This window comes from Eleutherodactylus coqui, chromosome 3 (genome assembly GCF_035609145.1).
Source record: "Eleutherodactylus coqui strain aEleCoq1 chromosome 3, aEleCoq1.hap1, whole genome shotgun sequence".
NCBI lineage: Eukaryota > Metazoa > Chordata > Amphibia > Anura > Eleutherodactylidae > Eleutherodactylus > Eleutherodactylus coqui.
Window position 1 is genome coordinate 50,458,824 of NC_089839.1, and position 72,089 is coordinate 50,530,912.

The following is a 72,089-nucleotide window of genomic DNA, read 5'->3' on the forward strand; positions in this document are numbered from 1 at the left end:
GTGATAAGGCATTGCAGGAGAGAAGTCCTGCAATGCCTTATCATAGTGATAAGAGCTGGTATGGTGTAAGTCTCTCAGAGGGACACAAATGGTGTAAAAAAAGATCAAAATAATGTACAAAAAATAAAAATGTGGAAAAGAAAGGTAAAAAAAACCTTTTTTAGGGGCTTTTTCTCATATTACCTTTAAAAAATAACACATATTTGGTATCGTCATGTCCATAACGACACATACAATAAGTTGAACATTAGAGATGAGCGAGCGTACTCGGATAAGCACTACTCGCTCGAGTAATTGGCTTTATCCGAGTATCGCTGTGCTCGGGGCTAAAGATTCGGGTGCCGCTGCGGCTGACAGGTGAGTCGCAGCGGGGAGCAGGGGAGAGCGGGCGGGAGAGAAGGAGAGAAAGATCTTACCTCCGTTCCTCCCCGCTCTCCCCTGCAGCTCCCCGCTCCGTGCCGGCACCCGAATCTTTAGCCCCGAGCACAGCGATACTCGGATAAAGCCAATCACTCGAGCGAGTAGTGCTTATCCGAGTACGCTCGCTCATCTCTATTGAACATGCTTTTTATCCTGCATGGCAAAAAGCGTTAAAGAAATACGCTAAAAAACTGAGGCAAAATGCTAACGTTTAGCATTTTGCCTCCCAAAAAATGCAATTAAAGTGATCAAAAAAGCCACATGTACTCCAAAATGGTAGCAGTAAAAACTACAGCTTGTCTCGCAAACAATAAGCCCTCACACAGCTCCGTCCATGGAAAAATAAAAAAGTTATAGGACTTTGAATGCAGCAATTTAGAAGAAAAAAAAGATTTCCAAAAAAAGGGCTTTTATTAAGTATGGCTCATAATTAATGCACGATGTATATTACAAAGTGCATTAATATGGCCATACAGAAGTGTATAACCCCACTTGCTGCCGCGAGACAACCCCTTTAAGCCCAAAATAGTCCATGTCCTTAAGGGGTTAATGTTGTTAAACCAAAGACTGTAGTCCAAAGAATAGGCTCACCTCAAAAGCAGGATCCCAGATCATGGAGCAATGCAAACTTACCATTTATCATTAAAAGATCTCCTGTGTCAGATGGAAATCTTCAGGATTAGCACCTTTAAGATCAGGATTCTCCTGTATCTGAGGGTGATCTTCAGGACCCTCCTGTGTCTGACAATGATCTTCAGGACCCTCCTGTGTAGTGGCCCAGTATAACAGAGCCCAGTATGCTCAGTATTGTCTTGTCAGTGTCTTTCATGTTGCAAGATTGGTGTGAATTGCACAGCTGCAGCACTAAAACAGTTAAGTGTCTGGTAGGTGGATGACTGTCTGGTTTTGTATCTTTTTGTCCATCACGTTATGATGCTTGATATATGTGGTCTGGGTCTGCGTGAGAAAAAAGGAGAGTCTGTTCTGAGTTCTAAATGAAAGAGGAGTGCAAGGCAGCTGTCTGTGGGTACCGTTGACCCACAGATACAGAATGGAGGAAGCCAAAAAGATGGCCTAGCGATTTTGGGGACTGCTACTCCCCAGAAGTTCTGCAGCATGTTTTAATCCGTGAATGTGAACCGGTAGAGCCAGAGAGAGAAAGAGAAGAAAGTATGGTACCGGGCCAGGACCTACAAATAACTGTGACTGTGGTTTCTCCTGTCACCCTGTGAGTTCTCCCTGTCACATCACTTGTCAAGAAGCTGCTAAACTGTTCTATTCTTGAAGTTGAGTAAAACGACCAGTCGCCCGTCAATTTTCTGGGTCTGTGTCTTAAACTGTACCTGTGTGTGTATGGATTTACTCCGTCACCCAGGAATCCCCCCACCAAAGCTACACGGGAGAGGATCTACTCCATCATCCAAGAACCCCCCATTGTAAAGGAAACGGTGGCGTCACGAGACAAAACAGGACTGACAGTAATCCATTATTTGGGTTTCCATTTATTAACTTGCCCCCGGGCCTTGGACGTGTCACCAGTTACACTCCTGGTGGGGGACGGTAGAGCCACTATGACAAGGTCCAAACTCTACCCCACTGTCTCCTAGGCCATGGCCCGCTCCTTGGTCACTATACCTGTATCTGACGATGATCTTCAGCACCCTTCTGTATCTGGCAGTGATTTGGAAAGACATTCAGCAAGGAGCCTGGGCAATAGTCTGGCAGGTCTGGCAAGTGGTCTTGGCGGTGATCACCAGGATCTTCCTGTGTCTGGCGATAATTTCACAAGGGCTGTAGCAAATTTTCTTGATAGTAGTCTAAAGTGTTTGGCAAGTAGCCATGGTAGTAATCTTCAAGGTCACACAGTAACTGGCCTATCCGTATCCATAGCTCTCTTCAGGCTTGTGAAAGCCCTTGGGCACTAACAGAACAGTTTTTTCACAGTTAAAAAAATCCATAGCTCGTGGTTTCCTCTTTTTTACAGATTCCAGCCATGCCCTTGCAGTCAAATAAAACATACCAGAGTGTTACTCTGCCATGGCTTTGTTCTCTTACACCTCTTTGTATCGTATATTTTATCCTTATGGTATTATGCAATGCTCATATAAAGCCAAACAGTAACCACACAGTATAGTTCTTGGTCCACATAAAGCATTATTGTGCCTAAAGAAGTCCATACTAGAGCCAAATGGTGCCCACATTGTCATACAATGCCCATGTAGTGCCAACAGAGACCATATAAAGTGCTATATTTACCAAGAGTACAAACATAGTGGCATAAGGTGCTAAACAGAACCCACATAGAATCATGTAATGCTCATTCACATAGTACTAGTGTCCAGACAAAGTCTAGATAATTCCTCCAGTTCGCCATAGGGCAGTGATGGGCAACCTTTTGAGCTCGGTGTGTCAAAATTCGCCAAAAAAATGAGCATAACTCGGGTGGTGTGTCACGTCGAGAAAAAATCCATAAATTTGCGATATTTATAGTTTAAATAACAAATACCGTATATACCGGCGTATAAGGCGACGGGGCGTATAAGACAACCCCCCAACTTTCACCTTATACGCCGGTAATACAGTGTAAAAAAAAATAATCATTACTCACCTCCCCCGGTGTTCTGTCGCGCTTCGGCAGGATGTCGCTCGCTCCTCGTCCCCGTCGCAGCATTGCTTTCTGAATGCGGGGCTTGAAATCCCCACCTCCAGAAAGCTAATACACACGCCGTCAGCCAGTTACAGCCATTCAATGACATCATTGAATGGCTGTGATTGGCTAAAACACACGTGGCTTCAGCCAATCACACTATTCAATGACATCATTTTTTTTGTATTACCAGCGTATAAGACGACCCCCGACTTCAGAGCAGATTTTTCGGGGTTCAAAAGTCGTCTTATACGCCGGTATATACGGTATGTATAATTGTAATGTATAACTGTATTTAATAAATGCAAAACACCGACAGCACAGGCCCTCGCCTTTCCCAGTCTCTCCCTCACTTATCTCAGTAATGATGAGCCCCCAGTGGCGACAGCGGACCCAACAGCGACAGCGGCCCCCACAGCGGCCCCCACCAGCAACAGTGGCCCCCCAACAGCACCACCCACAGCGCCCCCCCCAACAGCGACAGCGCCACCCACAGCGGCCCCTAGCAGTATCTGCCCCCCACAGAAGCCCCCAGCAGTATCTGCCCCCCACAGAGGCCCCCCAGCAGTATCTGCACCCCACAGAGGCCCCCCTGCAGTATCTGCCCCCCACAGAGGGCCCCCAGCATTATCTGCCTCCCACAGAGGCCCCCCAGCAGTATCTACCCCCACAGAGGCCCGCCAGCAGTATCCTTTCCCCACAGAGGCCCCCAGCATTATCTGCCCCTCACAGAGGCCCCCCAGCAGTATCTGCCCCCCACAGAGGCCCCCAGCATTATCTGCCCCCCACAGAGGGCCCCATCATTATCTGCTCCGCTCTCCCTGTGCCCGGCGCGCCACCAGCAGCGATGATCTCCGGCGCACACTGACGTCAGTGTGTTGCAGGATGCCTCCTTCCCCGGACGCTCTCGCGGAACCAACAGGTAGGAGACGGCGGGGGTGGGGGGAGGAGGATCCTGGCTTCACACTGACATCACAGTGTGCGCCGGGATCAGCGCTGCTAATAGTGCTGGTTAGTGAATACCAGCAGGGGAGCCACGGCCCCTGTCGGTATTCATTAACGGGGTGAGCGGCCGCGTGTCAGCGACTATGGCTACGCGTGTTAGTGCTGACACGCGTGTCATAGGTTCGCCATCACGGCCATAGGGACTCCATGTACATGGCTGTGTTGTGTGAATGAGGCTTTATGCTAATTTTCACTTTATGTGTAATTTTGTAGCTACCTTGAGTTTCTACATATGACATATATGTAAATTCTACCGTATCTACAGCATTTTAATTAGGCCAGTATTAAGAATCAATGGCCTACTGATAACACTGACCTATATATGCAATCAAATAGAAAATAAAATCCTTGTGCAAACCACACAACTAAGAAATAGGCTATATATAAGATGGCAAGTAAGAACATTCCCTGTAAATACTACAAATGACGAGAAAAGTCCTGACAGATCAGGTGAAGGAAGTTATCATAAGTCAAGTCCAATATTTGTCTGAAGGCTTCGTCTGACAGACCAAGCTGCCCACCAAGTAACGTCATGATGCCACTTGCGGTATAAATGACACTGCCTCGAGGTTATCTCTACATGAGGAACTCAATAATGGCCTTAAAATACAAAGTATGTACGATTTATATCACTGAATGTTAAATATGACCATGAAGACTGCAGCAAGGGGTGACTAATCTGAATATATGCTACATGAGCAAATGTGAACCTTCAAACATCTCATCCACATGCTGAATTTAGATTCGATGCATTTATCCACAACACCAAAGAAAGGACAATACATGACTCGAAAAAGAGTCTGATTTTTTTCTCCAGTAGTACCGTCACTCTCGTCTATGGGCCGAGCAAAGTATGACAACTCAAGTCCATTAACGTGAAAATGACTAAGTACAGGACCTATTGGGATTTGTGTGCTGTGAGTGCTGCTGGATTCTAGATTTACACATTCCAGCCGACGGACAGGAGACACCAGGGAAAAAGCAGACCTTTTTATTCTAATCCTACACGACCGTTTTAAGATTGAAATAGGTTTTCCAGACAGCACCAACCAGTATACACCAGAGATGGAGTAGAAGCCGTTGCTGTGACCCCTGTGTAGTGGCCAGCTCTCTTTGAAATTAATGGGACCCTATTAGAGATGAGCGAGTATACTCGCTAAGGCACATTACTCGAGCGAGTAGTGCCTTAGCCGAGTATCTCCACGCTCGTCTCTAAAGATTCGGGGGCCGGCGCGGGTGACACAGGTGAGTTGCGGCGGGGAGCGGGGGGGAGAGAGGGAGAGAGAGATCTCCCCTTCGTTCCTCCCCGCCGGCCCCGAATCTTTAGAGAAGAGCGGGGAGATACTCGGCTAAGGCACTACTCGCTCGAGTAATGTGCCTTAGCGAGTATACTCGCTCATCTCTAGACCTTATCCTTCAATTATAAGTACAGCTCCCATTGATTTCAATGACAGCTGCACCTGCAATTACGAGTGCCGACCCCTACACAGGAGTTGTAGCAGCCTTACACTCTGACTCTGGTGTATGCTGGCAGGCCCTGTTTGAAAAACCCCTTTAACTGTAGACAACTTTTCTAGTTTTCCATCAGACTTTGATTGTCCCAGATCTGCATACTTTACATCAGTCAACACTTGGTATTAAATGCAGCGAGTTCAGGACTTGCAGTGGCTACTATTTGTCATTTGGCACCATTCATTCATCTACAGTGTTATATTTGCAGTTTATCATATTACTATATTTTATTATAAGTAAACTTACTTAGATTTCTGATATCCTTATAACTTTTGGAAAACCCCTTTATTGTTGTTGAAAAAGAAAATTAAGGTAAGGATAGAAAATTAATGTAAGCCGGTGTGGTTTGCTTTCTGTTTTACCACTGTTTTATTGTTCATAATATGTTTGGCTGAGCTGGAGTGTTGTGGTTTTAAGAAGGGACAGAAGTGAGGGGCGGCTCTACTGAGCGGGAAAACCTGATACTGGAACCGGAAGAGTAGAGTGTGGGTGCTCTGCTGGAAGAGGACGGTCATGTTTTCAAGAGTCTTTCCCTTTATGCTGCTGTTTGTGCAGTAATCCTTGCCCTACTCCGACCGAGACAGCTGATGCGGAAACGTTGTAAGACAGCCAATCCCAGTTACCAGGTAAGCTAAAGCAAGGACCTTGAGAGAAAAACCCATTGCATGGGAAAGACTTATTTTTACTGACCTGTTTACGATTAGGATGAACCCGGGGGTGTGGGTGGACTATGTTGTTCTTTTTTTTTTACTTGTTCATTTAAGGTTACTATTTATGACAAAGACATCCGCTCCAGCACAATTTGTATGCTACCCACAAAGCCACCAGACCATTGCGGCAAACCATGCCTATTTCAAAACCCGGCCCTTCCCTGATCTGGTCTGACCAGAAGCGGGTCATGAATGCCTGTTGGCACCTGTGCCTGAGTATGTAGACAGGGGTACCGTGATAACCCTAAAAGAGTTGGGCCTAGCCCTTCCAGTCTCATAACCTATGTGGTCCCTTGTCCCTTACACCAACATACCAGACTACCCGCCAGAAGAAGAAGACCCTGAGTCTATGCCCTTTCATAGTAACAAAGGTTTGAACATACAAAGTATTAAAAGGATCATAAAGACAAAAAAAAATTTGGAAGGCTGCTCACTGGTGGAAAACATAGATGGACAACACCTCATTGTGGGCTGCTGGTCCCAGTTCAAGTATAGAATGTAATCACAGCACACTCAAAGACGAGCGTATAGCACTCAGGTAGGGGATGAGCTGTAGTGTAAAAACATACCCCCTTGATCCCTCTCCAGTCCTGCTCCACTGGTGCTTGGTTCCCTACTTCCCTTTATGTCTTGCTGCAGTGATGACCCCATCACAGGACATTTGACCACTGCAGTTCATTATTTGCCGAAGTGAGCCAATGATTTGCTGAAGTAGTCACATGTCCCCGTTGACGAACCCCATTTTCAATAAAACTGAGTCCTAGATCAGTTAGAGTAGTCCCCAACCAATGACTCAGGAGCCACATGTGGCTCATGATCCTTGCTGTGTAGCTCACCAATGCCACAGGAGTCCTGAGTTGTAACCATATGCACTGGTAATTTACATTATTGCAAACATATCCTAACCACCAAATAGTACCAATTTGGAAGGCATAATCACACTAGGTCTACATGATGGCTCTCGGTGTGACATGTGTAGTGTGGCCAAATATAGCCTTGCCACATTGCATCTATATACAAGTCAATGCGGAATCAAATTGCTAGTTATGACATGATCACATTTGCTTACATGAGGTTGTGATGTAACAGGTCCATTGTGCAATCTTTGGCTACATGACCAATGATGCAACCAAATGATATTGCATAACCCTAGCCAAAATAAGTTGAATTCAATGTGGCTTCTGACCATCACTCAAAGTTGAATTTGGCTCACAAGGACCTCTGAAAAAGATACATAGGAGATAGATAGATAGTTAGTATAGATGAAGGATAAAAGATAGTAGGTAGATCAATAGTGAGTTCAATCAAGAAAGAAAGATTCCTTATAGGAGTGGGAGGAAGCATGAATTACAGCATGTGTCTCTCTGCATTGCTGATAGTGGTGTTATAAGTATCAGGGACATTTCCATAGTTCTCAGCTCCTCTAATCCTCAATGCAGGCTGATCACAGTATATATACATTACATTCATGTGACAAAGACAGAAAAATGCCACTGAGGTTTCTGTAGACACAAGCTGGCTCCCACCTCCCATTCCGCCTCCTCCTCCTCTTCGTCCTCCTCCCTCTGAGTGCTTCTCACATTGAGTAAAGTTCAGCAGACACTGGAGCTCGGGAGGCAGCAGAGCTGGTGGCTGTCAGTACTTCTCCCTCCCTCCCTTCCTCTTCTCTTTCCAATTCTTCCTTTCGGTCACTGGAGAGTTATTTTTTGATATACTGTACGTGGGAGATCTAAGGTTCTGTATGTGTGTGAAGAACAAGAAGACTTTGAGAAGGTGACTGTATCACAGGACCTTCTCGGTCAAGAATTTCTTCTGAACTGAACTTTTCTTTGGTGCCTTGAGATATTCTACGCCTCTTGTTAAAAAATGTTGTGCAATGTATCAACAATCTGTTTGGATCCTCCAGGGGAGACAGGTTGGAGGCAATCAGGAGGCGCAAGCAGAGCTAAAACTTTAAGGTGAGAAGTACAACTCTAAGGCTTGTCCTTCACCTGCAATTTGGTGGTACTGAAGGACAGCGCCCAACCGTGTGGCCTCAGCAATGAACTTTTCAAGGGACCCCTTTATCCTTAATGTTGGGGGTGCCAGGTATTTTTTTCCTCAGGATGTGATTAAGGATTTTCCACTGAGGAGGGTGAGCAGGCTACATAACTGTTCCTCGGAGAAGGATGTCCTAGAGGTTTGTGATGATTATGACCAGGAAAGGAATGAGTATTTCTTTGACAGGCATTCGGAGGCATTTGGGTTTATCATGATGTATGTCAAGTATGGCAAACTAAGATTCGTCCCCCAAATGTGTGAGCTTTCCTTCTACAATGAGATGATCTACTGGGGGTTGGAGTGTTCCCAACTGGAATATTGTTGTCAAAGAAGACTGGATGACCGCATGTCAGACACCTACACCTACATGTCTGATGAGACCAAGCCGGATGAAAACAAAGTCGAGGAAAACCCAGAGGCACCTGGGGAGAAGAAGTGGTTGGAACGTATGAGGATGACTTTTGAGGAGCCCACCTCATCCTTGGCAGCCCAGATCTTGGCTGTGGTATCGACTATTTTTGTCATTGTCTCCATGGTGGTCTTATGTGCTAGCACCTTACCAGACTGGAAAACAGCAGAGAATAGGAGCGTGGAGGAGCACAGGTATACAGCAAGTCTATGGGAACCTATGGGGTACGCTCAGTCATTATCACTACTATCAGTGTCCGTTTGTCTTTGGGGGGACTTATTGCTCTATCACGTTACTCTTTGTACCCTCCAACCAGTCACTGTCCAGCTGTTGTGAAAATACACCTCCCAACATGCTTTACAGCTTTTCCCGTAAGAGACCAGTTCTATAGAAAGAGCCCAATACTACAAAGCACTGGCCAGATAGGAATCACCTGCTGCAGAACTTGCTTGAGTTTCGCAGTGATGAGGGATTAGTATATATATAAACACTTGTAAAGTAATCCTAATAGACCTCATTATCTGTTCACTTTCTCCAAACCTGCGAGCAGAGCAAGCGTGTTTACTAGGAAGGGAAACACCGCAGATTAACCCCTCATCTACCAGTCATTGCCATGTACTGCATGCATTGCTATAACTAGACTGCTGCAAATAGAATAGGAAGTGCCTGATGCTTAGATACATTATGTTTACCTATTAGGTGCTGTTTACAAACAACTAACGCAACTTTTTTACCATATGCTTTATACGTATCACATCAGTCTGGCTTATTAGTTCAGGGTAATAAAGTGGCTTATGACATAATTGTGTCACATCAGCTGAGACCATGGCGACTCCTTAATGCAACATCTTGCAATGTGATCTCATACAAGATCACACAGCAAACATGCATGCCCTTTTTAGGCAACATTGTATCTAATGATTGCCAATGGGGTCACATTGTAACCCATGACCTACATGACTTCTTGTGACCACGACCCCCTAGATGCAATGAATCCAAACCTGTTGGAGATTTGGTTGCTGGTCACATGCAACTTTGGCAGCAAAGACCTCAATGCAGGTTAATTGCGACTACGATTCTCTTGGGACACATCAGCCGTTTTGCAACTTTTTAACAGCAACATCGCAACTCTTCAATAGTTGTACGATAGCAGGTTGCAGAAAATCGCACGCACTTTTCTAAACTTTTTGATATTGTGTAACCAAAGCTTTAGGCCAGTGTCACATGGGCGAAAGCACATTTACGTGCGCATTTGCACATGCACTATGGGTGTTTTTCTACGTGCGAGAAAGATAGGGCAAGACCTAGCTTCCCACTTTTTTGAAAAACTCGCGCATAATAGTGCAGAGTTTGAATAGTCAAAAAAAACGCTGGTTCATCCGCTAATGCGCTGTGTAGCGGTGAGTGTATTAGCACGTGCCCATCTGTTTAAGCCCTGACATTAATGGGTGATTTAGGTCCATAGATACTGACGAAAATAGGACATACTGCGCTTCTGGATATCACGTCCATAAAAAATATGGACGTAATACGGACGGAATATATGTCCGTGTGAATGGGCCTCTATGCTTACATTTAGAGATTTCCGTGGAGTCACACGTGGCATAATATAACACCACGGACAAGTCAACCACAATAGTGGCATGACTTATGCCTACCTCACATGGGCGTATTTAGGCGCACAATACATAGAGAATAGAATTGATTTCAAGGAGTTCATTCACATTTCCATATTTTGCGTGCGCATTTTGGTCACGCAAAAAAAAATAGAACATGCTCTATTTTCCTGCGTATTTGCATGCCATAGGTCCCCGTAGAAGCCAATTAGGGTGCACAAAGGTGCGCAGAATACGCAAGGAGGTCCGTGAAACTCTACGTAATTGCACCGGAAAAAGAACACATCTGGAACTAATTAGCCATTTCAATCGGTGCGCCATTGTTTGCCGCACATAAATGAACATGAGCGCAAAAAATGAAATATAAATACGCCATAATGCGCGAAAAAAGCATGGTTCATTGTTTAGAAAATCGCAGCGCTCAGGCGCCCGTGTAAAGCCGGCCATACATGCAGTTTTGATGCAGATTTCACCCTTTGCAATTCTGCGGCAAAGTCTCATTAAAATGCGCATGGAAGACGACGGATTTATCGGTGGTATAAAGTTGCCCCCTCTCTTAGGGGACATTCGCAAGTGGCGTACCGGTTATAGTAGTGTTTTACTGCGACTCTCCACGTCTTCTGCTCTTGCTGCAAAGGCTTGTTTCACCCGAACAGATAAAAGAAGGTAATTTCCAGTAAAACGCGCATTGCGTTACGTTATTATGTGCTGTAATCATCCGTGTGATACTTACCTGTGCGATCCGGAATTAGAGAATGCAGCCTTAGTGTAGAAGACAGATGTAGCAGAGCTGTGTTTGTAGATTGGTTCACTAGGTCTATGTATACCCACAGATAATCCATCCTGGTGCCTCATAGCACATGAGAAGCTCGGCTCTGCTACATCTGTACAGTGTGCAGCCACATTCAGTAGGCTAAGGAGTTAACTGTAGCTGGCTGAGGAATCCCTTCTTGCTGCAGGGGCTCTCCAACCCTTGAGCAGGCGGAGGAGATACTCAAGATACCGCAGGGATGGAATGGAGGAGTACAGGCATGTCTTGTACTTAACCAGATTATTGCTAGTGATGGATGGACGCAATCTCCAAGTCCCAGGGCGATGTGTATGCGACAGGCAGCTGCGGGGGATCCGGGGCTATAGTCCCTTCTGAGCGTGCTCAGTGACCATCGCTAATTCTATCCCAATTACTGACCGGTGGAATATCAGGACAAACAATGGCGCTTTACTCAAGCCAGGGACTGAAGTACAGCATTGCATTGCAGGATGCTGGTTGTTATAGGTGCTGTTTGTGGAAGCCTGTATATAAGGACAGAGCTGCGCACACAAAGCCTGTATGGTAGAGCATGGAGTCGCTATGGCTCTGTATTAGACCTCATTCACACAGGCGATGCGTTTTTACGTTGACCAAAAAGTCGCGTCAATGAAAAATGACCACAATTGAGTCCTGAGATTAATTAATGTTTTATCGATCATTCACACGGGCGTATTGCGTGAAATACATCGGTCGGCACAAATCCTCGGAATGACTTCAATTGCTTGAATAGAGCCAGCTGTCTTCTTTTCTGAGCGCCGGATGCAAGTAAACTCCCTTGCCCTCCCTTTTTTTCAGCTCCCATAGGAGTCTATGGGAGCTTCCAGAGTTTTTCATCAAAAGATTGGTGAAGACCTATCTTTTGATGCAACACGAAAAATCAGCGAACAAAAACGGTCACCGATTTCATGTTTTGAAGGTGCGATTTTTGCACGCACGCGAAAATCGCCCATGTGAATGAATGTATTGGAATCCAACGCTTCACATGGTCGCGATTTTTGGATGACGCTTAATCAAGGCTAAAAGGCCACAGGAAAAGTGCTTGTGTGAATGAGGCTTTGGGCTAGTTTCACAAAGGCGATCATGATATTGCCGCCAGAAAATCGCGTTTTTGTCCTGCGATTTTCGTGTGTCAGCGATGCTTTTTTTTTTAGAATAATATCGCATCGCTGCTGCCCGCGATAAGATTACGCTTTTCTTATCATGAGAGTCAATGGGACTTTCTAATCTTAAAATCGCATGTTTGTTGCGGTGCAATAAAAAAGCGACTACATAGGGAAGTATGGGCGATTTTAAAAAATCGCGCATCGCAGAAAGATAGAGTATGCCGCGATTTTCCGTTCTCTCAACATCGCATCAGTGAAAACATCAGAGATTGGAAGGAAACCATTGAAAACCATTTGCTTTTTTACTGACTCTTGCATCAGGCAAAAAATCTTGCCCGTGTGAAACCACCCTAATACAGACACTCTGTGTGCCGCCATATGGTGCCTCTATGCTGCACCAGATTAAAGAGAATCTATCAGCTCTCTCTTGATATGTCTGTTTTTAGTAAATACTGATCAAATATCCATATTGGAGCACCTATTATTCGAACCACATATTATACCGTTCCTCTGTTATTCCTCTTGGACATGTATGTATAAATTGAAAACTGCGTGGTACGATTCGCCTTGACAAAAAATAACATATTCCAGTACACTGACAACACTGACTTGGTAGTGTTAGGGCGCCCACCCACTGGCGTTTGCGATTTTCGTGCGTGAAAAATGCAGCGTTTTCCGCGGCGTTTTTCGCGGCTTTTTCGCGGCATTTTCGCGGCTTTTTCCGTTAATTTACATTGACATTCATGGGTGCATTAAGAGAAAAATAAGGACACATATGCAACTGACAGTTCCTATATTAAAAATTGCAACGGACTGAAAAAAAAAACGCCAGTGGACAGGAGTACATTCAAAACTAATTGCTCTTGAGAAAAAACGCAAAGGAAAAAAAATCGCCAGTGGGTGGGCGCCCTAAGGGCCGATTCACATCTGCACAAGGGCTCCGGGTGGTTACAATTGTCCAGCTTCGTCCATGGAGCCGAACGATGAAAATATCGAGACCGATGAATCCGGCGCATGCCGGCGCCAAATAAACTATAACAAGTCTGCCTTGCTTTCAGCACTGCATGCTGCATATTTTCATCAGGATTTATTGCCACATCTGGAACCAGAGTCTCCAAACTGAACCTCTGCTGCAGATGGAAAAGGGACCTTAGGGGGGATTCAGACACGCGTGTTTATGTGCGTACCATTGGTTTCCTGCAAACATACTTGCCTGCAAAACATAGGACATGCATGCACCATAGGTCCGTGGTGCGTGTCACTATTCTACAGCGGGGAGTCCCCTTGTCACTGAACACTGTGACAGCACTGTCACAGTGTTCAGTGACAATGGGACTCCCCGTGGGCATGAAAGAATCCACTGCCACAGCCGTGACAGCTGTGACAGAGGATCACGATGTTCTCCCAATGCTTTCAAGGGGAGCGGCACTTCTGCAGTCCTATTGAAAGCAATGGGCTGCTGGCAAGCCCTGCAGGGATTTTTAGGGAAGGGCTCGTCTGAATGCACCCCTAGCTAGAGTCACACAACTGTATTTACACATGCAATAAGCAGTGAATAGAACCCATTAACTTTCACTGACTCCATTCACCGCGTATGACGCATGAATACAGTCGTGGACATGCCCTTTTGAAAAGGGGACTGGTTTACTAGCTATAATACGGCAACTATAGAGTTCTTTGGTGACTTAATGTACCAGGTGCAAGGAAAAGTAAATGAACCCCTTGGAATAACCTGGATTTCTGCATTGATGAGTTATGAAATGTGGTCTGATTGTTATCAAAAGTTAAGACAAACTCCATATAACTAAGAACTCACAAGCAGTTGTACGTTCATGTATTCCAAAGTGCAGAGAGAAAAGTAAGAGAACCCTTGAATTTAAGATCCCCCTTCAGCAGAAATCACCTCCTCCAAAACTTTAATGTAGCTGCAAAATATAAATACTCCATGCAGTAAACTAGGACTGACTTTTTCTTGAAGCTGTTTGTCCTTTCAGATGAGCCGCCGCCGTACAGAATTCTGGTACATCTTTCTCAGAACTCTGCATGGTGCCGTTCTTCTTTTATTAATACCCATGGAAATGTATCAATTCAATTACAACTGGGTAAATACAACACAGAGCAGCGTTAACCCTGTAAGGACCAAGCACCGTAAATTTACAGAGCTTGGTCCTGGACTTTAATCTCGGATGACAGTAAAATTATGGTGTTGGATTAAAGCTTCTGTTCCTGCCGTGTAGCAGGAGCAGGTGGGGTCCTTGGCTGTTAGTCACGGCCGAAGACCTTTATGAGAAAGGAGTAGCGGTTTTTAACTGCTCCTGCCTTCTCCTTCAAAGACTACATAGCACTCAATAAATGTTATGTAGTGAAGAGACAAAGCGGAAGTGTTACTTCCACTATTGACCGGTGATCACGTGACTGCTGGGTGTCCCCTGCCAAGGCAGAGCTGCAGGGTCCTAACAGATCCAGATCAGCTCTGTTGGTAACTACTGTTACTACAGGGGATTTTTTTACCCTGTAATTGGGGCTCCTATGGATTTCCCAGCTACAGTGGAAAAGTGTGAAATGACCCCCAAAGGTCTTATATGATATCATGGGGGACATAGAGGGTAAAAAAAATTGTTACAAAAATGAGTTTAAAAAAATTACAGAATTATATAAAATTATATACATAAGAAAGACAATAACCCACCGGCGATGCCAACTAAAACGGTCGCCATATGCGTCCTATAATCAGAGACTATACAAATTATATATCAAAACATCCGAAACAAAAGGATGAACCCATTACTGTGCCTTATTTTAGTGTAAATATACTCATTTTAAAAATAACCCCTCATTAAACTAAAAAAATGGGAAAAAAATCAGTAAAAAAGGTATCTAAAAAATAGCCCTATATGTCACGAACAAAACGCTGCAAAAATAATTTTGGTTGCTGAAGAAAAAAAAAATAATAGGGCAGTAAAACCTAAAAAGGGTCTGGTCCTTTATCTACAAAACAGCCTGGTTCTAAGGTGTTAAAGGCTGCACTGCCAGAATACATAGTGCCTATATGGTGGCTCCTACAGGTGTTAGAGACCCTCGTGTGAACCTCCAGACTCATCTACGGTGATCTAGACATGAGATATCAGGGAATGGTTAGTCATACAATCATTGCGCACATTGAGTTGGCAGTCGCTGACAGAAGATCGCTTTCTGGTAACAGGGTTTGTAAACTCCGCCTCCCAGAAGTGACGTCTCTGATTGGCTCTCAAATGCCACGACTCAGCCAATCGATGCAGCGCTCAATGAACCAATCACAGCCATCGCATTGAATGGTTGCGATTGAGTCATCATGCGCTGCATTGATTGGCTCAGCTGCGGCGCACAAGAGCCAATCAGAGCCATCACATTCTGGAGACCGGGTTTACAAACTCCTTTACCAGGAAGCAATTTTCTGTTGGCTGATGAGGACTGCAAGCCAGCTGCCGGAACTCTGCAGAGCGGCGTGAGGGACCCAGACGGTTATGACGGCGTGAGGGACCCAGACGGTTACAGCTGTCATAGTTGTGGCAGAGGACCAAGATGCTATCCTGTTGCTTTCAATGGGGCCGGCGCTGCTGCCACCCAATGGGATGAAGGCAACCCCTGCAGAGATGATTTTTTGGGGGGTGGCATGAAATATAAGTCCTACCCCAAAATTCATCCCTAGCTGTTAAAAAAATAATAATTTAACTCACTTAGAAGCACTGTCTGGCTCTTCTCCCCATCCCCGTCAGTCTTCATCTGTATTCTAGTGGCAGGGCATTGAGAAATCCCCACCTACAGAATGCTGACAGCTGAGTGCTGTCTCTGATTGGTCACAGCGCTTAGCCAATCAGAGGCAGCACTTTCTTTTTTTAACAGTTAGGGATTAATTTCGGGATAGGGCTTTTATTTCAAGCCACCCCCCGAAAATCATCGCTGCAGGGGTTGCCTTCATCCTATTGCTTTCAACTGCCACAGCTGTTGCCAGGGCTGGCATGGAGGGGTAAACTGGCCAATCGCTAAGGGCCACCATCTCCAGTGAGGTCCCTTGCTTCAGCATTGCTGTTAAGCTGCTCATCCGTGGCAGTTGATTCTTTCGTTCCCACTGGGAGTCCCATCATCACTGAAGACTGTGACTGCTGTGGCAGGGGATTCCTTCATTACCGCAGGGAGTCCCTTCATCACTGAACACTGTGACAGTGCTGTCACAGTGTTCAGTGATGAGGGTCCCTTCGTGGAGCAGCTGTGCTTCCACAAGCACAGCTACTCCAGGAATCGGCTTAAGGCACACACTATTTTGGGCACATGTAAAAGAATGCACAAAGCTTTGGTCATGCGCATTTTGCACATGCGTGGAGCACGTTTTTTGGGGCAAAAAAAAAAGCGCTCGTCTGACAAAGCTCTAAATGTGACTTCAGCAACTGTAATACAGTAAATAATTCAAGATTAGTTCAAGCAGCTCATCTGTGAGTATCTACTTCTGTGCCTCGTATTCTCACTACAGTCTTCTATGGGCAGCATGATTCATCATCCTCTTCCACTTGCTGTTACCTCTATTACTTCTCTTGACGACTAGCTATGGACAAAAAGCTAGAAGAAAGGGAGACCCCTAGTGGTCAGCACTTTATAGGCATTTTTCATAACATAAATACAACTTAAAGGGGTTGTCTCGCGGCAGCAAGTGGGGTTATACACTTCTGTATGGCCATATTAATGCACTTTGTAATATACATCGTGCATTAAATATGAGCCATACAGAAGTTATTCACTTACCTGCTCCGTTGCTAGCGTCCCCGTTGCCATGGTTCCGTCTAACTTCGGTGTCTTCTTGCTTTTTTAGACGCGCTTGCGCAGATGCATCTTCTCCCTTCGGCTGGTCTTGGAAGCATCGGCGTTTTGGCTCCGCCCCCTTTTCGCGTCATCGCGTAGCTCCGCCCCCGTCATGTGCCGATTCCAGCCAATCAGGAGGCTGGAACCGGCACACGTCATGGGGCGGAGCTACGCGATGACGCGAAAAGGGGGCGGAGCCAAAACGCCGATGCTTCCAAGACCAGCCGAAGGGAGAAGATGCATCTGCGCAAGCGCGTCTAAAAAAGCAAGAAGACACCGAAGTTAGACGGAACCATGGCAACGGGGACGCTAGCAACGGAGCAGGTAAGTGAATAACTTCTGTATGGCTCATATTTAATGTACGATGTATATTACAAAGTGCATTAATATGGCCATACAGAAGTGTATAGACCCACTTGCTTTCGCGAGACAACCCCTTTAAGGTACATAAAGCAATTTTCACTATTACTAGTTATCATATTGGCTATCATGGTAACACAAGTTGTCTCAAAGGGCAGTGACCATTTAAAAGTAATTGTCCCCCTCCATTATTGGTTAGGGCAATTGTGGTTTGCCACAGGCTGGGATGGAGCACAAGAGGAGGCAGGATCAGGACAAGTTTACAGATGCAGCACTCCTGGAGTTCTGTTCTTACATGCTGTCACTGCTTTTCAGCTGGCCTCCTACTCGCTACCACAGATGAGCAGCTAAACAGCAGTGCTGAAGCAGGGGACCTCGCTGGAGATGGTGGCTGGTGTAGTGTGTGATGAGCATGTAATGTTGCAGGGCTGTGTGTGATGTGTGTTATGCACATGTAAAGTAGTAGAGCTCTGTGTGGTGTGTGGCACACATGTAACGTAGCAGGAGTGTGTGTGGTATGTGTGATGCGTATGTAAAGTAGAAGAACTGTGTGTTGTGTGTGACGCATATGTAATGTAGCAAAGCTGTGTGTGTGTGACGTGCATGTAGCAGAGCTGTGTGTGTGATGCACACATATAGTAGAGCTGTGTATGCGACACGTGCATGTAGCAGAGCTGTGTAGGTGTGACACAGGCAAGTAGCAGAGCTGTGTGTGTGTGTGACGTCCACATCTAGTAGAGATGTGTGTGATGCGCATGTAGCAGAGCTGTGTGGCAGTGACCCACGCATTTAGCAGAGCTGTGTGTGCCTGTGACATGCGCATCTAGCAGAGCTGTGTGTGGTGTGTGTGATGCGCATGGAGCAGTGCTGTATGTGTCTGTGACATGCGTATGTAGTAGAGCTGTGTGTGTGTGACGCATGCATGTAGTAGAGCTGTGTGTGATGCATGCATGTAGCAGAGCTGTGTGTGTGACACACACATGTAGCAGAGCTGTGTGTGTCAGTGAAATGCGCATGTAGCAGAGCTGTGTGTGGTGTGTGACATACATGTAGCAGAGCTGTGTGGCGCATTGCACCACCAGAAACACTGGTACTATAATTTCCTAATAATTACTAGTTATCCCCTTTTTTTGCGGATAGGGAATAACTTGCCAAGATGGAAATACCCTTTTAACGTTATCCAACAATGATGATAAAAGTAAAATGGAAAACTATGCAGAATACATAGTAACATACTCTATGTGATAAAGTAAAAAATACCAAAAAAAAAGTGCAGAGGATAAAGTGGACCTGTCCCTCCCCTACCTATGATTATATACAGTGGTCCTGGTAAATGTAATTACCGAGCCGCTCTCCAGACAGATTTAGGGCACCAGTCTAAACTTTGCGATGTGTTCCGCTCGCTCTCTGCCGTACACAGTGTACTATACTTTACAGTCAAGGATAATTATCGCTTCAGCAACAAGACAAACTGCGACTCGGGGACATTGTGACAGATTTTCTTTTCTTTTTTTAATAGAGTTAAATTAATTTTACAGTGACCACTAGATAAGTCCGTGAGCGCAGAATGACTGTATATGGAAGCACAATATCAGCGTCCTCTTGGTACATTATATGCCATGGGCAGATCAGCGGTATTGATTTTCCCATAAGACATCTGTTTTAACTATCAGTACACTGAGCTACATTGATCCAAGAGATACGGCGTAGAATAACTGAAATATGTCGGAGCATAAAATAGAAACCTGCAATTACATAAAGTGCAGAAGTGCAAAAAAGGACACAAGTTCCATATAGTTCAACCTGTTATCCCACAGAAGACGGCAAATACATAAGGTAGCAGCCCACAGGCAAAAATTCCTTCCCGACTATTAGAAAGGTAACCAGAGCCTTTATTAAATTTAGTTTAAGGGGTTAGTCAGCCCCCAAGTTTTTTACAATATCTACTCTGGGTGGTGGAGAAACATAAAAAAGTCATACTCACCTTACCTGTACTCCCGCTATTCCTGATCAGCCATTGCCCACTCCGCACTGCTCTCTACTTCCTGCAGCAGCAATGACATCACTGGCAACTGTGGCCACTACAGCTGAAGTGAGCCAGTTATTAACTACAGTGGCCACATGTTCCTGGTGTCAGTGATGTCATCACTGCAGTAGAAAGCAAAGAGCAGCAAAGGACTAGACACCAGTAGAATGGGAACAGCGGGAGATCCATTGGGGTAAGTATGACTTTTTTATGTTTCTTCCCTACCTTGAGCAAGCTTAAAAAATATTTGGGCTGAAACCCCTTTAATTAATCAACCATCACCACTTCCTGTGGCAGAATGTTGTATAGTCTCACTGCTCTCACAGTAAGGCCCACTGTCCATGGGCGTGATTTCGCCGTCAGTAAATCGCCGGCGAATCACGCCGTCTGAAGCTTTCCATAGCGTTGCTATGGAAAGTGCCGGCCCTGTGTCCATGAGCAGAGAATCATTGCGATTCTCTGCATTCAGCCTATCTGTCGGAGATTCGCTACGGGACTTTGCAACGCCCGTGGACAGGGGGCCTAAAGAATACTTTCTACACTGATGGAGAAAGCTTCCTACCTGTAGAGGATGATCCTAGATCTAGGCATGGCTGGCTTTAGCTATATGCGACTAGTGCAGTCTCACAGTGCTCCAACCACCAGCTTGTAGGGAGTGGCACAAAGTGGATGTAGGCTGGGATGTTATGCATGAATCATCATCTCCCCTCTGAAGTTCCAAGGTGCTGTGACCAATCACAGGCAGCACTCAGCTGTCATTCAATGAATGGCTGAGTGCTCAGCCAATCAGATATAGTCCTTTCAGCAGGCGGGGATTTTAAATCCCAGCCTGCTGAAACAGATTCGGAGCAGTACAGGGAAAAAACAGGCTAGATGCGCCTGAGCCCTGGCAGCTGAGGAGAGGTAAAATATATATTTTTTTATTGTTAACACAGACTAGGGATGATTTTCAGAGAAGGGCTTATATTTAAAGCCCTTCCCCGAAAAAACCCTCCAGAGCTTGCCAGCAGCCCATTGCTTTCAATGGGACTGCAGAAGCGCCATTCCTATTGAAAGCAATGGGAGAACATCGCGATCCTCTGCCACAGCTGTGACACAGTGCTGTCACAGTGTTCAGTGACAAGATGACTCCCTGCGGCCGCATTGAAAGCAATGCTGCACGGACCTGCATTTAAGCGTGTTTGTGCACATATGTGGGTGTGCGGCTTTGTGCGCACCAATGTACGCATACGCACACACCTGTGTGTAAAGGCCCCTGCACACTAGCATTTTTTACGTGCATTTTTTTCACGTGATTTTGTTGCGTTTTTTTAATGCAAAAGTCAGTGGGGATTTCTAATGTTTAAAATGCATGGCACAAAGATCGCAAGTTTGTGTTTTTAAAATTAAAAAGTCCTACTGACATTCGCGTGAAAAAAAATGCAGTGATATCGCTTGAGAAAAATGCTAGTGTGCAGGGGCCCTTGGGAAATGTTCACATACAGCAGATTTTGGTGCAGATTTGCAGCAGATTTCTTCTTTTGAATTGCAGGCTGATGTCTGCTGCAGAGCCAATACCAATACCTCTACATGTGAACGTACCCTTAAGGTTCTTTCACATGGGACAGAATACTCCACAATAGCGTTGCAGATTATGTTTTCCTGTGCAATATTCTGCACCAAAATATGCACTGCTCATGTATAGATTTTGATGCAGAATTCTGCCAGCAATTCCACATGAAAATCAGTTAAATGTTTAGAATTTTGCTTTGGAATCCCAGGACGGCATTATCTGCTACACTGTTGGGGAATATTCAGTCCCATGTGAAAGCACCCGCACACAGAGGTCCTAATCATCAATGTTAAGTGCCATAATAAACTACAAAAACAATACACTGTGCTAAATAGCAGTGCCACACAATACTACTAGAGATGAGCGAGCATACTTACTAAGGCAAACTACTCGAGCGAGTAGTGCCTTAGCCGAGTATCTCCCCGCTTGTCTCTAAAGATTCGGGTGCCGGCAGGGGGCGGGGAGGAACGGAGGGGAGATCTCCCTCTCACTCTCTTCCCCCTGCTCACTCCCGCATGTTCTTGTCTATTGAGGGCAGTACTATAGTAGTTATATTCTTGTACACAGGGGGCAGTATTATAGTAGTTATATTCTTGTATACGGGGGGCAGTATTATAGTAGATATATTCTTGTATATAGGTAGCAGTATTATAGTAGTTATATTCTTGTACATAGGGGGCAGTATTATAGTAGTTATATTCTTGTACATAGGGGGCAGTATTATAGTAGTTATATTCTTGTACATAGGGGGCAGTATTATAGTAGGTATATTCTTGTACATAGAGGGCAGTATTATAGTAGTTATATTCTTGTACATAGAGGGCAGTATTATAGTAGTTATATTCTTGTACATATGTACATAGGGAACAGTATTATAGTAGTTATATTCTTGTACACAGGGGCAGTATTATAGTAGTTATATTCTTGTACATAGGAGGCAGTATTATAGTAGTTATATTCTTGTACATAGGGGGCAGTATTATAGTAGTTATATTCTTGTACATAGGGGACAATATTATAGTAGTTATATTCTTGTACATAGAGGGCAGTATTATAGTAGTTATATTCTTGTACATAGAGGGCAGTATTATAGTAGTAATATTCTTGTATACGGGGGCAGTATTATAGTAGTTATATTCTTGTATACGGGGCAGTATTATAGTAGATATATTCTTGTACATAGGGAACAGTATTATAGTAGTTATATTCTTGTCTATTGAGGGCAGTATTATAGTAGTTATATTCTTGTACACAGGGGGCAGTATTATAGTAGTTATATTCTTGTACATAGGAGGCAGTATTATAGTAGTAATATTCTTGTATACGGGGGCAGTATAATAGTAGTTATATTCTTGTATACGGGGCAGTATTATAGTAGATATATTCTTGTACATAGGGAACAGTATTATAGTAGTTATATTCTTGTCTATTGAGGGCAGTATTATAGTAGTTATATTCTTGTACACAGGGGGCAGTATTATAGTAGTTATATTCTTGTACATAGGCGGTAGTATTATAGTAGTTATATTCTTGTACATAGGGGGCAATATTATAGTAGTTATATTCTTGTACATAGGGGACAGTATTATAGTAGTTATATTCTTGTACATAGGGGGCAATATTATAGTAGTTATATTCTTGTACATAGGGGACAGTATTATAGTAGTTATATTCTTGTACATAGGAGGCAGTATTATAGTAGTTATATTCTTGTACATAGAGGGCAGTTTTATAGTAGTTATATTCTTGTACATAGTGGGCAGTATTATAGTAGTTATATTCTTGTATACGGGGGGCAGTATTATAGTAGATATATTCTTGTATATAGGTAGCAGTATTATAGTAGTTATATTCTTGTACATAGTGGGCAGTATTATAGTAGTTATATTCTTGTACATAGGAAGCAGTATTATAGTAGTTATATTCTTGTACATAGAGGGCAGTATTATAGTAGTTATATTCTTGTATACGGGGGCAGTATTATAGTAGATATATTCTTGTACTGTATATTGGTAGCGGTATTATAATAGTTATATTCTTGTACATAGGGAAGAGTATTATAATAGTTATATTCTTGTCTATTGAGGGCAGTATTATAGTAGTTATATTCTTGTCTATTGAGGGCCGTACTATAGTAGTTACAATACTATGAGAGCGTTTTAAGCAGATGTGGAAGAAATGCTGCAAAGTAAGAATGTTTTCAAAAATAGAATTGTTAATAGTTTATTTTTGTCAATTATTAAAATGCACAGTAAATGATCAAAGGAGAAATCTAAATTAATATTTGGTGTGACCACCCTTTGCCTTCAAAATAGCATGAATTCTTCTAGATACGGTCAGTGCTTTTCTAGCATTATAGACATGTGTGTAATTAACCAATTATACCAAACAGGTGATAATAATCATCATTTTCATAAAGATTGAAACACAGTCATTAACAGAAACAACTGTGTAGGAGGCTTAAAACAGGGTGAAGAACAACAAACCTCTGCTACAAAGGTGATGTTGTGGAAGACAATTTCGTGTCACAGGTCACACATTATGGCAAGATTGAGCACAGCAACAAGACACAAGGTTGTTATATTGCATCCGTAAGGTCTCTCACAGGCAAAGATTTCAAAGTCGACCGGTGTTTCAAGTTGTGTTTTTCAAGCTCTTTTGAAGAAACGGGCAACGCTGAGGACTGTAGATGCAATACTATGCTAAGAAAACTTAGTGCAGCAGATAAAAGATACATCATGCTTACTTCCCTTCAAAATCAGAAAATATCCAGCAGTGCAATCAGCTCAAAAATGGCAGAAACTAGTGGGACCCAGGTACACGCATCTACTGTTTGGAGAAGACTTGCCAGAAGTGGTCTTCATGGAAGATCAAAAAGCAATACCTTCAACATAGAAATGATGCCAAGTTACTCAACTATGCACAAAAACATAAGAACTGGGGTGCAGAAAAATGGCAGCAGTTGCTCTAAAATGAGGATTCAAAATGTGAACTATTTGTCTGTAACAGAAGGCAGTTAGTTTGCTGAAGGGCTGGAGAGTGGTACAATAATGAGTGTCTGCAGGCGGCAGTAAAGCATGGTGGAGAACGGTACAATAATGAGTGTCTGCAGCCAGCAGTGAAGCCTGATGGAGAGCGGTACAATGAGTGTCTACAGGCAGCAGTGAAGCATGCTGGAGAGCAGTACAATAATGAGTGTCTGCAGGCAGCAGTGTAGCATGGTGAAAAGCGACACAATAATGAGTGCCTGCAGGCAGCAGTGAAGCATGGTGGAGAGCAGTACAATAATGAGTGTCTGCAGGCAGCAGTAAAGTATGGTAGAGAGAGGTACAATAATGAGTCTGCAGGTAGCAGTAAAGCATGGTGGAGAGCGGTACAATAATGAGTGTCTGCAGTCAGCAGTGAAACATGGTGGAGAACGGAACAATAATGAGTGTCTGCAGCCAGCAGGGAAGCATGGTGGAGAGCGGTACAATAATGAGTGTTTGCAGGCAGCAGTGAAGTATGGTGGCGGTTCCTTGTTCATCTGGGGCTGTACTTCAGCAAATGGAGTTGGGGATTCATTCCTCATTAACGGTGTTCTCAAAGCTGAGAAATACAGCTAGATAACTATTCGTTATGCAATACCATCAGAGAGGCGTCTGATTGGCTCCAAATTTATTCTGCAGCAGGGCAACGACCTAAACATCCAGCCAATGTCAATAAGAATTATCTTCAGCATAAAGAAGAAGGAGTCCTGGAGGTGATAATATGGTCCACACATAGCCCAATTTTTTACATCATTAAGTCTGTCTAGGCATAGTCGTATTTAGTAACATAAAGTATCTCCAAAAGGAAAATGGAGCCGGTAGTTCTCTAAAAAGGATATGCTTTTCTTTATTAAATAAACCCTGCCATTACATATCCCACTTAAAAAGAAAAAGCTGGAGGACGTGTTTCAACTCGTAACGCCGAGCCTTGGTCACCTAAATAAAATACATCCATTCCTTCCTTAAATAGGAAGTGCAATCAGAATCGTCGTATTTACCCCTAGGTACTGGCGTGTGGTGCCTAGGGCAGCTCCTTGCAGGGGGTGATGCTAGGCCAGCTAACAGTAAATAAAAAATCACATTTCTACAACCCCCCTACTTCCTATGAAAATCACTACTGAGGGCAAAGGGAATACTCAAGGCTACAGTCACTGTTGTAGGCAGGGGACCTCATCTGCTCTAATGTGTGTATACTGTATGCTGATCAGTTGAGCAGCAGCTTCTGTTTGCCGCTACACCGATCAGCCAAGCCGCCTCAGTCCCGCAACACAAGGAAGTATCATGGCTGCCACTAAAGACCATGTGGACAGACCCTCTCAAGGACACACCACGCCAAGGACTAGGTAGCGGATTGCAGGCGGGGCATATGCTCAGGGTGCAAGCACAGTGAATGGGCACAAGATGCAGCCTTCACTTGTTTCCTCTCTGCAGCTTTCATCTTGCTGCCCATAACTTGATGCAGACCGCGGCTCACAGGTCATTGGGACAGACAGGAGATGGGTGGAGCAGGGAGTTCACAGACAAGTAGGCAGTGAAAGGCCTCATGTCCACGGGGAAAATGAGGCCTGCCGCGGATTCTTCATGCAGAATCCCACAGCGGGTCCCTCCTTTCCGGGGGACATGAGGCCTAAAAAGAAGATTTACTTACCTGTCCGGACGCTGCGGATCTTCCCTCTGTCGCGGCCAGATCTTCTTTCTTCGGCCCGGCGAATGTACTCGGTACGCCGGCAGCGTGCCGCTCGTATGTGCCGTGCACTCTTTTTATTTTTTGAACTCCTGCTCTCCCACGCTCCCGCGCCGGAGAGCAGGAGTTCAGCTGCGGGTGTGCCACAGATCCGGACGGCTTCCATAGGCTTCAATAGAAGCCTGCGGGAGCCGTCCCCGCGGGAGACCCGCACTAAAATGGAGCATGCTGCGGGTGATTTCCCGCAGACGCAATCCGCGCCTCAGGGGAAAATGACATCCGCAGGTATTTAACTACCTGCAGGTGTCCAACGCATCCCTATGGGGTGCGGATCACGCGTGCGGGACACCCGCTGCGGATCTGTCCCCGTGGACATGAGGCCTAAGGCTGCTTTCACATCTGTGTTAGGGTCAGTTCAGGGTTTCCATCTCTCCGCTCCGTTTTTGAAGGAGAGAAACTGATATAAAAAGTGAAAAAAAATGATCCATTTCTTTCCCAATTGATTTCAATGGAGTTTCAAAAAAAAAAGTTAAGCAAACGGCAAGGCTTCTGCTTGCTCCCAATTATTTTTTTTGTATGGAATAATAACACTGCAGACTGCGCTATTTTTCCATCCACAGAACCGAAAACCTGTTTGTATTTCCTTTTTTTGAAACCCCATTGCAATCAATGGGAATAAAACTTTTTCCCTACTTCAAAAACGGAGCAGAGAGTCGCAAAACTATGAAATGGCCCTAACACAGCTGTGAAAGCAGCCTTGTGTAGCACCCGGGCTATCAGCATGAGGCATCAGCTACCTGAAGAGCAGGTATGTGTCATCTGTGTAAATGGATACTATATGTGTAATGTGTATGTATAGTTGTGCGTAATATGCATGCATGTGATAGGTACAGTATATATGTGTGTATATGTGAGTGCAGTATATTTGCTTGTAATGTAGAAGTTTAAATGTGTGTGTGTGTGTATATATATATATATATGTAGGTGCAGAATCTTTGGAGTGGGCCCACAGCTGAGGAGATAGGGGGTAGATTGAGGCCTTGTCACGGGGCTCTACCATCCCCTCCCCTGGGGGTAGCATGGGACCCATCCAAGTTCCTGCTGGGGGAGTTTCAAACGGTAACCCAAGTGGTGGTTTACCTTAAGGTCCTTTTGTCACTCGTGATGCCACCATTCCTTCCTCTGCGGTGAATCCAGACATTGTGAATAAAGAGTCCACACACAGGGATAACGTTTCAGAGCAGAATCGGGAATAGTCGGTTAAGCTCGTTTACTTGTGCCAACGATTAACAGTCCAAACGATTTACACACACCATCGGGACAGTGGTGCAAACAAGTCAGTGGTGTGACAGGGAGGAATCACAGGATGACAGACGAGTCCACAGTCCAAGTTATCTGAGGGGTTCTGCTCCCGGCCAATCTCCTTCTCTCTCCCCAGCTCTTTACTGGTCAACACTCACGTTCAGGAAAGAGCACTCAGTACTGCATGGCAGCCCTTCTCACTCTCTAAGTCCTCCAGGTCAATAGTAGGAAGGCCTGGGTGGATTGGGCCCAGGGCACACACAAGGCAATCGCTCAGCCTCTTCTATCCTGGGCTCCTAGTTAGACGAGGCACAGTTTCTCCTAATCATTTAAAGTCCCTCAGACTTCCCCAGACTTTAACCAATTTGCAGACTGACTTTTGCAAGAAGACCCTTGCACTACAATTTGCATACACATATATATCACATGGTCACATGACACACAACAAGATACATTTTTCAGACATAACCCAGACAGTAACCCATTCAGTGCTGCAGAGGTGCAATACACATCAAATTCATGCAACACAGAAGACACTGACAATACATAGGCACAAGACAAACACATTCATACCTAAGGAGGGGCCCCGTTAACTCTGGGCCAGTACATAGGCACTGACTTGAGTGAGGGTACATTCTCATGGGCAAGTGAGATATTGGACCAAGAAACTGGGACTGATATCACACTTGTAAACCTATGATATTTGCCTGTGAGAGTGATACGTTTTGCAAAAGAAACCATTATATCATTGCGCTTGCAAGTCTTCCACGCATGAAAATCATATGCTCTTTCAATAGTAAAAAACAAAATTGCAGGACAGTTGCATAAAACCACATCTACATGTGAGTGCAATGCGAGGTTTTTTTTTTTTTCAGGCTGCCATAGGAAATAATGGGCGATTCTTAACTCCTTAGTGACGACCAATACTCCTCTTTGCTGACCCCACTAATGGGCATTTAACCTGCACATACATGTTTTTAAGGTGGTGGCTTAGCTTACTACCGACAGCCAGGCTCCTGCTCTAACGGCCAGATGCAGAGAAATCTCAGTTCCTGTAGATCGGGGGGGGGGGTCAAACTCATTTTTACCGAGGGCCACATCGGGCTTATGGTGACCTTCACCTCACTAGTAATAACCCCTCAGCAACATCATCCCCAGCAGCAATATTAACCCCCCCCAGCAGCAGTAATATTAACCCCCCCAGCAGCAGTAATATTAATTAAACCCCCCAGCAGCAATATTAACCCCTTTCAGCACCAATATTAACGCCCCCCCCCCAGCAGCAGTAATATTAATTAAACCCCCCCCCCCCAGCAGCAGTAATATTAATTAACCCCCCCCCCCCACAGCAGCAGTAATATTAATTAACCCCCACCCTGCCAGCAGTAATATTAACCCCTTCCAGCACCAGTATTAACCCCCCCGCAGCAGTAATATTAACCCTCCCCCAACCCATATACTTACCTGCTCCCTGCAGTTAGCGCCGCTCTCCTGCGGCTAGCCCGGTACGCTTCCTCCCCTCCTCCCCGAGTCCTCTCCTGCGGAACTGAAGAGCAGGGGACTGGGGAGGATGATCCTGGCTGCACACTGACGTCAGTGTGTTCCGGGAACAGCAGTAATAGCACGATTACCAGCGGGGAGCTGCGGCACCCCAGCTGGTAATCGCTTCAGTGGTCAGCGGCGGCACGCCGCGGGCCACGTAACACGAGGCAGCGGGCCTTGTGTTTGACACATGTGCTGTAGATGAATGACTATCTGTTTAATCATGCCGATCGTCGTTTTTTCTTAATGACAAATGATAAGCAAAATTAATGATTATTGGTCGTTCAGTCGCTGGTAGTGTTTACACCAAACGATTATTGTTCCGATTTCCACTGGGCAACAATACCTTGGGTAAATGTTGTCATGATTGGCCTTTACATTCATTAATTGTGATACCGCTAATTTATTTTCTAGTTTTATTAAGCCTCACCACTGTTAACACTGACCAATCAATAGCTCAAATTGCTCAAAAACAAGTGGATTGTGACAATACTTGGCGAGTGTCAATGGATCTTTAATGGGGGCGCACTCAGGCTCAGTTCCTAGAGTAGCATGAGCTGTACATACGGCCCTGTCTGGTATTACATGAGGTGACAGAAGGACTTGAGCAAGCTACATCCACAGAAGATCTGTAAGTAGTTCTCCAAGATGTCTGGAACAATCTCCCTGCTAAGTTGTTTCAAAAACTGTGTGCAAGTGCACCTAGAAGAGTTGATGCTGCATTTAAGGCAAAGGGCGCCCACACCAAATATTGGTTTGTAGATTTCTCTTTTGTTCATTCACTTTGCATTTTGTTAATTGACAATAAAAAAAACTCATGTGTTTGCAGGAACGAGGTCTGAAATTTCTAGTCAGATCATGAAAGGAAAAGGAAAAAAAAACTTTTCATACAATCAACTATAGCAAAAGTCATAGTTCACTAGTGGTAAAACTGCCATTAGCGATAATAGCCAGTTACCGTATAACAAGCCAAAGTTTTAGCCCGGTGGATGAGAAGGCCAGAAAATATTGTCTAACAATCCCCATATTAGCCAAACAGTGTGTGTTCATATAAGTGACATTCCCTTGACCTATGATGAGAAACCTCTCAGTGGGAAAACTGGCAGAACGTCTTTGCCCTTTTCTAAAAGACTTCATAAAGACTTTAACTTGAAGGCCTTTAACCTTTTCATAGGTTTTTAGCACAAAAATATGAACAGGTCCATCAACCTTTCTCAGCTTTTTTAGGGAAATGTTACATTATGGATTGTATCTGTCGTATATGATAGGACAATGGAGGAATCTATTTTTAAGATCTTGTTATTGGCCTGAAACGTTTTTTCAGCATTGAAGCTTCTCAGTGATAGATTGTTTTAATGTTTAGTAAGTTTAGGTTGTCTAGAATTGAAAACCTCGTTCATGGCACCATTGGCCTTTAAATGGGAATATATGGCATGAACTATTTTTTTTTACTAATTAAAACCAGATAGTGAAACATTTTCCATTTTTCTAATCTGTTTCTATTTTCCAATTATAGATTTTTTAAATTCTATTGTCTGTAGATGACAGTAAGACCCCATTTACACTAAAAGATGATCGCTCAAAAATCGCTCAAACGACAGTTTGAGTGACAGTTTTGAGCGATCATCTTTGCATAGGCTATAGTAGCTAATCAGCTACTAAAGAGCTATGCAGGTGGAGCGGGACACCGCCGCTATCACTCGTCGAACAATACAGCTGTTTTTCGTAAGCAAACAGCTGCATTGTTCTCCGCACTTACAGCTCGTGTCCCGCTGAAAGACTCTTAACAGAGCTGTGATAACAGGCTGCACCGCTGATAAGAGTTCATTGCTCAATTCTATAAATTCTAGAATTGAGCGAGGAACGAATCGCGCATGAAAACCGCAGGATGCCCGTGCATGTAGACGCAATCGTTATCACTCAAAAGATGGCTCTGAGCGAATTTGAGTGAGAGTCGTTATGTCTAAATGGGCCTTAAGGGTGGACATCTTGTTTGATCTGCAGTTAACATTTAGAGATATCCTTTACAGCAGCCTCACATAATGGGTAGGAGGGAACCCATTGAATTCTATGGAAGAGTGTTGTGGGCATGCTCTGTGACCTGTGCAGAAGTCATTCTGCAGGATGGGGGAAGAAGTCAGCTGTGACCATTGCCTATTGAATGGTGAAAGGTTCCAACATGAATGGAGCATTAGTCACACATATACACCACAACGCCATTCATTTCAGTAGGACTGCTGGAGAAAGACAAGCCCTTGAACTTGGCTATCTTTGATAGTCCCAATATAATGGTGTGACAGCATGCATGCTTGACCATTGCTCCATTCATTCTGGGCCTTCTGAGACTACTGTTCTCGTGATTGTGGGGCTTCCAATGGTCAAACTGCCACAGATCAGCCATCTATACCCTGGAAAAGGAATACCTTCTATTGAGGGGACAACCCCGTTAACAAAATAAAAGGCATTGAAAAGTCAAGTTAAAGTTTGCTACATCTATAGGTTACCCAAAAGTAAAACAAATCGACAAGTAGACTTTAATTTCCATTTAAACATTTAGCAATTTCAAGGTACCTAAATGTTATTTCACTCTAACGATTCTTGCATGCAACGTTTTACATTGGGCTTCAGTCTAATAAAAATTATGCTTTTTATTTACATACTCATACGCTCCATTTACTTAAATTGCGTAGTTTAGAAGCAGAACCATTTTTGTGACGGTGAAGGACGCCCTTTCAAATATCATTATGGAAATAAATTATTCAACATGTTTTCTCTCCGCAGGATAATTGAAGCTATCTGCATTGGCTGGTTCACAGCGGAGTGCATCGTCAGGTTCATTGTCTCCAAGAATAAGTGTGAATTTGTGAAAAGGCCCTTAAATATCATTGACCTGCTGGCTATCAGTCCTTATTACATCTCAGTTCTCATGACTCTTTTCACGGGGGAGAATCCTCAGTTGCAAAGAGCTGGGGTGACACTTAGAGTCTTGAGGATGATGAGAATTTTTTGGGTAATCAAGCTCGCAAGACACTTCATCGGTCTCCAGACTCTTGGCCTCACTTTGAAACGCTGCTACCGAGAGATGGTCATGTTGCTGGTGTTTATTTGCGTGGCTATGGCAATTTTTGGTGCACTTTCTCAGCTTCTTGAACATGGCTTGGACCTTGAAACGAAAAATGAGGACTACTCTAGCATACCGGCAGCCTGTTGGTGGGTGATTATTTCCATGACCACCGTAGGCTATGGAGACATGTACCCTATATCTGTTCCTGGCAGAATACTTGGAGGAGTATGTGTGGTCAGCGGGATTGTCCTCCTTGCATTACCGATAACCTTCATATACCACAGTTTTGTGCAATGCTACCATGAACTGAAGTATAGGTCTGCCAGGTACAGCAGAACCTTATCTAATGAGTACTTAAATTAGTACACGCCAGCGCTTTGTTATATAGATATTTATTTTGGTATTTAATATTATCCAGGGCTACATGAAGTTCTTTGAAATAATGCGATAATCCCTGCCTTTGTGCTGCCTAAAGCATTGACAACATGGCACCTGTCCTGTCTCTTATATTCTTTTTTTTTGTATGGCACACAATAAGAAGATATGCTACTTTAGGGGCTGGCCCTTTTGTCAATATTTTCCTTAAGGTGTCTCCAGATTTGGTCCAAGAAGCACAAAGGTGGTGTTTTTTCATACAGTATACTCTCAGTAAAGGCTTCTCAGGATTTTGAACCAAGTTCCAGGGCTGCCATTTTAAATATTTGGACCCCATATCTTCAAATGGTCAGAACTAGAGATGAGTGAGCATACTCGCTAAGGGCAATTGCTGAATCGAGCATTGCCCTTAGCGAGTACCTACCCGCTTGGGAGCAAAGATTCGGCTGCCGGTGGCGGGCGGGGAGCTGCAGGGTAGAGCGGGGAGGAATGGAGGGGAGATCTCTCTCTCCCTCTCTCCCCCCTGCTCCCCCTTGCTCATGGCCGCAACTCACCTGTCACCCACTTCGGCAGCCGAACCTTTTCTTCTGAGCGGGGAGATACTCGCTAAGGACAATGCTCGATCAAGTAATTGTCCTTAGCGAGTATGCTCGCTCATCTCTAGTCAGAACCCCTTAAATGCCCTCATTTGTCTCCCACGCATTATCTTGTACTACAATGGGTAATGTCTGATGGGCACCTGGAATGAGAAACGGATTCTTGTAATATGTGAGCCTTTATGGAGGGGTATGGTTTTATATGCTATATATTTTGTAGTTTATATTCAAGGTTGTGAATGACAGTTGACAGAAGTGCATTGACTGCATTTTTACACTAATTTTCTTTGCCGTCTTACAGTAGTACCACCTGCAGGGCCATGATGGCAGCCAGACACCAAAAAAGTCCAGATTTACCCAAGATATCCCAAATTAAAGGTGTTTTCTGAAAAAATGTTTTTTTTTCATCAGCTGCCAATGGCTCCAAACAGTTAAACAACCTATACTCCCCCATCTCAGGTCTCTGCACCACCAGCACTGCCTCTCCATTCTCCTCTTTGGTGCTCTGGTTACAGGCTGTTGACGGGACATCAGTGGCTTTAGCAGCCAATCATAGACCCTAATGATCAACTACTGAGGTCTGTTATTAGTTGCAGTAGCTTGTGATGTTCTATTCACAGGCCGACTCTGCAGCTTGCAAATAGATTCAGTGGGGAGAATGAAGAAGCAGCGCTGGAGGTGCTGTGACATGGGACAAGGAAGGGGTATACGCTGCTTTATAGTTTTGCGGCATGGGCGGCTGTATTTAAACCCTATATATATATATATATTAGAAAATCCCTTTCAAGGCTGAGTAAAGATGACCCAGCACATTAGACTACAGTTGGCCAAACCTGCCAAATTTGGCAGAATCGGCTCGACTGACCATCTAATGTGTATTAGATGTTTGCCTGATGCTCATTAGGCAGATATTTGATGGAATGGGGGTGGGGGATTGGGCATGTTGAATTTTAACATGTCATATCTTTTGTTCTCCAGGAAAATAAGCTACCATCATGGCTGAACATGCATGTGTGTGTGTGTGTGTGGTCATTAGGAATAGCTGTTAGTCAAACAAGCATTCGGTCGACAGCAATTGAATGAGTATGACAACTTTATAGGGTTTGTACCAAGATTCTAAGTTATCCCCTATCTGCAGGATAGTAGATTACCTAATGATCGGTAGGGGTCCTGTTTCCCCCATCCTCCTCACTTGCAGGGTTACTGCACACACATACCCCACAGTGAGGAGGAGACAGAATGGAGTACTGTTGGTACAAGTGCGCTCTATTCAGCTTCAATGGGACTGCAGAGATACCCGAGCTCATCGCTTAAGTGTTTCCATCAGCCCTATTGAAATGAACGGAGCGCCAACCATGCATGCTTGGCCCTCAGTGTCAGGCAGAGGGGGACACGAAATCCCCGTTCTTTAGATCAGCGGGGGTCTTGTTCTTCAGATCAGCAGGATGACTTGTAATCTTGGTAACCCCTTTAGTGTCTCAGGCAACCCAGGGTAGACCAACAGTAGCAACATTAATTAATTGTCAAGGTCAGGTTGCCTATTTGAGATGGGCAATCAGCTGGCTGATTGCCCAAATAGACCAGTGGATAGAAATGCAACCCTCTCTATTAAAAACCTATGACAAAATTCCAACTCTAGACTACCTTGTCTATGTGGGGTTCCAGGGCCGCTGGTACTGCTCGACTGTTCAGTCCACTGCTGTGCTAACTTGAGAATATGTGATTCAAGCCTCTCTAAATATGGATCAGGAGAAACCCCATTAATTCATTCTTAAAATGATAAATATTAAAGTCACACTTTGACTTGAATTTGAATGTCGAATGTGCTCCCTGAGTCTTTGTGACAAACCCATGTACACAAGTCAGAGTCTGGGAATCTGTCATCTGTTTCAGAAATAATGTATATTTTTATGTAAATCCCTTCTATTTTATTATCCAAAATTCCTGCTTGCTAGGCAGCGGCCGCGGTGTGCCTCATTACAGGTTCGACACTGTCCACAGGGTCACTGCGGGAAAGCAATTAAATTCAGGAGCTCTTTATAGTGGATCTGCCACTGCATAAAACCACATCCTGACTTGTCTGGGTCACTGTTCTTTTCTCTGTTCGGGGGTCCTCTTACGATGTTAGAAACCTACTGATTATGTACATACTCTACTCTGCAGTGAATGTCTCCGCTATTAAAGGATGAGTCTACTTGATTGTTGACTACTGAGAAGTTCTCCGCTTTACTTATTGTAAAATGTATACTTTAATATGTTGATCGCAATGCAAGAGGATAAGATTTTGGTGGCTACAGTATATACAATTATATAGGGTGTAGTCCAAAAGGCTGATACAGCGCTATAACTCAATACTGGTGTCCTATATTAAAATAACAAGGCATTCTTGTATAGGAAGGCATGGATGTACTACACGATGGTATCTTTTCTACTTAGGGAAAGCACCTAGACAGTGAATGAGGCAACTCAAAAGGCCATTTATGCTCTTCTGGGTAATATGCTAATAAGGGAGGTGGAATAATACCTCCACAGTGCTAATTATTGGAAGACAGCATTCTTTTAAGCTAAAGTTAGACTCTTTATAGAAGCCTTGAAACAATGACTAGGAAATAAAAGCAAAGCTAGACTCCATGTACAGACAGCTGTTTCAGGGTATTTGCCCTTTATCAGTGTACAGTAGGAGTCTGGCTTTGCTAGTGAGAGGCCTGGGATGGGGGGTCAGAGATGCTATCGTTTCTCCTTATGGGGAGCACCTAGACGGTGAGTGAGGAGACTCAAAAGATCGTTCATGCTCCTCTGGGTAATATGTAAATAAGGGAGATGTATAAACTTTGGTTTGAAGGAATGTTGCCTTCCAATAGGTTGCACTGTGGAGGTATTATTCCATCTCCCTTATTTGCATATTACCAAGAGGAGCATAAATGGCTTTTCGAGTCTCCTCACTCACCCCTGTTCCAGGCCTCTCACTAGTAAAGCCAGACTCCTACTGTACACTGATGAAGGGCAAATACTCTGAGACAGCTATCTGTGCATGTAGTCTAACTTTGCATTTAATTCCCAGTTATTGTTACAAGGCTTGTATAAAGAGTCTAACTTTGGTTTAAAGGGATACTGCCTTCCAATAGGTGGCACTGTGGAGGCATTATTCCATCTCCCTTATTTACACGATGGTATGACGCACGAGATGCTGTGGGCACCGGAAGATGGATTTCAATTTTGTGTTGTGGCCTTCAGTAAGACATAGAGAGTAAAACCCAATTGCAAAGTTGAAAGGAAGTATGTGCGAAGCATGTTCTGGGACCCCCAGGGGCCCATGCACAATGCCATCATGTAGCGCATCCATGCCTTCCTATTCGAGTATGCTATTATTATTTCAATATAGAACACCAGCACTGAGATATAGCGTTGGATCAGTCTTTTTGACTACATTCTGTGTAGCATAATCACCATCGGTTTAATGGGAGCCTGACACCGGGATTTCTTTGGATTAGCATCTATAAAATCTGCTATCAAAACCAGATTAGTGCGTGCAGCAGTGTTCATTACTAAAATGCCCAAATGTCTTAGCAGCTGAAAGTGTCAGTATTTGTCATTGTAAGTACCTGTTACAGTAAAATCCCTTAAGTTTGACATTATGGGAACCTGACAAGAATTGGATTAACCTACATCCTGGATTCTCAGAAGGTCATGAATATATTTCAAATTTACTTTCAAGGGTGCAGAACCTCCAAAGATAAAAATGCTATATGAGTTTTAATCAAAGACATTTTACATTGACTATCTTGGGTCAGTCTACAGGGATTCCAGATTATTTATCCTGATGTTCTGAACTGGAAGCAAAATTAGACACTAGATTAGTCATTTAGGTTATTTTAGACAATGGTATGTTGCTTTGATGTTGACCAAAGGTCAAGATTGGGTGATTGAGGCTTGCCACTAAATGGGTTGTCAGGACCTGCAAAAAGGGGCGCTGCAATGATGGCAAACAAGGAGAAAATGTACAAGAGGTTTTGAGCACCATCACCTTCTGCCATAGTTGGCCTGGAGTTCGGTAGTGTCAGGTAGAACCTGAAATGGGACACTGAATAGGACCTTACTTGGAAGATTATGTTTTTAACCAGATCTAAATGAGTTTTTGAGTTACCTAAAGCAAGCCTCTGGTCCTGGACATGCAAAGATGGCCGCACTGTTTCTTTGACTACCTAATACACTCTCTGCATTAGTATGTATTATTAGTCTAAGACACTGCATGCTACTTTGATTGGTCAGTGCTGTCCACATGAGCAGTGCTGGCCAGTTACAGCAGCACTCAGTGTCTTAGACTACCAATGCAAAGTGATGCAGCTATCTTTGTTTGTCCAGGACTAGGGGGTTTCTTTAAAAGGCTAAGCTTTCCCTTACCTAATGTCAAACAGACCATGATATTTATGAGGAGATCTTATAGTGGATCCAGCCCTAACTAGGACATTCATGACATCCACACCAATGTCTATTTCATATCATGATAGTCACACCCATAAAAATTAACCCTTTCCAATCCAATTTTGGATTCAGGGGATCCTAAAAGGCTTTCTCTTTTTGCTGTTATACAACGGTGCCATCTGCTGGCTAAACCCATTGTGTGTGCGCCAGAGAGGCTCCGACAGCGGAGTGGCTGGCAAAAGACGGTAAGAATACCCTGTTGGACGTCTTCTGACATTGGAGCTGTACAAGCTGCAATCAGAATGAAGGAAGACATCAGACAGTGGATTGGAAAGAGTTAAAGCTATGTTGTCACTAACAAAACTTAGCACCATCTAATAATATAATCTAAAATGTCAAATTTTAGTCCTGTGGGTCCCTCAGAGAAGATGATTCTAAGAGTCTGACCCCATCTGATGTACAGAACACATAAAGTCTACTTTAAATGCATGGTAATCTTTGTTGTTATCAGTGTATACACATGATATTGGAATGCAGTGGGATGTGGACCCACTGTGCCACTAACTAGGCAGCTCAAAGAGGTCCCTGCTCTTTGCTCTTGAACCCCTTTTTTAGAGGAATCTGGCCTTTGCTGCCGGAGAACCACCAAGTCACTTCCCCAGTATTGTTCTCAGTGCAGTGGCAGCTGACATAAATAGGTCAGAAGGCACTGAAGCATAATACCAAAGTGATAGGCAAGGATGTAGTATAACAGGCACAGTTCTTGCAGTACAGAAAACAGGCAGAAGGTCAGGGTAGGTGGCAATCAGGCAAATTGTAGTCAAGAAGCAGGCCAAGGTCAGGACAGGCAGAGTTTGGGAAAGCTGGGTACAAGTGTCAAGCAAATATAATAATACCTTCATTTGGAACTTTATTTCTCAAGCATCTTTCAGAGATGAAAGGGTGCCTTATAGAACACAGGAAGCATCTGGATTGGATGGGGTCAGGAATATAGGCTTCACACCGGCTTCTACGGCCAGAACTGATGGTGGAAGGAGCAGAGCGGCATCTTTTACACATCGGGGACAGAAGATACTGACAGACTTGTCCAGCAATTTTTGCCATGGATTTGCTGTGAAATCCATTCCGACTCCATGGCAAATCCATTTCCTATTACTTTCAGTAGAAATCCATGTCATAGTCAATTCTTAAGAAAGATTCTGTACCATATTTGCATGGAAGCCATTGAAAAGGCATAAATCCAGAAGCAGATCCATGGGTATAGATGTACATAGCCGTAGCAGAGATCCACAGCTTAGCCGTAAACTTCTGCTACAGTTCTTAGTGGCAGAAACTGATTTTTATGCCTGCAGAAACTGAATGACAAAGGATTATTGTTTGTCATTTAGTCATTAGCAGTGTTTACACTGAATGATATCATTGAGTTTTGCACAATTCAAAGAGAATCTGAACGATAACAGAAGAAAAGATCCTAGTGGTGATTGAGGTTGTCTTCTGCTGGCACATTGGGTCCGCCTATTGTGTCAGAGTCTGGACCCTCTAAAATTTCCTCTGGTAGACTAGTGGACCACCCTGATAACATACATATAGCTGAGCATAAAACATATTTCTCATTCTGGAGGTATTGTGCCGTTTTATCATCATGGTGGTGGAAGAGTTGAACTGATGGTTTGGTGCTCACCTTTCTATTTGCATTGAGGGTAAAGTCGGTATTTAAGTGTTCAGTAGGCAATGCATCTGTACAAACAGGGAGTGAAAGAAAGTCAAAGCTTTGCCGATATGTGAATTATTATTTTTTGCATGTATTGCATTTGGTTCTAAAACACAATTCAATTACATAAATGAAGTGAACACAATTTTCAGAAAATACATTGATTGCACTATAGATGATATCCCGCAGGTACGGCTTATTTTTATAGGTTGTGATTCATTAACAGTACAAAAAAAAAACAAAAAAATACAGATAAAAACTATTACAGTTAAATTCCTTTAATCTAGCATTAACAACGTTAGATAGGTTCCAGATGATCAAATATACAGAATTATCAGATGGGAAGAAACCCTCCAAGGCAACAAAAAAAAGAAATAATTTGATAAAATAAGACAATCACTTTGACTCAGAGGCTTAAAATTGGATATTTCTGTCTTGTGTTATAAAATTATTCTACCTCTTAGACTATTAGATTCCAGATTAAATGAACTTTAATATATATTAATATATCAGCACTACAATGTACTACAAATGTATTGCTGTTTCTATATGTAGAACTGTACAAAGTTCCTGGCAAGTTAAATTATTGAAGAATTCTAGGTTTTGGTAGCATTTCTATAGAAGGGTAGTGTATACTAAAGGTTATGACATGTGATAGGGGTACTCTTTATAGTATTTGATTCCTAGACTAGTGCCTAGAAACATTAAAGACTTAGAAATAACATGAAATGTATTCAAATACTCGGCACAAGGCCTGCTGGAGATTGAAAAGTCAATTTTTTACAAAAACCGTAGACCGTGTTTGACTAATAAATAGAGATCCCTCACTGGGGATGTCGGATGTTCAACCAAAGCCAAGAACAACATCCAATGGAGGACCACAAGGTGGGACAGTAGATAAGGTGGACACCGAATGACTTCATAATGGGGGCTTCCAACAATGGGAGCTCTTGTAATGAGAGGAAGAAACAACCTGTGAAATGGTTGTCCAAAGGCAGGAAAACACACATAGAAAATGAATGGGAAGAGAACTACATGTACAGCGGAAACTCCAGGAAAATCTGAAAATCCTATGTAGAGGTTACTCTGGTTAGCTATGAATCCACAAACCCAAGCCAAACCATGAACCATACTAATTCATAGTAGCTTATAAGTCATTGAGCTTTAGCTTACATGAATGTAAGAATCTGTGCATTGTAATAATTATTTCATGATAAAGTGCCTCATTAACAGTATTCTATATAATGAATGTGCCATATGAACTATCGGCATGCTGGCTCTAGAATTGTTGATAATCCTCATGATTTCGTGAACCGATCATGTAAATGTATAATTCATAATCATTTCTGTTGAGTTCACAAAATTTGCACAGAAATTTAAAGGGATTTTCCAGGCTTTTACTATTGATGATCTATTCTTTGGATAGGTCATCAGTAGTTGATCGGTACTAAGCAGTTGGCCGCCCGGCCTGCTGTCAGTGATTTCAATGAGAGCAAGCCCCTAATTAGACTTCCTGTTCTGACCCTGATGACGACGTCTGGCCACACTGACAGCGGGCTGGGAAGTCAGTTGATTGCCAGGAATCCACAGCTGTTGATCCCTGCTAATCAACGACTGATGACCTATCTTGAGAGTAGGTCAATAGTAAAATTCAAGAAAACCCATTAACCTCTGTCCATTGGAATGTTCTGTTTGATAAATCAGCCAATGACCCTTGGCAACTAGGTATCCCACGATGCATATATCTGTACTTCTACCACCCATACACACCCACAGATGGCTTTGGCCAATTTATCCATCTTAAACCTTTTAGTAATAAAATTGTACTAGATCATCCAGACAACAAATATTGATCCAAATCAGGCTGGGATTCCATATCAATTGTGTCCAGCATTGCTTTCACGCCAGAGCCAGACTTAGCTAATGCCATTTGGTGTAGTTTTTGCACTAATCCAGTAGCCACAGCAGGTCGTAGCCAGACAGAAAAACAATGCATGCAAGGGTTTTCTGTGTCGTACATGGAAGCACCTGGCATCAGAACTAATGAACTGTCTCATAAAACTATTGCATCAGTTCTGCCATGAGTTTCCGTCCGGTGTTTCACTACAATACTGGAGGGAAAAAATGGTAAATAGTCAGGTACATGAAAGCCTGACCTCTGTGTAGAATTGTCTACAGTCATCACACTTCTTAACTAATATTACATTGTGTTTGTTTGATCTTATCTACAGTGATACATTTGCCATGAGTTGTAGAGCTAGGTTATTTTACCTGTAATTCCATTCAGGTAGTTATGGCCACACCTAATGTATGCCAAGTAGATTCTACAAGGATTTGCATGATCACATTGCTTTCTATTTCTTCCAGAATAATTAAAACATCCTCTCATTGTCATTTAGTGTTATTTTCAAACCATCATTTTACTCCAATTACTCTTAAAATAAAAATCAACTTTTGACTAAAACTCTCTTCCCAGTTTTTGTATGCAGCTCCCCAGTAGACCTATGTGGCTGCTGATGTATGTTTACTGGTTTTCAATAGTTCCTGCTATTTGAGGGTTAGTATTACTTGCACAAAATGGGGTAGATTTACTATTGAAAATGTGGCATAGATTGCAGCAGAAAGATGTCCTAAATGCTTTGCACCACATTTATGATGTATTTTAGACACTTTTTTGCAATGCCCAAAAAAGGGGTGTACTGTAGCTTTGTGGGAAGGGTAGCATCACTTCATAGGAGTGGAACATTGCCTAAATGTAAAATAATGCTACAAAAATTGTGCCAAAATATTAGTGCAAAATTGGTGTAAACTTAGCCAACTAATTTAGTACATGTTATACAGTTAGACAGAAGTATCTAAAAATGCACCAGATTTATTATCCAGCATGAGTCAGTGTGATAAACAGGCACATTTTAAGACTGCCTGTCTAAGTTTGCACTGCCTATTAAAAAGTACTTAGTAAAGCTGCCTCAGTGTGTTATATACTGTATCCCTGAGGAGACATCAGAACATACAAAAGTTGTAGTTTGCACAGTAAATACACTCTAAAAGGGTCTGGAGATGAGTCATAGGGAACAGACTAAAACACTGAGCAGAGAGATGGATTGCAAGCTTCAAAGGGAACACTCACTGAGCTCTGAACTTGCAGTTCCATAAGTAGGCATTGGAAATAAAATACACAATGCAAAAATCAGCTATGTACTGAGATACTCATCTAAAAGTCATTATTTTGTAATGACTAAAGTGCTAGCACTTGTTAGCAAATACATCAGTCTTGGAGACCCAGAGAAAGCTTGACAGATAGTATATCTACTAATTAAGTGCTTTCAAATTGTGAAGTCTAAGATTCTATAAATGTGCTTCTCTCATAAAAATCCTACATTGCATTAGTTTCCATTTACATTACTGTAGGATAGTAGATATCACCTTTCAGTCCCCTTTCCCAATTTTCTGTTATTAGCAATTTTTGCCCTAAATTTTAAGTATCATTAAATATTTCTATGTAGTTATCAAATATAACCACATAAATAATGCACTTAAGAGACCCATATTGCAACCATTTGTAATAGTGCTGCAGACAATGCAACATTTGCTACAGTGTATGGCAAGTGATTTTATATTAGCATATTCATGGTACACAAATAAACCTAATAACTGTTATAATTACTGGTTTCAGTGTTCATGCAGAAAATATAAAAATAAAATAAAATTAAAAATTAAAAAAAAAAAAAAAAAATATATATATATATATATATATATATATATATCATGCCTGCTGCAGATAGAAGCACTTGTGGCAGTATTGGGCATTACCAGATCAGAAGTCAAGAGAAAACCACATTACCAAACTTGACATTCTGCAAATCAATGTTGACAGGTTACCACCGGCAGTCCATATATGTAAGGATGTATTCCACACGCAGAACAAATATCATCAGAGGAATATTATAATATTTTGAGATCTGAGGAATACAGCTTGGATTTTTATGAAATGATTTTGTTGTTTGGAGTTAAACATATTAATATTGAATAATATTAATAAAATAATATATTTATACTGTATGTTTCCTGATCGCCTGGAGTCAATTTTGTCTGGAAAAACAATAAAAAAGTCATCCAAAAATGCAAAAACATCCTGATAAAACATAAGTGTCAGAATATAACTTTAGCACATTGTGGACCAATTTGCATAGTGGTTTCTCTAGCTGCAGCAAGGGCTTTTTGGGGATGGCCTTCACTTGTGCTGAATGCAACTTTTTGTGCTGTGCTACCGATTACCACTCTGTAAAAACATGCACGCCATGGTTTTGCAATGCAGTTATTAAATGTATCTCTCTCGATAAGGCAAGTTATTACATCTGAGCTGGACATGAAAGACTTCATCTCGATTGGACATAATTAGTTGTCCTAAAAGGATGGATATACACATAATATACTAACACGGAGAACACAATATATTGATAACAAAACCAAAAGTGGTGGAAACAAAAAATCTGTCCCTAACCTACTAATGTGGTAAGACCCTATCTAAAATTGGAATACCCACCCTGATGAGGGCGACCTCATGTCAGGAATCTGCTCATGTCAGGAATCTGGGGCAACCCTGGTTCTCCCTAGTTGAAAAACAGGAATAATGTTTGCTATAGAAAGTAACAAAGGATATGATGTTGATGGAAATAAGCATAAATTAGCCGAATGAAATACAAATGCAAAAATAGCAATTTTACATCAAACAGACTTATCTGAAAGTGAAACAGGACAAGAGCTGCCAACTTGACTAGAAGCACCTTCAAGCTAGAACTGGCATCCTTGATGAAGAGGAGTCGGAATAAATGTGTACAGGCAGACTTTAATTACACACCTCCCAAATGACCAATTCATCCAGACACCCGCAGAGATACGCTCATGTCACCATCCAATGCCAAAATGACTCTGAACATGTGCTGGTGTGTGGAACACGTGGGCCAGTGTTGACATTGTGACAGCACCTCGGTCCTGATCCAACACAGCTGACGAGCCATGACACATTTGTTTTTTAACCTGTTTACCCTTTAGAAGTCAAGCAGCTGAAAACCATATTGCATGGCAGTTGGCTGCATGTTAAAAAGAACATGTGAAAGCAGCTTAGGGATCAAGTTTACACCGTATAGTTGAGGTGCAATTCTTACCTTGTAGCAAAAAAACTCATTAGGTTTTGCCACCGATTGCCCCCATTTTGCCGTTTTAATGAGCATCATCCATGCTAGCTGCCGAATCAAAGCAATTCAAAGTAAAACCATGTGGTCCTTAGCCCAGCGGCAAGACTTGCAACCCAACTATGTGAATGAATCCTTGGATATGTAAAAATAACTGTCATATGCTAATGTATTATTTTCTTTCTTGTGATGTTACTTACTGCTGGTCCCATAGGGTGAAATAAGTTTTCTGGGGTAAAACCTGCTTAGGCGCCATCTTACTTATCATGTCAAACCAACCTGATCAGCTACAAGGAGGTAAGTTCTAGACTGGACCGGGGAGAATCACTGCATCTTGTGTATCTGGACTTATCCAAAGTGCTTGATACTGTGCCATATAGAAGGTTGGTATATAAAATGAGAATGCTTGGTCTGGGTGAGAATGTGTGTAAGTAACTGGTCAGTGATAGAAAGCAGAGGGGGGTTATTAATGGTACATACTCTGATTGGGTAACCGTTACTAGTGGGGTACCACGGGGGCAGTACTGGAGGGGTTACCATTGCTAGCGGGGTACCACAGGGGGGAGCACTGGAGGGGTCACCATTACTAGTGGAGTACCACCGGGGGCAGTACTGGGCCCTATTCCTTTTAATATATGTTATTAATGACCTGGTAGAAGGATTGGGCAGTAAAATATCAATATTTGCAGATGATACAAAACTATGTAAAGTAATTAACACAAGAGAGGATAGGATGTGGTTGTAAATGGATCTGGATAAGTTGGGGGCTTGGGCAGAAAAGTGGCAAATAAGGTTTAGTTCTCATAAATTTTATTGAATTTTGTAATAATACATTAAAACAAATATAAACAAAGCAGTCATTGCTTGATAAACACCAAATATAGACTATTTCAATGAAACTTATAATCCTGATAGAAGGTCATGTGTATCTTGTCAAAATATAAAAAACAAACTACTTCTCTTTATCCAAATCAAATCTAATATAATCATTAGAAATAATTATCCAGAATTAGGACTGCTGAAGCAATAACAAAAAAAAGGGGGAGAAGAAAACAAAAAGAGAGGGGGTTATTGAGGATAAGACACAAGGTTTTATGTGGGGAGAGGGGATGGTAAGAGGCTGGGCACCTTCATATCTGACTGGTCTATAAAGTTCTTCCAATCCCATGGTTTAACTTGAGCCTCTTCCCGTTAAACAGGGGTTGTAGAGAATATTGATACAACGATGCCCATGTGCGATCAAAGAGTTCCTCCTTGTCTATCAGGAGGGAGGCCAATTTCTCGTTAGTCAATATCCACGACAATTTAACCTTAACGAGGTCAATGCTGACCGAAGCCTTCCTCCAGGAGGGTGCAAAAGCCACTCGAGTAGATAAAAAACACAGGGAGATCCATCAGGACATACGTTTGGGTATGTCAGGTATCCGTCTTCCCAAGAGAGCCTCTCACAGGGATTTACATGAATTTACATCTGTGATGGAGAATATCAAATTATAAACTTGTGTCCAGGATCGTCTTAATCTAGGGCAATTCCACCAAATACGTAAGAAAGTGCTCTGCCCGCCGCAAACTCAGAAGCATAGACCCAACGTCTCTGGAAACATCTTGGAAAGTCTCTGGGGAGGTTAGGTACCACCACATAAGGAGTTTATAGCCTGCCTCTGTGATAGATACGTTGATAGATAGTTTTGCTGTTGTCTTAGCTATGTTATGCCAGTCAGAGGCCGATATTCTTCCCCTAGTTCCTCTTCCCATTTAGTCATGTAAAAGAGTTTACCCTGTGGAGTCTCAAAATTGGAATACAGCTTCGAAATGGTATCCGCACCACCTGAGGTTGTGTTGCAGATACTTTCAAAAATGGAAATAGTAGCTAATGTGCGCCTATACTCTGTCAGAGACAACATAAAGTGTTTAATCTGCTGCAGGTGAAACATTTCTGCATCTTGGATTGAATGTACTGCGCGGAAGAATTCCAACAATTCCTAGTCTGTCTACTACATCAGCGATCCGCGTAATACCTTTTGCAATCCACCACTTAAAGTAATTAATATCCTGGCTCAGAGGAAATGCAGGATTACTGAAAAGATTCAACATCGGGAGGTGTTTTGTTAATAATTCATATCTTTAGCTAATCTATCCCACATCTCGAGTGAGGCGGAGAGGGCCGGGCACATAACTGCCGACCTTCTCTTCGCCTGACACTGAAGGGTTTGTTCAATCGGCATGGGGGACCCCGCTAGTGATTCAATATCAACCCAGGAGTGTCTATGGATTCGGGAGAATAAAACAAACAATTGTGCCAAGCGTGCCGCATTTTTGGAGACTGGGAACTTCTAAGTCACCCTCAGCTCGAGGAGCATATGAAGAGGCTTGTTGTATGCGTCTAGTTTTATTCATCCAAATAAAGGAGAGCATCTTGGTTTAAAGGTGTTTCAAAGTTGCAAAGGGGACCGGGATTGGTAGGGCATGGAATAAATATAATATCTTGGGTAGCAGGCCATTTTAATTAAATGGATCCTACCTAGCCAGGAGAAATGTTGTTTTAATCGCTTTATCAATGGGGGATAATTAGCTTGATAGAGTGTTTCAAAGGAAGCGGTAAGGTAAATCCCTAAATATGGAAGGTACTTGTCTACCCATCTGAAATCAAAGTTTAATTTTAAAAGTTTTAGCATTTTGGGGGGGATTTTTAAATCTAGCTCCAAGGATTTAGCATTGTTGGAGACCAGAGACTACTCCAAATTTATCTAATATGTTATAGATATTGGGAAGGGAGACCAAGAGGGAGTATATGAACAGTAACATGTCATCAGCAAATTGTCAGAACCAGCAACTCTTGGAGCTGCCGTGCCCACACCACCGGTCCTGCCACCCGGGTTACAGGAGTGCGGCATAGAGGAGCCCCGGTTCTAGTGATCTTCCCGGGCCGCTGTAAAACTGGTCTCCGCCGGGTTGCTAGGGAGGCAGCAGGTGCTTCTCTATTTACTTGACTACTAAGCAGGCTTCCTTAGTAACCGTCTGTTTAGCAAGGCTGGGGGCCTGTCCCCAGCACCTCCTTGATTGGCCCTGCTGCTGTCAGGCTCCCCGCCCCAATCAGTTGCTGGGGCGGGAGCTCTGACAGCATTTAAAAGTGTGTGTTTTCCTTCCAGCCCTTGCCAGTGTTAGTTTGGTTCTTCAGCTGCACCCGCATTTATTTGACTGCTCTTGTGACCCCGGCTGTTCTGACTTCTGCTCTTGGACCTTGACTACGTTTTTGCCTTCCCCTCTGTACTGCGTACACTCCTGTTGCCGACCCGGATTGTCTGACCACTCTACCGTTTGTTTGTCTTCAGTATCTGTTTGTCTTCCCGTGTCCCGCTTCCCTAGTGAGGGTAGGGACCGCCGCCCAGTTGTCGCCCTGGGGTTAGCCCAGGGGCGCAAGTAGGCAGGGACAGGGGTTGCGGGATTTCTCAGGGACCCCCATATCCCGGACACTGTCCTGACAGTAACACTGGCCGAAGGAAGGTCAGACTCTTGTATCCGCCCGGCAACTTTGAACCCCTTGATGGAGGCCATGGCGGCTTTAGCAAACCAGGTCCAGGTCCTTACGAACCTTGTCCAGGACCTAACCGCCTGCTTGCAGCTACAGGAACAAGTGGCGGCTGCAGGTCCCATGCAGCCCCCTTCCGCTCCAGGAACAATGTCAGAACATCGAGCCACGCTTCCGGATTGCTCCTCCGAAGAGAGAGGTCAGTTTTTTGCATTTAGAGAGAGCTGCAAGCTCTACTTTGATCTCTGACCCCACTCCTCTGGTACTGAATACCAGAAAGTGGGAATTGTAATTACCCGCCTGAGGGGAGAGCCCCAAAATTGGGCCTTCTCGTTACCAGCTGGCTCTCCCGCCCGACTATCCCTTGACGCCTTCTTTTCCGCCTTGGGTCAAATTTATGACGAACCCGACCGGGCCGTCTATGCAGTCTCCAAGCTTCTGGCCCTGCGCCAGGGTTGCAAGATGGCGGAGGACTACTGTTCCCAATTCCGCCAACATTGTACGGAATCCATGTGGAATGATGCCGCCCTAAAAGACCTATTTTTGACTGGTCTGTCTGAGGGTCTTAAGGACCTACTCGTGGCCCACCCGGAGCCAAGAACCCTGGAGCAAGCCATGTCGCTGGCTATTCGGGCCGACCGACGTTTGAGGGCCAGACATGCCGCTCGGACCACTCCACTCCCCACGCCCACTTCTTCTACTGACTCGACTTTTTCACCTCCTACCACCGAGCGCATGGAGCTGGGAGCCATGAACCCCAAGCAACGACGGGAATATCGCCTGAAGAAGAATCTCTGCTTCTACTGTGGGGTGCCGGGTCACCGCATTGCAACCTGCGCTAAGAAGCCACGGCAGGAAAACTTCCGCTCCTAGGCAGTTGTCGGGAGGACTGTCTAGGAGCCAAGGTACTCCCTGTGTTGTCCAAAATGTTATTGCCCTGCACTCTAGAATTCCATTCTTTCCACCATACTGGGCAAGCCTTCGTTGATTCTGGGGCTGCTGCTAATTTCGTTAACTTTGATTTCGTTGCTCAACTGTCTGGGGTTTTGTTACGCTTAGAGACTCCGATTTTTGTTTCAGGAGTGGACTCCACTCCATTGCAAGCAGGGGTAGTTAATCTGGTTACCCCTGAGGTAAGGTTTACTATAGGAGCCCTACATGTTGAAACCTGCACATTTCTGGTTATGAGAGATTTGTCTGTGGACGTCGTTCTAGGTCTCCCCTGGCTCCGGGAGCACAATACGGTAGTAAATTGGGACACGTTGGAACTGGTAGAGTGGGGTCCCCGCTGTGCCAACCACCTATGTCCAGTGGAGGTGGGGATCTCCACCTGCTAGGGGATTCCCATACCAGATTACCTCTCTGAGTTCTCGGACGTTTTCTCCAAGCAATTATCTGAAGCCTTGCCCCCTCATAGGGAATGGGACTGTAAAATCGATTTGATTCCTGGGGCCAAACTTCCTAAGCGCCGCATTTATAATGTTACGGTTCCAGAGAGAGAATCCATGAGGGACTATATCCAGGACAGCTTGGCCAAGGGGCACATCCGGCCCTCAGAATCCCCGGTGGGTGCCGGGTTTTTCTTCGTCGAGAAAAAGGATGGGGGTCTCCGGCCCTGTATTGACTATAGAGAGCTAAATAAAATCACAATCAGAAACCAGTATGCTCTTCCGCTCATTCCTGACCTCCTTAACCAGGTTGCTGGTGCCAAATGGTTTTCTAAACTTGATCTCAGGGGAGCATACAACCTCATTCGCATTCGGGAGGGGGATGAGTGGAAAACCGCCTTCAATACGCCTCTCGGTCATTTTGAATACCTAGTAATGCCTTTTGGATTGTGTAACGCCCCCGCCATTTTTCAGGGGTACATGAATTCTGTGTTTCAGCATATCATGGGGGTGTTCATTGTTGTATATCTAGACGACATTCTGATTTTTTCCTCCAACTTGCCGAGTCACCGTACTCATGTTCAGACCGTGCTAGCTCGACTCAGACGTAACAAGCTGTTTGCTAAGCTCGAGAAATGTGTTTTCGGGGTACAAAAGATATCATTCTTAGGGTATATCATCACGCCATGCGACTTCCAGATGGATCCTGGGAAGGTGAAAGCCATCACGGAGTGGGCCCGGCCAGTTACCTTGAAAGCTCTTCAACGCTTCCTCGGCTTCACCAATTACTATCGCAAGTTCATTAAAGACTTCTCCGGGGTGGCTAAACCTCTAACGGACCTCACCAGAAAGGGAGCAGATGTGAGTACCTGGTCCTCTGATGCTCTGAGGGCCTTCGATACCCTAAAGGCGGCGTTCTCATCAGCGCCCGTCCTAGTACAACCGGATCTGTCCTGCCCATTTGTGGTGGAGGTAGATGCCTCAGAGTTTGGTGTAGGAGCGGTACTGTCCCAAGGTCCCTCCACACTCACTAACCTTAGACCGTGTGCCTATTTTTCTAGAAAGTTCTCTTCCACTGAACGGAACTACGACATAGGCAACCGGGAATTGCTGGCTATTAAGTGGGCTTTCGAGGAGTGGAGGCATTTTTTGGAAGGAGCTCGTCACCAGATCACGGTACTCACAGACCATAAAAACCTCACCTATTTAGATTCTGCTAAGAGGTTAAATGCTCAGCAAGCCCGCTGGGCCTTGTTTTTCTCTCGGTTCAATTTTGTTGTTACCTATAGACCCGGCTCAAAGAATGTCAAGGCAGATGCCCTGTCTAGGAGTTTTGGTTCCCCGGAACCTTCCGAGTCTGAGCCTGAGAGTATTCTCTCCCCTGGGGTGGTCCTCGCTGCTGTCTCCTCTGACCTTTCACCCCTCATACACGCCGCTCAACAATCTGCCCCTGAAGCCCTTCCGGAAGGCAAATTTTTTGTTCCGTCGTCACTAAGACTGAAAGTGTTAGAGGAGACACATGCTTCAGTCCTAGCTGGACACCCTGGTATCAGGGGTACTCTAGAGTTAGTATCCAGACTCTATTGGTGGCCGCATATGGCCAGGGATGTACGGTTATTTGTGTCCGCGTGCCCGGTTTGCGCAAGGGGGAAGAATCTCAGGATACGTCCTGAGGGTCCTCTTCTTCCCTTGCCCATTCTGTCCAGGCCATGGTCCCATTTGTCCATGGATTTTATTACTGATCTGCCATCCTCGCTGGGGAATACGGTCATTTGGGTCATAGTTGACCGTTTCTCTAAAATGTCACATTTCGTTCCGCTTTGTAAGTTGCCTAACACCAAACTTCTGTCTGAAATGTTCATAAAGGAGATTGTTCGGCTACATGGGATCCCCGAGGATATTGTGTCAGATAGAGGGGTACAGTTTGTCGCTCGCTTCTGGCGAGCTTTCTGTAAACATCTAAATGTTAATTTGTCTTTTTCCTCCGCCTTCCATCCCGAGAGTAACAGACAAACGGAACGGATGAATCAAGAACTTATCCAGTACCTGCGACTTTTTGTCTCTGATAACCAGTTTCAGTGGGCCAACTACTTACCTCTCGCCGAATTTGCTATTAACAACCATGTTAACTCGTCTTCCCAACTGTTACCATTTTTCTGTAACTATGGGTTCCATCCCCGGTTCTCGCTTTCTACTCCTTTTGTCTCGAACAATCCGGCCGCTGACATATCCTCTGAGGAACTGTGCACAGTTTGGGCCCAGGTTCGTAAGAACCTTCAGGGTTTCCAAGAGAAACTGCGTAAATACTCTAAGAAAAGAAATACTATCTCGGCACCGTTTGTGGTCGGGGAGCAAGTTTTATTGTCATCCAAGAATCTGAGACTTAAGGTTCCCTCCCTGAAACTTGCTCCTCGGTTCATTGGCCCATTTACTGTTTCACAGGTTATCAACCCGGTGTCGTATAAGCTGTCACTTCCTGACTCCTGGAAGGTCCACAAGGTTTTTCATAAAAGCTTGCTTAAAAAGTAAGTGACTCCAGTTCTACCCACCCAGAACCCGCCCCCTTCTTCTCTGGTACAGGGGGAACTGGAGTATGAAGTAGAAAGGCTTGTTGATGCCCGACGGGTTAGAGGTGTGCTGCAGTACCTGGTCCACTGGAGAGGATTTGGCCCTGAGGATAGGACGTGGGTCCCTGCCAGGGATGTTCATGCGCCATGCCTAGTCCGATCATTCCACAGGGCTTTCCCGCTCAAGCCCGCTCCTGGCCATGGGGGTCCGGTGTCCCCCCCGTAGAAGGGGGGGTACTGTCAGAACCAGCAACTCTCAGGGCCGCCGTGCCCACACCACCCGTCCTGCCACCCGGGTTACAGGAGTGCGGCATAGAGGAGCCCCGGTTCTAGTGATCTTCCCGGGCCGCTGTAAAACTGGTCTCCGCCGGGTTGCTAGGGAGGCAGCAGGTGCTTCTCTATTTACTTGACTACCAAGCAGGCTTCCTTAGTAACCGTCTGTTTAGCATGGCTGGGGGCGTGTCCTCAGCACCTCCTTGATGGGCCCTGCTGCTGTCAGGCTCCCCGCCCCAATCAGCTGCTGGGGCGGGAGCTCTGACAGCAGTTAAAAGTGTGTGTTTTCCTTCCCGCCCTTGCCAGTGTTAGTTTGGTTCTCCAGCTGCACCCGCGTTTATTTGACTGCTCTTGTGACCCCGGCTGTTCTGACTTCTGCTCTTGGACCTTGACTACGTTTTTGCCTTCCCCTCTGTACTGCGTACCCTCCTGTTGCCGACCTGGATTGTCTGACCACTCTACCGTTTGTTTGTCTTCAGTGTCTGTTTGTCTTCCCGTGTCCCGCTTCCCGAGTGAGGGTAGGGACCGCCACCCAGTTGTCGCCCTGGGGGTTAGCCCAGGGGGGCAAGTAGGCAGGGACAGGGGTTGCGGGATTTCTCAGGGACCCCCATATCCCGGACACTGTCCTGACACAAACAGTGCGCATTTATGTTCTTTCTATCCAATACGAAACCCCTTAATACTAGCGTTAGATCTGAGTAGGGTGGCCAGAGGTTCGATCGCTAGTGCACAAAGGATAGGAAAAAGAAGGCAGCCCTGCCTAGTTCCTCTCTCTATTGTGATATTACCTGATTCATAGCCACGAATCCTAACCGAGGCTGTGGAAGATGAGTATAAGGCTGGTATAACTGTTAGAAAGGATATCCCAAAGCCCGTCTCTTCCAGGACATAGGATAAATATTGCTATGAGACCAAGTCGAAAGCCTTGCTCAAGTATAAGCTTAGAAGTAAGCCCATTCTATCTCTAACTCCATCCCATCTCAAATGCACTGTGTATATGACATCTATTGCTCTTCTTATCTGGTCCATGGCCTGACGACCCAGAATAAATCCCACCTGATTCGGATGGATATATTGTCCAATAAATGTATTAAATCTGTTGGCCATTATTTTGGTGAGTATCTTCAAGTCATTATTAATCGGGAGATAGGGCGATAATTTTCGCAGATGGTATGATCTTTATTAGGCTTAGGGATAACCTAAATATATGCCTGGTTGGCTAGGGGGGTAAACGTGGTTCCAAACGTAGATAATTAAAGAAGCCTGCTAGTGCGGTTCCTAAAACAGACAAAAACTTCTTATAATAAACATTAGAGAAGCCATCTGGCCCGGTGCTGTGGATAATTTAAGTATTTGACTGCCTTTCTAATTTCCTCAACTATCTCCCTATCCATCAGGTCACAGTGTTCTGTGAGAAGTTTAGGCAAGGTCTCCTCGATTACCTCCTTACATCTCTGATCCGAGAAATGTTTGGCATATAATTTACTATAGAATTGGCCAAATGCTTCTACAATCTTTTGTGGGTTCTGGCTCAAGGATCTGTTAGCAAGGTGTAGTTTAGGAAGGGCCAAAAGAAAAGGTCTGAGATTGAGCCTACATGCTAGAAGTCTGCCCTGCCTGTCCCCCTGTGAGAAAAAAATGGTATCTAGACCATCGCAATTGTTTCTTTAGCATGGGTGGGTAAACATAAATTTAGTTCCACCCGTGCTTTTGCGATTTCAGACAACAGGTCTAAGGAGGGATTAGTCTTATGACGCTTCATTAAAGAGGAGTAGGCAGCTTCCATTTCCTGTAATTTTCTCATCCGTTCTGCTTTTGCCTTTGAAGCTAACTGAATAATCTTCCCCCTCACCACCACCTTGTGAGCCTCCCAATTGATAGCATATGAGTAGAGATAAGCGAACACACTCGTCCAAGCTTGATGCTCGTTCGAGAATTGGCTACTCGAGTCGAGCAACACGGGGTACTCGAGTCACTTTCATTTCCCTTCCCCGCATGTTTAGCGCCATTTTTTAGCCAATAAACATGTGGGCAAGGCATTACCACTTCCTGCTGAGATGTGCCAGCCCTCTGCACGTCTAAAGCAGTGAGTGGCTGGGCCGATCAAGTGACCGCCAATTACTTAAACTGGTGCCGCTCGTGGCTCGCCTCAGACGCATGCTGGCAGAGGTTAGGGAAAGAGCTGCTGACGCTGAGATAGGGAAAGTGCTAGTGTAGGGTGCGGTTAGGCAGGGATCCTGATATCAAGAATCCAACAGTCCCTCTTAGGGCTACTCCTCATTGTGTGCATTACTATTGTGGCTGGCTAGGAGCAGTAGTGCACCAATTTTTATTTTCAAGCATCTAGGCCTATACAGAGCATTTCACCTATACCATTCTTTGTGTGCAGTGCATTAGGTGGAGTTCTCATCGCTAAACAGTATGCTAATTTTTCCTGGGCCACTGCAGAGCATTTCACCTATACCATTCTCTGTGTGCAGTGCATTATGCGGAGTTCTCATCGCTAAACAGTACGCTAAGTTTTCCTGGGGCACTGCAGAGCATTTCACATCTACCATTCTCTGTGTTGGGTGAAGTACCCACTATCCACTGGGTTAATAGTTCTCTGCCCCTGTGCAGAGTATCTGACATCTACTATTCACTGTGTGCGGTGAAGTAGCCACAGTTATCAGCACTATCCACTGGGTTAATAGTTAATTATTTGCCCCTGTGCAGAGCATCTCACAATACACTTTCCTTGTGTGCAGTGAAGTAGCCGCAGTTACCTGCACTATCCACTGGGTTAATAGTTAAGTTTCTGCCCCTGTGCAGAGTGTCTCACAATACACTTTCCTTGTGTGCGGTGAAGTAGCCGCAGTTATCTGCACCATCCACTGGGTTAATAGTTCTCTTCCTCTCTTATATACAAATCTCTGTGAGCGGTAAATTACCCCTAGGTATCAGTGCAAGACAGCGGATTAATTTTTTCTGTCACAGCATGGACCCTCCGGTATCTACAAGTCTCTGTGTGCGGTGAATTATCCCTACTCTATCCTTTATCCAGCATGATGAGGAGCAGGGGTAAGGGTCAAGGACGTGAACGTGGATGTGGGCGCGGGTGTCCAAGTGAGGGTGTGGGCACAGGCCGAGGTCCTGGGCGGGTTGAATCACAGCCTGCTGCAGAGGGATAAGGAGAGCGCCGCATCTCTCCGCTCCCCAGCTTCATATCCCAATTTGCGGGTCTGCGTGGCAGACCTTTATTACAAGCACAGCAGTGCGAGCAGGTCCTGTCATGGATCACGGATAACGTGTCCAGCAATGTATCGAACCCCCAGTCTTCCACGCAGTCCACTACTACCGGGCTAGGGACTGCACCTCTGAATCCTCTGGCTGCTCCTCCATGCTCCCAGCCTCGTCACTCCAGGAAAATGACAGATTCTGAGCAGGCAGACTTACAGGAACTGTTCTCGGGTCCCTGTCCGGAGTGGGAAAAAATGGTTCCTCTCTCACCTGAGGAGTTTGTTGTGACCGATGCCCAACATTTGGAAATTTCCCAGAGTCCAGGTGATGAGGCTGGGGACTTCGTGCAACTGTCTCAAGAGCTTTATGCGGATGAGGATGATGAGACACAGTTGTCTGTCAGTGAGGTAGTAGTAAGGGCAGTAAGTCTGAAGGAGAAGCGCACAGAGGATTCAGAGAAAGAGCTGCTGGACGATGAGGTGACTGACCCCACCTGGCTTGCTAAGCCTACTGAAACAGGGTGTTACGGTATACTATCCTTGATACGCCAGCCCGGGTGCCCTAGATCTCACCCACAACCTCTGTCCCTGCCTGCTTGCCTCCACTCCTGGCTAACCCTAGGCGGACAACTGGGTGGCGGTCCCTACTCTCACTAGGGACCGAAAAGGGATGCTGGCATACCTGGATGGAAAGGGTAGAATACCGACAGAAAAAGCAGATGTAAATAACCAACACGAACAATACTAAGCAGAACTGAGGCAGATGGAAAAACCTGGCGGACAATAGCAAAATATAGAAGACAAGATGACAGAAGCAGGAGACCAACAGAGGCAGACTAGCTAGCACACTGAGGGAAACCAAAAACTGGCAGTGATTGCAAGTCTCTGCCCGACCTTTAAACAAAAGGCTCCAACCAGGGGCGGAGAGAGGGAGACAGCCAACTCCCAACAGAACAAAATAAAAGGGAGCTCGTGCACAGCAGCTGCGATCACAGGTGCGTAATCGCCCGGTGCCCCGGGAAGACCAGCAGCTGCCGCATGGTAACACGTACATCAATTTATCATTAATTCTCATCAGCAATTTTCATCAGCATTCTGCGCTATCGCTCACACTTTCAAAGAGGGTCGCTGCCAGGCCTTGCAAACCCTCTTCAGTGTGAGTCTCCGGTTTCTCCTCATCCACTATACACTTATAAATAGACATGAGGGTGGTGTGGCTATCCAGCGAGCGTGAGGCATGAGGGCAGCTGAACAGTGTGCAGGGAAAATTTTGTGTGCGCTGTGGACGCAGGCTCGTGTCGGGGGGTGGGACAGCAATGCCAGCATGTACCGTGGGAGAAGAGGCAGCGGTGTCACCCGCAGACGTTGATTGTCCTTGCTTGCAGCTAGTGTGGTGCTTAGCTAAGATGTGCCAGCGCGTGTGCCTTGCTAATGAGGGTTTGTCCGAAGTAAATTGTTAGGGGGGTGACAGCCAGGCTCTTGCCCCCAATTTGGATGAATAGTGGGACCTGGGAGCCTCAGATACACCCATGCATGCTGCCCCTGCCATTTCCTATCTGCTTCCGTGGTGTTTCCATGACTTTCTGATGTTTTCAGGTGTTTCACACAACCTCCCTCATGCGGAGCATCGTTCAGCTTGAAAAATGCTCGAGTCTCTCATTGACTTCAATGGGGTTCGTTACTCGAAATGAGCTCTTGAGCATTACGAAAAATTTGACTCGAGTAACGAGCACCCAAGCATTTTGGTGCTCGCTCATCTCTACATATGAGGTATCCTCCGGACGATTGTGTTAAAAGAATTCTTCTATCGTATGGAGGATTTCTGTATGCATTAATTCATTATTAAGGTGGAATTCGTTCAACCTCCAGGGTCTCATTTTAGTAAAGTTAACAAGATCTATAAATGATGTATGGTATGGGGAATGATCAGAGCATGCAGGAAGCAATATCTTTGCATGGCTCACCCTCGGGACCAGGCTCGTATGGAAAAAGACATGATCTATCCTTATAAAAACATTATGCGCAGCAGAGTAATATGTGTAGTCTCTCACCGTAGGATGGCAATTCTGCCATATGTCCACTAGGTCAAATAAGTGTATTAATTTTGCGAAGCAAAGTCCCACCTCCAATGGGGGAACAAGCCCTGCTTTAACCTGATCCGATTTGTCAATTAAAGTGTCAAGTGCTAAATTGGAGTCTCCTCCCACAATTACCGGGCCTTCAAATTGTGAGAGCCAGTTGATAGCAAATTCTTCAAGAAGGGGATTTGCCTGGAGTTGGGGGCGTAATAATTAACAAATGTCATCGGGGACCTATTAAGTATACACAAAATCACTATAAAACTCCCCTCAGGATCCCGGTGCATCTCCCATGCAAAGAAAGATTCTCGCCTAGAGATCCAGATGCCAACGCTTCTCTTCTTCTCCCGTGCAGAGGCCAAAAAGTATGTTGGGTAATTGCAATGGAAGAAGGCCGCTACAGCAGCAAGTGAAAAGTGCGTCTCCTGGAGAAATACCACATCAGCATGTAATTTATGATAATACTCAAACGCTTTCCGTCTTTTAACTGGCAAGTTGAAACCCTGAACATTATGAGAAATAAGAGAGAGAGAGTTTAGAAGCCATCACACATATAGGGATATTTTTGCATATACCAAAATTGCGGAGCCATGTTATCTAGACTGAACCCCGATAGACGCTCCTCTGGTGTTCTTTCCATGAGGACAAGTAATCGGAAGCCCAACCCTGGGATGGGGAAAGGAAGACACACAAGGGCAGAGACAAGACCAAAAAAAAACCATAACAGATAACAAACCAACTAGTAGTGCAGGGACCCAAAATACTATATATAATGTCACAAGTGTGACCAAAGATAGAGTGACGGCAGAGTAACCGTCCAGCCGCCAATCCATCAGGATGAGGAGCAGGAGCTTCTCAGTCATCCACTCCACACAGAATTTTAAATACCAACCCAAATGAGGTTTAAATGTAAGGTTCTGCACATGGGCAGAGCAAATACATGTCACCATTACACACTAAATGAGAAATTACTGGAAAACACTGAAAAGGCCTTGAGGATTTTAGTTAACTGGAGCTTAACTGGACTAAGCAGCGTCAGGCAGCTGCTGCCAAGGCAAATAGGATAATGGGGTGCATCAAAAGAGGTCTAGTTGCACATGACGAGAACATTGTCCGTCCTCTTTACAGGTCACTGGTTAGACCACACATAGAATATTGTATGCAGTTTTGTGCACCGGCACTCAAGAAGGACATATCAGAGGTTAAGCGGGTACAAAGATGGGCAACTAAAGTAATAAATGGAATGGGTGGACTACAATACCCAGAGAGGTTAGCAAAATTGGGGTTATTTTGTTTAGTATAAAGACGGCTGAGGGGCGACCTAATAACTATGTATAAATACAGGGGACAATACAGAGATCTCTCCCATCACCTATTTAGACCCAGGACTGTGACTGTAACAAAGGGGCGCCCTCTACGTCTAGAGGAAAGAAGGTTTCTACACCGACATAGAAGGGAGATCTCTACTGTAAAAGCAGTGAGACTATGGAACTCTCTGGCTGAGAACGTGGTGATGGCGAACTTGATAAAAGAGTTTAAGAGGGGCCTGGATGTGTTACAATATTACATGTTACAGTCACTAATTGCTTCAGAAGGGGCAGTGTTCCAGGGATTATTCCAATTGTCAGATTGGAGTTGGGAAGGATTTTTTTCCTTAAATGAGGAAAATTGGCATCTACTTCATTGAGGTTTTTTGCCATCCTCTGCATTAACATTGAGTGTTAATAGGCTGAACTGGATGAACATGTCTTTTTTCATCCTAACTTGCAATGTTACTATGTCAAGTTTGACATATGCTTGTGCAGCATTAAAGAGTTAAATAATAAATTCAGGTCTGTTACATCTACAGTATAATACCTAATATAATATAGATTGTGGGGTAATTTGAAGCAAACATGTAGTCAGTTATCAATGCAATGATAGAAATGAATGAAAATATTAATTAGACTGCTGGATATTTCATGCTTGCAGACACAGCACAGCATCATCCGGAGCCTGTGATTGACAAGAATTAATTGTGAAGCCTGAGATCCTAGCCTTCTGGTGCTGTGAACAATCATGGCATCGATGAGGTAGGACTCCTCCCTTTCTGCCTCTTTTAAGAAACAGCCCCTGGACCTAATAAAAGCCCACAGTGCTGTCTTAAAGGGGTACTCATTTTTCAGACAGCTCCTGCTCATCTAATAGCCTGCGTGTGTCTCATCAATCTTGTAATATACTTTCATTATTTTTTTAATACTGTAAATTAAGTTTGAAGTGGCTGCCACTTTGGGTCTGTTTTCCAGTTCATCTGCAATCCACTGCCTGTTGCTATATATTGAGCTTCTGTAGTTATTGGGATGCTGGAAATGGCGGAGGGGCTATCTTATCAGGTTGCTCCCTGCTCTGACAGGCTGATAGATCTACAGACACTGTGTAAACAATCTCCACAATATCTGCCTCTCTTGCTGTTACAACACATGTATGGGTTATGTATGCTTTATTGGGTTTACTAACTGTTAGGTGCACTGTTCAGACTAAATCCTCTGCCTCTGCATCTGGCAGACACGGGTGTCGTCCTGCTCTCCCTGTTCCTTGAGTTTATACTTATTCTTTTCCAGCACTCTTATGGTTAATTGCTTCTGGGACCCCTGCTCAGCTGATGCACCTTTTCCAAGCTTACCTGGGCCTTCCAGACAGTGCTTCAGTGTTGTTGTGAGACTTGCTCCATAGCTTCATGTTTAGCTGCTGCTCCTGCAATTACTTTCTATTTTCCCGTGCTCTGTGTTTTATTGTTCCTCCATTCGTGTACCCTGCTGTCTGTTATCCTTGTGAGTCAGCTTCTCTGTTTATCCTTGTCATCTTGTTCCTTCTTTGTTTTCGTACTCCCCAGTATTGCTCTGTTTTATAGGTGTTTTGTCTTGTCAGGGTCAGTCTAGAGGAAGACCGCAGAGTCATTTTTATCAGGATGCCAGCCCTGCTTATAGGCAGGCTTTTGGAAAATGCTGAAAAATAAATCAATGACATCATTGTTTTCAATATTTAATATACATAATTGAACACTTTATTATATGAACCAAATTTAAAACCAGAAAAAAATTGTGCAATACAATAAACAAAACCTCACACAGGAACATCAGCAGAAAATGTAATAAGTTATGGTATACTGAGTGCAGTGGAGTTGAATACTAAATGTACACTATATTCCAAGGGTGTTATTAGGGGTCTTTATGTTGGAGAAGCAGAACAAAAACTTAAAGCCAGGATGATGGTTCATTGACAAACAATTAAAGACAAAAAGACTCATTTACTGAGAACGAGCATTTTTATAGCCAAGAACACAACGATGAACATATGAGAACTGCCATATCAAAAGGGAACTTCAATTCCTAAAAAGAAAGAAGAGTGTGAGAATACTATTTCATGAGGGTCATTCCATGTCAAGTGGCCTAATGCTTGACCACTTTCAAATTTGCTGAAACTTTTACAGCATGTTCATACAACACTTGTATCGAGTTCTGCAAATTATGAAGTATAGCTTGGTTGAGGCACTAGAGTCATTTGCAGTCACTCTTCTCTCACAGAGGTAATTTCGAAAAGGTTTGTGTTGCCACTGTTCTTTATCTAAGCAAGCTAACTTACTGATACTTGGTGCACTTGGTCAACTTTGTGTTTAGAATTCAAAAAAATTACAGGCAGGGCTCTCTTACCATTGGTTTGGTGGCTAATAAGGCCCAAAGTGGCTTGCAAATGTTGTTGTGACAAAATTGTCCACAAGTTTAGAAACCTACAACTTACTAACAAATAGCTTAAATAAGCTGGAATTTGGCCAGTGAGAAGTAGAAGTGGCTCCCAAAGCGCTTTTAAACTGGCTTCTTTTTTGCTTGCATGCTTACTATTTTATTACCTACTGTAATTGGTAAAAAAAATTCCTTTTTGCAAATGTTACTATTTTTTAGGTTCAAAAATATAAAGGCCTTCTCCAATTGTATTTTGCGTTGTGCCATTAGAAAGAGCAGGTTTTAATCTCTCTGTTCCTGTAGTTTCATGTTGGTGTCTTTCCACTTAAGACTAAAAAATTCTGTTAAAATAGTGTGATGAAATTTGCACGGGATGGGTAAATCCTTGTTTTGGTGCATGATGGCAGTGCCACTAGCAATCTGTAAGACTGGTATCCCCATCACCAAAGGGCCACATCCGATAGCCAGGCAAGGCCAGCTACAGACTGGGTTTCTTTGCCAAGTCTGAATGTGGGTCTTTTAGGTTCCCAAGCCTAACTTTGGTTGTCTACCAGGATCCATTGAGCTATAATCGTGCAGTGTAGATGCAAAAAAATTGTTCACTATTTGTTTATAGGTTCTTATTACTGACTTTTGGTCAGCATAAAAACTATCGCTGGATCATGGGCTTGTCGATCTATGTAAACACTCTCTGGTCAGTGCTTCACATCAGAGGTCAAGTGCTAAGCGAGAACACCATGATCAAGCAGTGAAATCTGTCTGCACGAGCGCTAATGACCTTAGCGGTGACATCAGTGCTCATGCAGTAGTTTACTCAACTGTCGTCCTATGTAAAAAGGCCATTAGGCTACTTTCACATCTGCTTTAGGGCTCGGTTCAGGGTTTCCGCCTCTCTGCAGCGTATGCTAAGCATTTTATCTGGCATGCACTGATACCAGCGGTGGTTTCCTACATCAGTTCCTTGAAGAGTTTGTATCAGAATCACAAGTAATCACTAGAGATGAGCGAGCGTACTCGGAAAAGCACTACTCGCTCGAGTAATTTGCTTTATCCGAGTATCACTGTGCTCGGGTCTGAAGATTCGGGTGCCGGCACGGAGCGGGGAGCTGCAGGGGAGAGCGGGGAGGAACGGAGGTAAGATCTTTCTCTCCCTCTCTCCCGCCTGCTCTCCCCTGCTCCCCGCTGCGACTCACCTGTCAGCCGCAGCGGCACCCGAATCTTCAGGGACGAGCACAGCGATACTCGGATAAAGCACATTACTCGAGGGAGTAGTGCTTTTCCGAGTACGCTCGCTCATCCCTAGTAATCACCTATCCTGCTGATTGGCAGGGGTCTCACCGCTGAGATCCCCACTGATCTGCCTGTGACTGCAGGGTCACTTCACCCTTTATGCATGGCCTTCGCTCCATTCATTTTAAATAGTCTAACGGAAACACGATTGCGGCTCAGCTATCTCTAGCAGTCCAATTGGAAGTGAATGGAGCAGTAGGCTTGTACTACCAGGGCTCTATTCAGTCTCCTCACTGTATGGTGTGTAGTAAGTCTGCAGTGAGGAGGACGGGAAACATGGGACATCTGTTCTCAGTGGTGAGACCCCCAAGTTATTCCATATTCCGTGGATATAACTTGTGATCCTGGTACAACCGCTTTAAGGCTTCACCAGGGATTCATGTCCAAATGAGAGAACCACCATGGTTGGAGAAATTGAAGTGCACACACGTTCACCATCCACCTTCCTTTAACACCTCATCATTGTCTCCAGACTGCGGTGGTGTGTACAGTGCATTTGGCCACTGACTGCAGATTGCTGCTATAGACCACAGTTGATGCTGCATTTTCCTTACCCCTATTTCCTTGCCCAATGGTGTAGACAGAGAAGTATAATACACCACCTCAATATGTAAGTACTAGTAATTATTAGAAAATTATTATACAAGTGTTTCTGGCGCCACACAGCTCTGCTACATGCACGTCATACACGCACAGCTCTGCTACGTTGCTTTCGCATATGAGCTGCATGTGATTTACGAACTTCAGCAGCTCGCTGAGGAGGCATGTTTGCTCGTAGCTTTTGCATATCTGCTGCATGAGATTTAAAAACTTCAGCTGGTGCCTGAGGTGAAATCGTGGCTTGTTGCTGTGTCATGTAAGCTGCATTAGCTTGACGTCTGCGTTGAACCCTCTGTGGTGACATGTTTGCGTGACAGTGACAGTTTGTTTCAACACTGGACAACGGTTCACAATTAGATGAAGGCTGGACTGGTGTTGGCGGCATTAGAGATGACATGATATCACATTCAGGAGATGTGAAGATAGTGGTGAAGGACTATGCTTCAATGTTGTTGGTCAATATACACCACCAGCTATGTATGTGGACATTTGTGAGGTGTAATTTATTGGAGTCTCAACACAGGTGTGCAGCTGTGTCACAACAAACTACAAAAATGCCAGACTGGCTTAGGGTTAACCTGAATATTTGCCTGGTTGGCTAGGAGGGGTAAACGTGGTTCCACACGTAGATAATTAAAGAAGCCTGCTAGTGGGGTTCCTAAGGCAGACAAAAACTTCTTATAATAAACATTAGAGAAGCCATCCAGCCCGGTGCTGTGGATGGTTTAAATAATTTGACTGCCTTTCCAATTTCCTCAACTATCTCCCCATCCATCAGGTCACAGTGTTCTGGGAGAAGTTTAGGCAAGTTCTCGATTAACGCCTTACATCTCTGGTTCGAGAAATGTTCCTTGGCATATAATTTACTATAGAATTGGCCAAATGCTTCTACAATCTTTTGTGGGTTCTGGCTCAAGGATCCGTTAGCGAGGCACAGTTTAGGAAGGACCAAAAGAAAAGCCCTGGGGGTAAGCCTGCATGCTAGAAGTCTGCCCTGTTTGTCCCCCTGTGAGAAAAAATGGTATCTAAACCATCACAATTGTTTTTCAGCCTGGATGGTTAAACATAAATTTAGTTCCATCCGTGCTTTTGCGATTTCAGACAAACAGGGAATGCGGTATGCCTCCCTGAAGAGGTGCGTTTTTAGAGCACGCCTGAAGTTCTGCGAGACTACAATACCTAGGGATTTTGTCAGAATTAGGGTTATTTAGTTTAGAATAAAGAAGTCTGACGGGCGACCTAATAACTATGTATAAATACTGGGGACAATACAGAGATCTCTCCCATCATCTGTTCATATCCAGGACTGTGACTGTAACAAGGGGGCGCCCTCTACATCTAGAGGAAAGAAGTTTTCTACATCGACATAGAAGGGGGTTCTCTACTGTAAAAGCAGTGAGACTATGGAACTGTCTGCCCGAGGACATAGTGATGACGAACTTGATAAAAGAGTTTAAGGCCTGGGCATCTTTCTAGAGTGTTATAATAATAATAATAATAAACTTTATTTGTATAATAATAAACTTTATTTGTATAGCGCCAACATATTCCGCAGCGCTTACATAGACAGGGGGGATACAGAAAGACAAAAGTACAAACATTACAGAACCACAGTTACATAGTAATCAGCTGATGGAGACAATAGGGGTGCGGGTCCTGCTCCAAGGAGCTTACATACTACGAATAGTAAGGTGATACAGAAGGTAAAGGGGCTGGTGATGTGCACGGTATGGCGAAGTGGAAGAGTGAGCGATGTTATACACATAGACAATGGTCAGACATTTAGCCGTGTGACGGCAGAAACGGTGTGACTGCAGGAGAGGTTTATGATGGCTATCAGGGATTGCAGTCACTAAGGCAGAGAGGGGTTTGTTTAGGGAATGCGGTATGCCTCCCTGAAGAGGTGCGTTTTTAGAGCACGCCTGAAGTTCTGCGAGTCCTGGATTGCTTGGGTACCCTTTGGTAGTGCGTTCCAGAGGACTGGTGCTGCTCTGGAGAAGTCTTGGAGGCGGGAATGAGAAGTTCGAATTAAAGGGGCACTCAGTCTGGTTTCATTAGCAGAGCGGAGAGCCCGGGCTGGTTGATGGATTGAGATGAGGGAGGCGATATAGGGGGGCGCTGCGCTGTGAAGGGCTATGTGGATGAAGGTAGCGAGTTTAAATTGAATTCTGTATTTAACGGGCAGCCAGTGCAATGACTGGCACAGGGCAGAGGCGTCCGAGTAGCGGCTGGACAGGAAGATGAGCCTGGCTGCCGCATTCAGGATGGATTGGAGAGGGTAGAGTCTGGTGCAGGGCAGGCTGATCAGCAACGAGTTGCAATAATCGAGCCGGGAGTAGATGAGGGCAACAGTAAGCGTTTTTAGCGTATCCACAGTGAGAAAAGAGCGGATTCTTGCGATGTTCTTGAGGTGCAGCTGACATGTTCGGGCCAGAGATTGGATGTAGGGGGTAAAAGAGAGATCAGAGTCAAATATGACCCCAAGGCAGCGGGCGTCCTCTCTGGGAATTATGGTGGTGTCACACAGTGAGATGAAGATGTCAGGATGAGGTCGGTTAGTGGAGGGTGGAAATACCAGTAAGTCAGTTTTAGAGAGGTTTAGTTTTAGGTAGAGAGAGGACATAGTGTTAGACAGCGAACAGACAGTCGGTGATGTTTTGGAGGAAAGGTGCAGAGATGTCACGGGCAGAGGTGTATAGCTGGGTGTCGTCAGCATACAGGTGGTATTGGAGGCCAAATCTCCTGATGGTTTTTCCAATTGGGGCTGTGTAGATAGAGAAAAGAAGGGGGCCGAGGACCGAGCCCTGGGGGACCCCAACAGCAAGAGGAAGAGGAGGGGAGGTAGAGCCAGCAAAAGAGACACTGAAAGAGCGGTCAGATAGTGAGGAGGAAAACCAGGAGAGAGCAATGTCCTTTGGGCAAATGGAGCGAAGCATACTGAGGAGGAGTTTGTGGTCAACAGTGTCAAATGCTGCGGAAAGGTCGAAGAGGATCAGTAGGGAGTAATCGCCCCTCGATTTGGCTGTCAGTAGGTCATTGGATACCCTAGTAAGGGCTGTTTCTGTCGAGTGTTGAGGTCGGAAGCTAGACTGTAGGGGGTCTAGGAGAGAGTGCTCTGATAGATGGCTTACAAGGCGGGAGTTACCCAAGCGTTCTAGTAGTTTGGAGATGAAGGGGAGGTTTAAGATGGGTCGGTAGTTGGCAGCATCAGTCGTGTCCAGAGTCAGCTTCTTTAGCAGTGGGGATATGATGGCGTGTTTGAAAGAAGAGGGAAAAGTGCCAGAGGTCAGAGAGATGTTGAATATAGTGGTCAGATGGGAGATGACCACTGGGGAGAAGGAACGGAGGAGGTGTGAGGGGAGGGGGTCGCTAGCGCAGGTGGTGGGGCGAGCAGAGAAGAGCAATATGGAGACTTCTTCCTCTGTCGTTGGTCTGAGTACAGACAGTGAGCAGGAGTTAGATGCAGTGCTGACAAGACTAGGGTCAGGGCTAGTCTGGGATTGGGAAGTTATTTCCTGACGGATGTCATCTATTTTCTTTTTGAAGTAAGCAGCCAACTCCACAGCACTGAGATCCGTCACCGGGGGCTGCGGTTTAGGGCTGAGAAGGGAGTGAAAAGTATCAAAGAGACGTTTAGGGTTGTGCGATAGTGAGGAGACTAGAGAGGTGAAATAGACTTGTTTGGCACGGTGGAGGGCGAGGTTGTAGGTTCTGAGCATGAATTTGTAGTGGAGGAAGTCTGTGGACGTTTTCAACTTCCTCCACAGCCGTTCAGCACTTCTAGAGCACCGCCGGATGAAGCGCGTTTGAGGCGTGAGCCAGGGTTGCCGCGGTCTACATCGGATGGCTTGGGTCCTGGGGGGGCGCTGCTTCATTCAGGGCATGTTTGACAGCGGTGTTGTAGCGAGCGGCAGCCAGGTTGGGGCACGTGAGGAGAGAGATAGGGGACAGAGAGGACTGTAGGGATTCAGCAAAGTCCTGGGTGTGAATGGCCTTAAGGTTCCTGTAGGTACGGTAGGTAGGTGGGTCTGGAGAGATGTTAGGGAGCGTGACAGAGAAAGAGAGAAGGTTATGATCTGAGAGCGGGAGAGGGGAGTTAGTGAAGTTGGAAACAGAGCAGAGACAGAAGAAGACCAGATCAAGAGTGTTGCCATCCCTGTGAGTGGGAGAGGCTGCGAGTTGAGAGAGACCAAGGGAGGAGGTGAACGAAAGAAGCTGAGAGGCGGATGGGGAGTTGGGGTCGTTAGTGGGGATGTTAAAATCACCTAAGATGAGGGTTCGAATTTCACAGGATAGGAAGTGGGGGAGCCAGGCAGCAAAGTGGTCCAAAAACAGGCGAGGAGCACCTGGGGGCGGTAGATAACTGCTACTCGCATGGACAATGGACTGAAAAGCCGTAGCATATGTACTTCAAAGGATGGAAAAGTGAGTGAGGGTACAGGGGGGATGATCTGGTAGGTGCATTTCGGGGAGAGAAGAGCACCTACTCCTCCGCCACGCCTGTCATCTGGTCTCGGGGTATGGGAGAACTGCAGGTCATTGTAAGACAGTGCAGCAGGGGAGGCCATGTCAGACTGCTGTATCCACGTTTCTGTGAGAGCGAGCAGATTTAAAGAATGAGCAGTAAAAAAGTCGTGGATGGTGGGGAGTTTGTTACATGCTGACTGGCAGTTCCAGAGCGCACATTTAAAGGAGTCAGGGGAGGGTATACATGGGCTAGCAGTTGAGCTTGGGGATTTTATTAGTGAGTCAGGTAGGGGGTGATAGCTAGGAGCAGTGGAGGGTGGGCCAGGATTGGGAGAGATATCCCCAGCAGCTAGTAGCAGCAGGATAGAGAGGGTTAGCAGATGGCTAGGAGATTTATGAGGATGACTGTTATTTTTGTTAGTGGCGTTAGGGGGTTTGAGGTTAAGCAAGAAGGTAAAGAGTGCATGCGAGCTGTGCATAGGTGAGGACAGGAGAGAGAGGCTAATGTGAATAGTGTGCCTCAGAGGTGGGCACTTGGAAGAAGTTCTGAAACTGAGAGCAAGGTTGAGAACAGAGGTGACAGCATTAGCAATAGCTTTGAAATGTAAAGTATTTAGGCAGAGTTTGCAGCCTACCTGTCTCCTACCGTGTCGAACTGCCATGGTCAAACTGTATCATACTTTCTCCAGCATACTTCATACGGCTCAAATACACATGGCAGCCACCCGCGTGGCATGCATGCTTACACTGATATTATAGTGAAAGTTTAATGTATGACTAGGAAACAGCTGGGAGTGGCTAATCAGGTTCCAATTGACTGGCCAGCTGACTTTAGCATTGCAAACCTAATGACCAAAAGGGGGGGGGGGTGAAATTTATTGCTCTCCTTAGATAAGGAAAGCATCTCAGCAAGGATGGGTGAAGGATGCCATTTGGGGAAGGTGGATCGCAGAAATGACTAAAAGTAAAGTTTCATTTACCGATGCAAACAGATGAAATGCAGAATACACAATTCACAGCAAGCAAGCAGCACAGAGGATTTAAGCAGAGGGAGATAGCAGGAGTTCAGCTTGGAGTGGCATGATGCAGAAATGAACGTACCTGTTGAGAGAGGGAGAAGGTAGATGGATGTTATTAACTGCCATGGTCAAACTGTATCATACTTTCTCCAGCATACTTCATAATGTTATAATATTACATGATGCACCTGCAGCACTACATAGAATCCTAGTCCGAGTCGGGCAGAGAAAATGCACAGCCAAGCAGGAAGGACAAAACCAAACCTTCAAAGTCCAATGTAGATGAGACAATAAGCCTGAAAAAGACCGTGGAGGTCGAAACGTAGCTGTCACTTTATACGTTATGGGAGAATAAAAGAAAGCTGATTTGCACCTATCTGTGCTGCCAGGATTTTATCGTCTCATCAATATTACATGTTGCAGTCACTAATTACTTCTGAAAGGTCAGTGATCCGGGGATTATTCCAATTGCCAGATTGGAGTTGGGAAGGATTTTTTTCCCTCAAATGCGGAAAATTGCCTTCTACCACATTGAGGTTTTTTGCCTAACTTGCAATGTTACTATGTCAAGTTTGACATATGCTTGTGCAGCATTAAAGAGTTAAATAATAAATTCAGGTCTGTTACATCTACAGTATAATACCTAATATAATATAGATTGTGGGGTAATTTGAAGCAGACATGTAGTCAGTTATCAATGCAATGATAGAAATGAATGAAAATATTAATTAGACTGCTGGATATTTCATGCTTGCAGACACAGCTCAGCATCATCCGGAGCCTGTGATTGACAAGAATTAATTGTGAAGGCTGAGATTCTAGCCTTCTGGTGCTGTGAACAATCATGGCATCGATGAGGTAGGACTGCTTCCTTTCTGTCTTTTTTAAGAAACAGCCCCTGGACCTAACAAAGCCCACAGTGCTGTCTTAAAGGGGTACTAATTTTTCAGACAGCTCCTGCTCATCTAATAGCCTGCGTGTGTCTCATCAATCTTTTAATATACTTTCATTATTTTTTTAATACTGTAAATTAAGTTTGAAGTGGCTGCCACTTTGGGTCTGTTTTTCAGCTCCTCTGCAATCCACTGCCTGTTGCTACGTATTGAGCTTCTGTAGTTATTGGGATGCTGGACATGGTGGAGGGGCTATCTTAACAGGTTGCTCCCTGCTCTGACAGGCTGATAGATCTACAGACACTGTGTAAACAATCTCCACAATATCAGCCTCTCTTGCTGTTACAATACATGTATGTGTTATGTGTGTTATATTGGGTTTACTAACTTAAGTGCACTGTTAAGACTAAATCCTCTGCCTCTGCGCCTGGCAGACACGGGCTTCGTCTTGCCAGGCGCAGAGGCAATTTCTGTACTCCCTGGTATTGCTCTGTTTTATAGGTGCTCTGTCTTGTCAGGGTCAGTCAGCACCTAGAGGAAGACCGCAGGGTCATTTTATCAGGATGCCAGCCCTGCTTATAGGTAGGGCTTTCCCTCTCCCTGTTACCAGCTCAGGGTAAGATACTTTCCCCAGCTCTCATCTTCATATGGGGTTGTACATCATCCATCTACCTCTAATGCCAGAGTCAGCTGTGCTGGACTGGGTCATCACCTACCTGGTGGATTGACACAGTGGTTCCACATCCACAGCCATCACAGTACATCAAAGCCATGGATCCTGCTGACTCCAACCACTGAGGTCTTCCTGAATTATTCCAGGAGATGATGCATCAACAGGAAAGGCACGAGCAAATCCTGGTGTATCTCCACAATGTGAGTACCTGCCTTGGTAATATTTCCCCCATCATAGCGGCATTGCAGTCCCCCACTGTAGTGGCAACTGCTGCCCCATCCCCACCAGGAACCTCAGTCTCTAGTTCCAGCCTTCACCTGTCTCCCCACCGACCACTACTCAGTCTAGCGATCCTGAGCCTATACAGGTGGATCGGCTCAGACTATCCGAGGAGAAGCACGCACATAGACTTATAAAGAATCTATGCCTGTATTGTGGATCTCCAGGTCACCTTGTTCGCGCTTGTTCCCTCAAACTGGGAAACTCCCCCACCTAGAGCCAGTTGGAAAGGATACCCTAGGTGAGGATTACTACTCTCCCAAGTTGAGCTTACCAGTAACCGTGGTTCTTTCCGGTGTTCAGGTTTCAGTGGCGGCCTTCCTGGATTCCGGCTCTGCCGGGAACTTCCTTCAGCAAGCTTTGGTGGATCGCCACTGGATTACTGTCCGGCGTCTCGAGAGACTGTTTGTGGTAACCACAGTCAATACTAGTACCCTCTCTGAGATGATCCAGTTTGTCATGGAGCCACTGGGTCATCACCTACCTGGTAGACTGACACAGTGGTTCTACATCCACAGTCATTACCCTAACCATTTGACTGGAATGTCTCTGGGAAAGCGGAGCAGTGGACGTTCAGATAATGTCTCCCTGCTGATTGGACTAGAAACAGTGCAATGTAGCAATGGAAGTGAGAGAAAGGAAGTACAGGACAGTGAATTACTGACAGAATGTTAGGCTTGCCAAACCCCCCGTGCCGGAAAGTGGACTGCAAACAGCAGGACAGCAGAAAAATCAAGAAGTGAACTGAAAATTAGAGCTTATAAGCATGAAAGAAGGAGCAACATATTGAACGTATTGAAAACTCAGGTACTCTTTGAAACAACGCCTTAACAGCTGAGCATTTTGCATGTACTAAAATGTGTTAGAATACTGTACGCAAATATCCTAATACATTATAATAATAAAAAGAAAAACTAAAATGAAAAGTAAAGTAAAATGCAATTAAATGAACACAAAAAACAATAAATATATATATAATTATTTAATGAAAGTAAATCAGTTTTAGGGTGGCTTCACACAAGCGTGTTTCTGTGCGTGCATACGGGCGCACAAAAACAAGTGTCTATTAGAACCTATGCCTTCCCAATGGTATGTTCACATGTCTGTGTTTTACAGGCGTGAGCCTGCAAAGATAGGACATGCGTGCACCATAAGGAATGCACGCATTGTCTTCAATGGAGCCGCGGCTGCTGCCAGCGGCTCCATTGAAGACAATGGTCTGCCGACACCCCGTAATTGTTTTTCAGGGAAGAGTTTTAAATATAAGCTCTTCCCTGAAAAACAACAATTTTAGCGTAAAAAAAAATATGTATATACTTACCTGAGCACCACAGGCAACTCTCGTTGAATGAATGACAGGCAAGAGCTGGCTGTGATTGGCTGAGTGCCTCAGCCAATCAGAAGCAGCTCTTTCAGCAGGCGGGGATGCAACAGGGAATTCTTTTTCCCCGCGGGGATGAAGAAAACATCTGACGCATTCGGCAGATGTGTTCTTTATCCCCGCGGGGGACACGGCAGTGGCGGACAGGTAAGTATATATATATAATTTTATCTATTAATTTTTTTTTTAAACACTAAAATTGTTGTTTTTTAGGGAATAGCTTATATTCAAAGCTCTTCCATGAAAACAATTACGGGGTGCTGGCAGACCATTGTCTTTTAATGGAGCCACCGGCAGCAGCCACGGCTCCATTGAAAACAATGCGTACCTGCATTCACACGTGCTTTTGCGTGTACAGGGGTGCGCACATATGTACTCACCAAGTACGCGCATGCTCATGTGAAGCCACCCTGTACCACGAAGTTAACAGCTAATGTTTGGAAAATGCTGAAAAATAAAACAATCATAGAATCATAGAATGGTAGAGTTGGAAGGGACTTACAGGGTCATCGGGTCCAACCCCCTGCTCAATGTAGGGTCACTAAATCATCCCAGACAGAAATTTGTCCAGCCTTGGTTTGAACACTTCCATTGAAGGAGAACTCACCACCTCTTGTAGTAACCTGTTCCACTCATTGATCACCCTCACTGTCTAATATCTAATTTGTGTCTCCTCCCTTTCGATTTCATCCTATTGCTTCTAGTCTTTGCTTCTACAAATGAGAATAGGGCTGATCCCTCTGCACTGTGA

At 44.5% G+C, this 72,089-nt stretch overlaps 1 protein-coding gene across 2 annotated transcripts; it reads left to right on the forward strand.

The window, feature by feature from the left end:
• The first annotated feature begins 7,910 nt into the window (after positions 1-7,910).
• Positions 7,911-34,863, forward strand: KCNG3 (potassium voltage-gated channel modifier subfamily G member 3). 2 transcript variants are annotated; one of them, XM_066595572.1, is made up of 2 exons: positions 7,911-8,967; positions 31,383-34,863. In XM_066595572.1, the coding sequence occupies exons 1-2, from the start codon at positions 8,336-8,338 to the stop codon at positions 32,026-32,028; spliced, it is 1,278 nt and encodes a 425-aa protein (XP_066451669.1). In that variant the 5' UTR covers positions 7,911-8,335; the 3' UTR covers positions 32,029-34,863. The 2 variants fall into 2 exon arrangements, with proteins under 2 accessions (XP_066451669.1, XP_066451670.1); XM_066595573.1 differs by having other exon boundaries at positions 7,911-8,937.
• The last annotated feature ends 37,226 nt before the right edge of the window (positions 34,864-72,089 follow it).

What these genes read in the sequence shown, in the direction of transcription:
- KCNG3 (XM_066595572.1), top strand. Translation starts at nt 8,336, where the DNA reads ATGAACTTTTCAAGGGACCCCTTTATCCTTAATGTTGGGGGTGCCAGG. An exon ending in AGTCTATGGGAACCTATGGG is followed by an intron (nt 8,968 to 31,382) that starts GTACGCTCAGTC and finishes TTCTCTCCGCAG; the next exon opens with GATAATTGAAGCTATCTGCA.